General features: G+C 43.0%; 5 protein-coding genes and 1 pseudogene across 6 annotated transcripts; 3 read left to right on the top strand and 3 right to left on the bottom strand.

Moving 5' to 3' along the window:
* Positions 1-6,553: 6,553 nt before the first annotated feature.
* LOC308410145 (trace amine-associated receptor 13c-like) lies at positions 6,554-7,757 on the bottom strand (the record flags this gene model as incomplete). Its single annotated transcript, XM_080903309.1, has 2 exons — positions 6,554-7,367; positions 7,585-7,757. 2 exons carry the CDS (start codon positions 7,755-7,757, stop codon positions 6,554-6,556), a joined length of 987 nt encoding a protein of 328 aa, XP_080759435.1.
* Positions 7,758-13,392: 5,635 nt separating this feature from the next.
* On the bottom strand, positions 13,393-25,076 carry LOC308410449 (trace amine-associated receptor 7h-like; the record flags this gene model as incomplete). Its single annotated transcript, XM_080903783.1, has 3 exons — positions 13,393-14,073; positions 22,601-22,658; positions 24,877-25,076. The coding sequence occupies 3 exons, from the start codon at positions 25,074-25,076 to the stop codon at positions 13,393-13,395; spliced, it is 939 nt and encodes a 312-aa protein (XP_080759909.1).
* LOC308410146 (histone H1-like) lies at positions 17,249-19,822 on the bottom strand. Its single transcript, XM_080903310.1, has one exon. It carries the CDS (start codon positions 19,260-19,262, stop codon positions 18,816-18,818), a length of 447 nt encoding a protein of 148 aa, XP_080759436.1. The 5' UTR covers positions 19,263-19,822; the 3' UTR covers positions 17,249-18,815.
* A 3,168-nt stretch (positions 25,077-28,244) lies between the features above and the next one.
* Positions 28,245-42,123, top strand: LOC308410448 (annotated as a pseudogene). Its single transcript has 3 exons — positions 28,245-28,309; positions 41,141-41,202; positions 41,995-42,123. The product of its transcript is annotated as an uncharacterized misc_RNA (transcript).
* A 1,521-nt stretch (positions 42,124-43,644) lies between these two features.
* LOC308410446 (trace amine-associated receptor 13c-like) lies at positions 43,645-44,740 on the top strand (the record flags this gene model as incomplete). The annotated part of the gene is made up of 2 exons (XM_080903781.1): positions 43,645-43,811; positions 43,927-44,740. The coding sequence occupies 2 exons, from the start codon at positions 43,645-43,647 to the stop codon at positions 44,738-44,740; spliced, it is 981 nt and encodes a 326-aa protein (XP_080759907.1).
* A 14,424-nt stretch (positions 44,741-59,164) lies between these two features.
* On the top strand, positions 59,165-60,347 carry LOC308410445 (trace amine-associated receptor 13c-like; the record flags this gene model as incomplete). Its single annotated transcript, XM_080903780.1, has 2 exons — positions 59,165-59,340; positions 59,534-60,347. 2 exons carry the CDS (start codon positions 59,165-59,167, stop codon positions 60,345-60,347), a joined length of 990 nt encoding a protein of 329 aa, XP_080759906.1.
* Positions 60,348-72,089: the final 11,742 nt, after the last annotated feature.

Here is a 72,089-nt window from a genome sequence, read left to right as displayed (position 1 = left end):
AACATCCCCCAAAAACACGAAGAGGAGAGTCCTGGCCCCTAGCCCTGCCAGTGTAGCAGAAATGATGACGGATGATGATGGCAGCAGCAGCCGTTCTTCTCTGCGTGAGTAGGCTAACCACGTTATTACATTAATGCATGTAAGGTGAACTAGCAAACATCATCATAGCTACATGCGGCTGTCTTCTTGTTTGATGGCAGATACTCTCTTCACCCTGGCTAAAAAGGCTAAAATGACCAAAGAAAAAGTGGAAAACAGTTAAACATGAGAGGTTTAGGACAAAGTTTGTGTTTTTTCCATTGTTTAAGCACTGCTTCCAGCCAAGAGTGATACCATATATGCCCCATAGCTGCAGAAAAAGCTAACATTGTTATATTTTTACAAAAAACAGCTGAACATGAGAGGTTTTTGGACCAATTTTGTGTTCTCCATTCTTTAAGCACCGGTTTGAGCACCGTTTGAGCACCGGCACCGTTTCAAAAGTACCGATTTGGCACCGGTATCGGATAAAACCTAAACGATACCCATCTCTAGTCATATATATATAGAAACTTAGCAAGCAGTTTGCTAACTGTAGCATGGGAGATGGGTGGTCTCGTAGGGTGTCTTGCATTGAAATCTGCTGCAATGACCCGGTTACTGCGTTCACCAGATATCAACACAATTTCGATCCGCTCCTCATGTGTTAACCTCTTCGACATGTCAATGGCTGTGAACAAAGAGACACTTGTAAATAACTCATGAAAGAATAAACTTACGTTGAAACCAAGCGCACCGTTGTTTTTCTTGTGACATTACCAATAAGTTTGATGTGTCACATGGCCCTCTTCCTATTGAAAAAACAAAAGTTGTATCCAAGATGGCCGACTTCTAAATGGCCACCATGGTCACCACCCATCTTAAGGAGTTTGCCCCCTCACATATACTAATGTGCCACAAACAGGACTTTAATATCACCAACCATTCCCATGTTATTACGGTGTACCGTATAAATGGCCCACCCTGTACATACATTCAGCAACCACTTTATCAGTTACACTTTACTCCAGTGCTCGCCACAATAATCCATATTTCTAATTAGCCTTTCTCATCAGCACCAATTCAATTTAATTCGATTTTATTTATATAGCGCCAAATCACAACATAGGCGCTTCATATTGTACAGTAGATCCTACAATAATAGATACTGAGAAAAACCCAACAATCATATGGCCCCCTATGAGCAAGCACTTGGGCGACAGTGGGAAGGAAAAACTCCCTTTTAACAGGAAGAAACCTCCAGCAGAACCAGGCTCAGGGAGGAGCAGTCATCTGCTGCGACCGCTTGGGGTGAGAGAAGGAAAACAGAATAAAAGACATGCTGTGGAACAGAGCCCAAGATTAATAGCAGGTACAATTCAATACAGAGAGGTCTATTAACACATAGTGAGTGAGAAAGGTGACTGGAAAGGAAAAACTCATCATGGTAATCCCCCAGCAGCCTACAGGGAGTGCAGAATTATTAGGCAAGTTGTATTTTTGAGAAATAATTTTATTATTGAACAACAACCATGTTCTCAATGAACCCAAAAAACTCATTAATATCAAAGCTGAATGTTTTTGGAAGTAGTTTTTAGTTTGTTTTTAGTTTTAGCTATTTTAGGGGGATATCTGTGTGTGCAGGTGACTATTACTGTGCATAATTATTAGGCAACTTAACAAAAAACAAATATATACCCATTTCAATTATTTATTTTCACCAGTGAAACCAATATAACATCTCCACATTCACAAATATACATTTCTGACATTCAAAAACAAAACAAAAACAAATCAGCGACCAATATAGCCACCTTTCTTTGCAAGGACACACTGTAAAACCTAATAAGTTCACAGAACTCAAAAATTGTTGTGTAACAGATTACACAATTTTTTAGTGATGTTTTTAAAAGTTTTAAGTTTAACTAAAAATTATAGTTGCAGTTGCCTTAAATTACCTCAATGTTAACTCATAAATGTTGATATTCCTCAACTTATAATTAGGGAGTAATAAACTCAAAATGTTCAATATTTTTCAACTTAATTAAAAAAATAATTAATTAATGACGCTGGCCAAATCTTCCCCGCATCAAGGTAAATTCAAGATGGCTGACACAGCTTTCCTGAAGGAGCGACAAGACTCCACCCACCAGAACGTCACTAATATATGCTTCTTAAACTTTTTGAGCGTTCCAAAAAAATTAGCTAAAAAATATTGAGCCCTGTTGAATTAAAGCTGCATAAAAGCCAACAGAGCTCAATACTTTATAGTTTGCTCAACTACAAAACGACATTTGAGTGTTATGAGCTTATTAGTTATGAGCTAGAACAACTGTTAGGGATTACAGTGCACTCAAAAGCCTGCCATCCATGGATTCTGTCAGTGTTTTGATCTGTTCACCATCAACATTGCGTGCAGCAGCAACCACAGCCTCCCAGACACTGTTCAGAGAGGTGTACTGTTTTCCCTCCTTGTAAATCTCACATTTGATGATGGACCACAGGTTCTCAATGGGGTTCAGATCAGGTGAACAAGGTGGCCATGTCATTAGTTTTTCTTCTTTTATACCCTTTCTTGCCAGCCACGCTGTGGAGTACTTGGACGCGTGTGATGGAGCATTGTCCTGCATGAAAATCATGTTTTTCTTGAAGGATGCAGACTTCTTCCTGTACCACTGCTTGAAGAAGGTGTCTTCCAGAAACTGGCAGTAGGACTGGGAGTTGAGCTTGACTCCATCCTCAACCCGAAAAGGCCCCACAAGCTCATCTTTGATGATACCAGCCCAAACCAGTACTCCACCTCCACCTTGCTGGCGTCTGAGTCGGACTGGAGCTCTCTGCCCTTTACCAATCCAGCCACGGGCCCATCAAGACTCACTCTCATTTCATCAATCCATAAAACCTTAGAAAAATCAGTCTTGAGATATTTCTTGACCCAGTCTTGACGTTTCAGCTTGTGTGTCTTGTTCAGTGGTGGTCGTCTTTCAGCCTTTCTTACCTTGGCCATGTCTCTGAGTATTGCACACCTTGTGCTTTTGGGCACTCCAGTGATGTTGCAGCTCTGAAATATGGCCAAACTGGTGGCAAGTGGCATCTTGGCAGCTGCACGCTTGACTTTTCTCAGTTCATGGGCAGTTATTTTGCGCCTTGGTTTTTCCACACGCTTCTTGCGACCCTGTTGACTATTTTGAATGAAACGCTTGATTGTTCGATGATCACGCTTCAGAAGCTTTGCAATTTTGAGACTGCTGCATCCCTCTGCAAGATATCTCACTATTTTTTACTTTTCTGAGCCTGCCAAGTCCTTCTTTTGACCCATTTTGCCAAAGGAAAGGACGTTGCCTAATAATTATGCACACCTGATATAGGGTGTTGATGTCATTAGACCACACCCCTTCTCATTACAGAGATGCACATCACCTAATATGCTTAATTGGTAGTAGGCTTTCGAGCCTATACAGCTTGGAGTAAGACAACATGCATGAAGAGGATGATGTGGACAAAATACTCATTTGCCTAATAATTCTGCACTCCCTGTATAACTATTGCAGGGTAACTAAGGGAGGATTCAGGGTCACCTGATCCAGCCCTAACTATATGCAAAAAGGAAAGTTTTAAGCCTAATTTTAAAAGTAGAGATAGTCAAAGCATTTAGGCATGTCGATATAATCAAGGTGGTGCCTGCTGGAGGTCAAACCGAGGATCAAAAAATGAAAAAAAGATGAGTAAATGTGGCATAATTGTTGATGTCAAACCAGCGGATCTGAGTATTTCAGAGACATACTGATGTACTGAGATTTTTCTGCACAAACATCTCCAGAGTTTATGGAGTGGTCTGAAATGAGAAAATTATTCAGTGTGCTGTAGTTTTCTGGGTTGAAATCCTTTGTTGATGTCAGAGGAGAATGGCTAGACTACTTCAAGCTGATAGGAAGGCAACAGAACCCAAAATAACCACTTATTACAAACAAACAACTAAGATCATGAAACTGAAGCTATATTTTGCACAAAAAGTGTCAGACGGATTCGTGCTGTGGTTACAATGACGCAGACGCTGTACCAGTCTGAAGGGTGAAGAGACAGTTAAACATAAAAGTGAATCTCTTGATTTACCGGTCGATCTCTGTCCCCACCCTAACCTATGGTCACAAAGTTTAGGTAGTGACCAAAAGAATGAGATCATGGATACAAGCAGCGGAAATAAGCTTTCTCTGAAGGATGGCTGGTTTCTTTCTCCCTTAGAGATAGGGTGAGGAGTTCAGCCATCCAGGAGGGGCTGAGAGTAGAGCTGCTACTTCTCCACATCGAAAGGAGCCAGTTGAGGTGGTTCAAGCATCTGATAATGATGCATCCCACGCACATTCTGTGTTAGGTGTTTGTGGAAGCAGGTTTCTTTTCTGTTGTGTTAATCACATCAGGGATGTAAGTCCTTAGGTGACGGCCAAGCAGAAAACGAGGTAATAATTCTCTCTGCAAGGGAGAAGGTATAGCCCCCCCCCCCTCCCCAAGAGGGGCCAACATGTAAGAGTTTGTGGAATGTTCTTTGTCTCTGTCTCTGTGTATAAGATGTAAGGGCGGTGGCCACAATTCAGAGATGGTCCTAGTGTTTCACTGGGATGCTCTCTCCTGGACAAGCTGGAGGAGTTGGTTGGTGAGAGGGAGGTCTGGGGTTCTCTCTTTAGGCTGCTGCCCCTGCCAGCCACCGATAAGTGGAAGAAGATGGATGGATTGATGCAAAACTGTTCACGAAGTGAAAGATATCGAGCTACATTCCAAGTCATACTAAACTTTTTTTTTATCCCTTTTGAAGGCAATTTGATCCATAGTGTAGTGATTTATATGTTTAACTGTCAAGCAAACAATCCCTGGTTCAAGCTTGAGAGAAAACGTAAATCCTTTGAGGGTTATGTCATGAAGGGTGTCTAGTGTAAAAATCTGCCGAATCAACTCTATAATGAATGGTTAATGTGGGTAATGTAGTTAAGAGTAGCTTTTTTTTTTTTTTTCTTTCAAAATTTCTAGACTACACCTAATACCACTAGGTAGCAATAATGTACCAATGGGCAATAGGCCCTGCACTTTGAGTGGTCTGTCCACAGTGTTTCCAAATGGGACCCAAAGGGACAAGTTCGGAAGACAGACAGACATGTCTGTCTTCATGCATGTGCTAATATTGGTCAATTTTGTCAGCAATTCTTAGCCTTGTTCTGTTTTCTATAGCAGTGTGTTTGCAACAGATAATCCAATTCAACTAGGCAGATGTAATCCCTGCTAGAGAGAATGTGTGATTCTCATACGCTGCATTACTGGGACTATTTTTTAACCTTGGTTGTTCCATTTACTCTTATATTATAAGGGATATGGGTTACAGCCATTCCTCTAACACCATTTGCATATAATGTTGTTTTTTGCACAGTCAAAGGAGCATTCAAGAAACATTTCACTGTGTGTTGTGCTCGTATGACTATGCATGTGATAAATAAAGAATTTTCTGGGATGCTTAGGACTCATATTGCACTGCTGAAAATAGTTTATTTTGATGCATATGCTGTTTTTTTTTTGCAAATTTGCATTATAATATTTATTTTCGTTTTTGCTGCAGTATATAAAAATTGGTGTATTTCAGAAATAATAATATGAAGACACTTAAAATAAATTTCCTGTGGTGGGAAACTATTTTGTGCAACTTTTTTGTATTTACAGTTTTGAGGGATAAGCCTCTTAAATTTCTCTAACTAGAAATATATGTTAAAAAAAAACAATTTTTTATTCTTTTTGTAGTTTATTGCACTTTGTTGCAATTTATGTAAGTACTATGCACTTAATGCAGACATATTATTAAAATTTGGGCTATAATGGTTGTACTGATGTATATCAACTTGAAATGCTCCCAAAAATGGCTCCACAACATGTAAAAATATAATATGAGCTCTGGCGAACTTGGTTCTATGGTAAGCCCAGGTTAGGCCTGGAAGTATCCCCACAGTAGCAGCTAGGTGCAGTTTAGGACATAATGGCTTCCGGGTAGCTATGCTATGGGGACGTGAAAGGGATTGCTCGTTGTGGCATTTGACTGTATGGCGCACTTTGTTATATTTTCGCTTGGGTGATACTTTTATTTATTCACATCATGTAAAATGTAATAAATAAATTATAAAATACAAAAACCAACTATTTGCATTTCAACTCCTAACTATTTAAATTTCAGCTTTTTCCTTTTAAACAAATTTAAAGTGAAACAACACAAAACACTGCAAACCACAACACAATAAAATATAAATTAAAATATGCAAAGCAAAAAGATGCACATTCTCTGTCATATGGGCTTGCATGAATAAAGTTTCTGAGTCCTTTATCATCTGCAACTGAAAATAGTTGTGGATGATTACTGGCATAAGTAATTTGAATGCTAGTGTTCGTGGAATTGAAGTGGTCAAAAATGCTTTTTTTCCCCTCTGTAATTAATGCAGTAGATTACCACATGGGCCCATTTCCTGATTTAAAGCAGTTTACTGGAGCAGGGTTCATAGTCTTTTTATAGTATGTTGGCCTCACAGGAGTTATGCTTGAATATCTGCAATGTGATAATAAGTTTAACAGCATTTCTAAACCAGGGGTAAAACAGGGCATAGATCAAAGGGTTTATACAAGAGTTAAAATAAAAGATAAAGATCACAAAAGATGTAGCTGGATCATTGACAGCATTTTTATCAGTGAGAGAGTAGCAATAAAATGGACAGTAGCATGACAGAAACACAACTACAAGAACCCCCAGAGTCCTGGCTGCTTTCAGCTCAGATTTGTTTGTTTGATTCAATGAACGCTGAAGTGTGACAGCCGTAACATGAGAGCGCATGGCACGAGCCTGAGACACAGCCACCACAAATACTCTTGTATACAGAACTATGATGACAGAAACTGGAAGAATAAAAAATAAAATAAGGTCAACCATTCCAGCAAAATCACTGATGACAAGCACACACTCACCATAACAGGAATTATACCTGCCTGGTTCAATCAGCATTTCTTGCGTATAAAGACTGCAGTAGAAAGTTGAATAAAACCAACACAGACAAACACTGAGTTTGACTCTTGCCACAGTAATTCTCGTGGAGTAATGCAGAGGGTCACAAATAGCCACATAACGGTCAATTGATATAAGAACTATGTTCCCTATTGAAGCACAGGTAATGTTTACAGTCAGAAAAAAATAAACAGAACACATAAGATCACCAAGTACCCAGCACGTCATGCTTCTAAGGATTTCTGCTGGCATCAGCAAGAGACCCATGAGAAAGTCTGAGACAGCAAGAGAGAGCAGGAGGATGTTGCTGGGTGTGTGAAGCTTCCTGAAATAGAACAAAAAAGAATATATTAGTAATTTTAAAATGTAAAAAGGTCCATTATTAAGACTGTAAGACAAAGACATTAAGGTGTATAAAAATTAAATATTGTGGTTTAAATTGACCAAGAATGTGCCAAATTAATTTCAATTTAGATAATAAATCATGGTGTTAAACTTTTTAAATGAAGATACAGTTTAAGTTTTAGAAACATTATATGTGCCTGAAGTAGGAGACTGAGATGATCACGAGAAGGTTTAGAGCAGCAGTGAGCAGAGAGATGCAGGACAGGACAATGTTCAGGAGCACAGCTTTGGACCAGCGAAGCGTCGGCTTCCTGCAGGAGCTGTTGAGGAGTTGTGGAAAACAGAGCTCAGCTCCTTTCTGTATCTCCATCATCAGACAACTACAACCTCTGCAGCTCTCTGACCTGATCTCATTATTATACAACAGATTTATCTCTGCGTCTGATCTGTCTCCTCCTCTCATTCATGCTCTGTAGAATTCGCTCCTATTTCTCTCTGCACAACCTCTTGGACTGTCATACACCTAATTTATTTTGTTCAACCTCTCTTTCCTTTGCTCTGCTGTGCCTCTTTTTCTCTCTCCCAGTCCTCTCTCCTGTTATTTCTGTCTTTCTCTCATGTGGGCAATTTTGATTTCTTTGCATTTGCTTCACCTGTGGAGTTCCTGCTCCACTCCAATTTCACTTCACCTATTGTATTCTCAAATGCAACTTTCACTTGGTGAACATAATTTGTTCTTACAATAAACTATTAGTAAACTGGCTGAAGGGAGCAATCAAAGTGAAGAAGGGGACCTATCAGGGTTAGTCTGTGGACCTCATCCCTAATATCCAATCTCTAATATTCCTCTAATATCTCTAGTAGTTGGTGCATTGTCCCAATTGCCATCTCCATCTGAGAGAGCACAGACCTTCCTCTTTTCTGGTGGCTGCCACATGAGCTCTGAGCACACTAGCACAAAATAAGGACACCGAGATTCACAGTAAAACTTACAAAAATGATACAGAAAGAAGAGTTAGCACTCACTGCAGATACTAAAAATTATTTTATGCATGTATACTGCTAAAACAGTGTGTTCAAATGTAATTACTATTAACTAGTTCTGATTCTCTCTGCATTTTTGGTCGTAGAAAATCAGGGCTTAGAGAGAGTGTCATTTCTAAAATGTCCTCTTGTGAGATCGGTGAGCAAATTATTTTACCTGTTCATTATTTATTTTCACTTTTTATGAGTTCACTGTGAGTAAAATATTTCTAACATTTACTGAAGAAATAGTTTACAATGTTTTGTAGAAAGCTATACTTTATTTTGCTTAAAAGAAAACTTGAGGCAATGTCCTGCAGTGGTATTTTTTATTCAGAATGTGATTGAAATTGTAAATATTTAAATTATTGAGAGAAGACTGAAGAAGCATTTAAAAAGAGTGTTACATATTTTGGTATTTTATTTTCAATTGTAAGCATGGTTAATGTTACAAGCAGTAATTTTTTATTTGCTAACAAATTGTGAAGTGTTAATTTTTACAAACTCAGTATGTCCTATGACACTGTCGTTGACAGGTCAGGTTTTTTGTTAAATGCGTTAGATTGGATCTGATATTGATGATGAGCCAATCCTGTTGATGGACCAGTTGATTTTTTCCCGTGCTCCAAAACAGAGTGTGGTAGGCCAGCTGCAACAGAAATCTCACGCCATTTTGAACTTGCTGTCCCCTTTCAAACACACACACACACACACACATTCCCCTAGACTTTTGGACATTTTACTTGAAACCTTTAAGGACTTTTACAGACTCCACACATCTCTGCACACAGGAAGTAGACTTGGTGTAGGCAAGTTGGACCTGTTCCTCCAATTTAAGGTTTTACTCCAATCAGCTAACAAGGTCTATGCTATGTCAAATTAATGTTGCTATTTATTTTCTTTGAGAATCAACCCGTGTCTGAACTTTGGAAAAAACGGGGCATATACACAGATTTTTTCAATAAGTAAGGAGCAAGCCGAATATGGTTTTGAGCATAGGGGTCTATGGCAGTGGTTCCCAAACTTTTTTTGCTGCGCCCCCCTTTGTTTTACAAGAAAAATGTTCACGCACCCGCGTGCACACGCACACATCCTCCAACCACAAACACCCATATTTTGCTCCATTGCAGTTTATTTCACACCTCAAACATTTAGTAAACAATTAAGCAAATACAAGTAATCTGCAATAAATTACAGGTAGCAATGAAATAAACTACTAACTCTTTTACGCTACGTCCACACCTACACGGGTATTTGTGAAAACGCAGCTGTTTCGTCCACACGTAAACGGCGTTTCGAATCACCGAAAACTGAGATTTTTTTAAAACTCCTTTTTTGCGTTTAGTGTGGACGAGAAATACAGAGTTCGTCACGCAATGTCAAAGGTATGTGCCTTTTTTCACGTCACGCTGTGCGCCACGTTATTGTTTTATATGGAATAAATTGCAGAATGGCAGATAGAGACAAAATGTTAATCTGACTATCTGCAGGTTTTACACGCTTACATACACGCGCAGTTAATGTCCCTCCATTTAGAAAGGCAGAGGCGTCACGATGTGATTATTTTACGTGTAGTTGTTGTGGTATGTATTTGTCTGTTTTTGGTTTGGTACTTGTTTTGTTTAAAAGGTGTAAAACCTGTAGAGAGGGAGGGCTGAATAAAAGTGAAAAAGTAGTATCAAAGTAGTATAGAATTAGTCCATTTACTGTTAATAAATAAAACAAGTACAATAAATAAATTCATTGAGTAAGAACTTAAGGAAAAAAATTGAGGACAGGATAAAAAAAATTAATTGATTGATCAACAAAGAGTAGTGATAAAGCATAAAGAAATACTGGCAATTCAAAAAAAGATTAAGCAACGAAAGAAAGAAATTGAAAATAATTGGAAGAATAATAAAATAACAGATGATGTTGAAATAAGTAATAACAAATTAAAAACAGTAAATGAATACACGAGCAACAAAATAATTAAGGTATAATTATATAGGAAGAGTGAAATATAAAAGAAAAATTACAATGGCTACTACCACCCCTGCAACATTCAATGAAGAAGAACTAGCAGCTCCCAGCAATATGAGACACCTCAAGGACTTTGTAAATGCCAAATGTTGGAAAGAGAAACGGAGAAGAAAAAAAGGGCAAAATCGTAAAAATGCTTCGATGATGTCTGGATGGCGTGGGAAAAAGGATTTCTCACTACACATCCAGGAGCACCACTCCCAACTAATGATACAATACAAGCCCTGCATCAAAAAGCAAAAGAGAATTATGATAAGGCACGTGCAGCATGGGAAGAGGGAGTAAGAAAGGCTTTGGGTTCAAAGAAAGTGGACATGGATAAAAAAAAAAGAGATCTTCTGGTCACAATAACAACAATGTGTCAAATGATGGTTAACAGGAATAGGCATAATCATTTAACACAAAGTCATAGTGTTAAAGAAATTGAAACTGGACCAACTGTTGTACAGACCACACCCATGGTTTCACTTCTACATCCCTTCCTATTAATGAACCCTTTTTTTTTTTTGCCTGTCCCGTTTGGCTCTTCTGCCATCAGAATTAATGTCTAAAGGCAAAGAAAGATGCCCAACGGATTTACTTTACCAAATTGACCATCCCAGCCTTGCCGTAATGGTCAATTTGATTCACCTTTTATTGTTTATTTTATTTTCACTTGTTAAATACGGGACAGACTTGACTGGGGAAAAGAAAGGGGAGAAAGAAAGAGGGAAAGAAAAACAGCAGGGAAGAGGGACGGGGATAAAGGGAAAAACAACAGCGCACAGTGTGCTTTGAGGTAGGAGCCAAAAAGGGTGTAGTTTGTGTGTGTGAGCACCCGTGTGTACACCTGTGAGCATGAGCACGCTTGTATTTAAAAGGTTCCTACATGTAATGATCTGTTAGAGGGTGTGGGGAGCCACTGCCCCGTCCTCCAGGGCATGAAGCAGGTATGGAGGAGATCAAAACTCCAGACATCCAGAGGCCCTCAGAACACAAGAAACCAAGGAAGACCAACAGAGGGGCAGCCGCGCCACTGTCCCAGAAAGAGCTGAGGAGAGTCCCAGATGAGGGATCACTCAGTAGCTGCGGAGCAGAAGCCAGGAGGGGGGGCTGCCCGTGAGCTCCGCCGGCAGCCAGCTGCGCCCTCGGAGGGGGGGAAACTGCACCCAAGCCAGGTAGTGTTACCCTTTTCTCTGGGGTGGAGAGAAGCAGACTGCCCTGACTCGGCAGCAGCAGGGAGGCCCCACATTCCAGACCCTGATCGGGCGGCCATCTCCTCCTCCTAGCCCCCCCACTCCGACAGGCTGCAGAGAACGGGGGTGTGTAAAGACTCCAAAGCTTCTTCTGCCCGCTCATATGTAGTGTTGATGCATGTGTGTTCTAAGGTGCATTTAAAACCTAGGAGGACATGGAGCTACCTGCCAGAGAGCAGCAGGTAAGCGCATAGCCTGTCCTGATAGCCCTCAGTGTCTACGTGTATTTAAAATTGAGAGGTGGGCAATGACGCAGGGGTGAAAGGAAGGAAGGGAGGGGCAAGTGACCCCTCCCTGGGGCCAGCTCCCCTGCTGACCCCAGTAGGCATCTCCATACTCTGCAACCCGCCAGGGAAAGGGGGCCCAGGCCCATCCGGACCGGGGCACAGTTCGGCGGCGCTGCCTGGCCCCACAGAGCCCAGGACTTAGCCCACACGACCCCACCACAGAGAAAACTCCACCCACCCCGCCATCCACTCATCTTCCAGACTACACAAGACAATAGACGCCCAGGCTGAGATCTTCCTCCACCTCTGATCATTTATAAAGTGTTGCTCATATATAACTTGTTCATGGTAAAATGTACAAAGTCTAAATAAGTGATTCAAGTATTTAGAAGCACATTTATATATATATAATGATTAAGATATAAGTGCATTGTTTGAGTGTGTTAATGGAGGTTTTATTAATACTTATTTCATATTGTAATTCATAGTTAATTCAGGCACTTACTAGTTGTTAAGTATTTTGTTTGACCTCATGTAAATGGAGTGTCGTACCATTATAAAGCATTAATGAAAATGAAAGTAGCTTAAGACTCTAGCAAGTCTCAACTATCCTTACAACAGAAAAATTATGTACATATAGATATTTATTGCCAGATGCAAACGTAACCCACCTGAGGTTTACAGAATACTAAGTTTAAAAGTGAGGTTTGAAAGAAGACTGCAATGCTAATGCATCAAAAAACAGCATAACTGTAAGGCTAGTTAGCCACGTTAGCTCAGCTCAGCTCAGCTAAATTAGGGGAGGCAAACTTTGCAGGGCATGTTTAATGGTGTGCTATCAGTTTCTACTTTTAACTATATTTTAGTAACAGTTCCTTCATGGAAATTCTTTACTTTTTCTCAAGGAAGTTTACATATTTGTCAACTTCATTATCTTGAAAGTTCATTAAAAACAGCAGTTAAAGCTAGAAAAAACATTTTTATTAACTAGATAAAACAATCTACTTAAACAACCTACATACCTGCTTCTCTTCTATTGATGGATTTTTAGCATGATTGCCTTCTTTTTCCTCAAAACTGTTATGATATATTTAAAAGGTAACATTTACTGAGATGCTAATTAATATATTAGCCATATTCACAGGTGTGGAAATAGTTAGCTAACTTTTGATTTTTGAGAAAAAAAATTTTTGGTATTAAGCATATGATACAATTGTATCAGAGCTAGAAAAACAACACAGCTGTAAATCAATGTGTGTTTAAGAAACACAGCCAAAGTCAATGTCATTATTGGTTATAAAATAGAAAGTGGCTTAAGCTGAATGCTCTTCATGTTCAAGTTAACTTAAATGTTAACATTTAAACAAATTTTATCGTACTGAATTCATACACATCTCAATACATAGAAGACAGCATTTTTATATTTCCAGACTATGGACACATTCATTTACTGGATTTGAAATCTTTATATAGCAGATGTTAGTCAAGTCACTCCGCATTATCTCTGTAGTATGTTGATCTCACTGCTGTTAGCCTTTAATATCTGCAGAGTGATGATAAGTTTAACAGCATTTCTAAACCAGGAGTAAAACAGTGCATACATTAATGGGTTTAGGCAAGAGTTAAAATAATAAACAATGAGGATAGAAGATGCAGAAGAAGCAGCTGGATCATTGCCTGCAAGAAAAAAGTAGCAGTAAAATGGACAGTAGCACGCCAGAAACACAACTACAAGAATCCCAAGGTTCCTGGCTGCTTTCAGCTCAGATTTGTTTGCTTGATTCAGTGGCCGCTGAAGTGTGACAGCTGTAACATGAGAGCGCATGGCACGAGCCTGAGACACAACCACCACAAACACTCTCGTATACAGAACTACGATGATCGTAACTGGAACTATAAGAGATACAACAAAGTCAACAATTCCAATAATATCATCAACAACAAAAACACACTCTCCATAGCAGGAACCATACTGATAGGTTTGTAGCTTGAACCCATCTGCTGGAACGTTGAAGACAATATAATTACACTGCAAGCAAGACGCAAGTAGGCAAACTTCTTCATGGTACTCATGCACGGGAGAGAACCAGACAAACGCCGTTCCTTCGCTTGACCCCAGTAGCTCTCGTCCGTCCTCCCGTAACACTGTCCTTTTATTGAGGTTACATGAATATGCATAGGTTCATTAACATACGACGTCTACATACAAACAAAGAGTACCTTGCCTGTGTGTGTGTGTGTGTGTGTGTGTGTGTGTGTGTGTGTGTGTGTGTGTTTCTGATCAAAGGGTTAAACATCCTTGGTCAGGAAGAGGGTAGCCTCCCCCTCACCCTAGATGGTTCATCCTAGATAACACGGTGAGGAAGTCCTGCAGTTCATCTAAACAAAGAGCACTTAGACTAGAACAGATGTAGCTACGTTAATCCTACCATAAAACAATAAGACACGGTATGACCTCTCATGCTCCCAAAGTGCTGTCTAATACACACAAAGTTTGCAGACTATCAAGGATCAAAACCTCTACCAATCTACAACTAATTACAAAACTCTAAGCATATATAAGTAAATATTTCTAAGCATAAATGACAATCAACAATACAAATCTAACATTTCCCCCCTTTTTGACCTTTATGCTTGAAAAGTTCCCAGGTATGAATACCTCATGTCTGACAGTTTCAATGCAAACCTTTTTATACTCAGCATATGTCAAATCACCCTAAATTACTGAAAAGGTACACAGTTTAATAAATGTATTAGCAGTTACCCCATTCATTGAGCTCATCTCATGGCAAACTGCATCTTACGAGCAACCAAAGAAATTGTTAATTTAATAGTGAAACTAAAAAAGTAACATTTTCAAAAACATCTCAGCTTGGTGGTGCTTCCTCCGGGTGTGCACATCACATGTCTCTCTGCAGAGTGGTTTAAGCTCTGCAGGGCGTCATGAATGTCTCTTCCAGTTGTTTCCATCACTGTCCATAGGACCAGAGTCCAAATGTATGTAGAATAGAATTCAAACATACCAGTTGGTTTTGTTGTTCGTCAACATGGGTCTCAGCTATTTCCAAGCTGCAGACCTCTCAGCACTCTAGTTTTATGGCCTCTTACCAGCCCCCATCACCTGACTTCAGACCTTCGTCTTGTGAGGGGGATATTTATGACTCCTTAATTGTCCATGCTCTGCAGAAAAAGCTCTCTGTGGAAAGGGTGCTGGGTTCCGTCATCTTACTGCTGTTATGATCCCAGCAGCCTTCAGAGTGTCATCGTATGCACAGTATAGTGGCACAGCATTAGGTGATGTTCATAGGAAACTGCTGTCATCACCACCATAGCTTCTGGTTCCTGTGCTTTCACAGAATCATGATGTCATCCTCGAACTCCTTCTGCGCTGTCGATGGAGCTTGGCACGCTCCCCTCATCCCACGAGTTTTCATGTTCCAACGCTGCTGAAGGTTTAAGGCAGAGCACGTCGTACACCTTAGTTGTCTTCCTCAGCGTCAATATTGAATCTTTCATTTTATTTAAAATCTCCTGGAAGCTCAGTAGCACAGCTCTCTGTGTGATGTCTGCTGTGCTGAAGATGATCTCTGATCCTCCTGAAGCCTCTCTCCTGGCCTCAGCTCCCATCTTGTGGACGATCCTCTCCTCTATTTTGCAGGCAGTTTCATGGTCCTTGCTGTGGCTCCAAGGTCTGATCTCATGATGGGCCCCAACCAGCTTGACCTTTGACCTCAACCACTGCCTGGCTGTCAGCTATGCCTGGAATGGTTCACGCTTCTCACTGGGCCTCTGAAGATTTCTCAGGAGATTACTGCTGCACCTGTATTTCCTTGCTAAGAAGAAAAACTTCTATTTGGAGAGCATGTCAACAATCATCAAACCACATTCTTTAGTTCAGTGAACTTCACTTATAGGCCATCAAAGCCTCATCTGAACATGGATGCACCACTTGCATAGGTTTAATATTTGTAAATAAAACGGCTAATCACACAAATCACTGCAACAATAATAGTAAACATTGTTTAATGTTAATCCTTGCACTCCACCTCTTGACGCATGGACATTCCCATGCGTCAACTCACCAAACCTGGATCCCTGTCTTAAAGAAAAAGATTAGCTAGATCATGTCCCAGGCAACATCAGGGCATCTCCTCTGGAGTAGCTCCGTAACCCTGCAATAAAAGATGTTAGCGTGTGTTGCATATTAAGTTTGCTTAACACCTGGCTCTCCCAGGAGCCTGCATACACACCATCACGGCCTGGAAAGCAAAATCTGGAAGTGAAATCAAACTTCATACCTGTAAACAATTGTATCATAAGAGTAATAAGCATTCAACATCAGCAAGACAAGTGTCATGTGCAGGTTTTCTCAAAGCAGTAACTACAACTATTACCCTAATTCACCTCAGACATGGATTATCCCATGTACTCTGTTAACATTAATGTAATCAGTGACTTCTCTTAAGCAAAGTCACTCCACTCATATATTATTATTATGGGTTCAAAAGTGGCCAGCAAATGAGCCCATAATAAACTATTCCATAAATACCGTAATCTCTTATTTGTTTTACTCATGTCACTTGTCCGCTTCAGCTGAATCTACTACAGCATTCTCAAAGAAACAAACATTAGCAATGCACATAGACTGTGGTCAGACGGAGGTCAGACACAGGTCAACAGATTCTAGAGGTGCCATAAAACACCATAAAGTTAACACTCGCTGTGGAAACAGTAACACTGGTCTCATCACAGTATGTCTCAAACTATATTAATTTCTCCATCAACATATGCCTGTAACTACAGTTTTCTTCACACATAAACCCAGAAATCTTGTAGTAGAGAAACATTAGCCAGTATTCCTATAAATCACATGATCAAACACACGAAGAACCGTAATGCTGTAAAAACGAAAATGCAAATGTTAGCGCTTGCGCAGGCGTATGCATACTTTGTCACAGATATCTCTGTGAGCACACAAGCTAGTGAATGACACACACATAGTAAATTCACAGACACAGAAAATGGCATTTAAAATGTTAAATCATCACGCAACCTCGAGTGTTGCTGTCATCTTTCTGCTTCTGTAAAGGGAAGCACACACAGACTCATCTGCACCCCTGCCAGGCGGGGGTCAACTTCACACAGTCGTGTTACATCAGTAAAGTCTTGTCAGCTTTTGTCAGCTTTTACCAGTCAGTCAGTTTGTTTTCCTTTCACTCACTCATTCATGCATTCATTCTTTCTTTCTTTGCTGATAGTGGAACCTATCGTCGCATTTAGTTTCCACTCTCAGCAAAATGACGTCATTTCAAAAAGAAAAAGAAGAACTTTAGTTTGGATTACATCGCTGAATCCTTTTGGACTGGGACTGTCATTTAATAATTGTCCCAAATAAGTGGCTTTCTCCAGAGTCCATTTAAATGTGGAGAACTCACTTGGCACAATTTTCTCGACGACGTGTAGCATTTTTAATTCCCGACGTGCAGATCTGCTTAAAGAAAAGAAAATAGACAAACAAAATCAGTGCCTGTTCAAAAGATAAAAATGAAAAATAACAGAGATTATCAAACAAAACTTTCAGTGCACTGTGAAAGTATCAAAATAAAAAGGCCTTGTTAAGTCATGACACAAACTCCTCATCTCAGGTAAATCATACCATTAGCATGGTTCATCATACCATCATACTAATCGGCAGGCTCGACTTCACAACAAAAGAAAAATCATCAGCTAGATTCACTCCAAATCAACCATCAGCTGCACAACACACAACATAATCCTAATGTCTTATTAGCTATGAGTTTAATTACCAGGTCTGTGCTCTTCACTCATTTAGGCCACAGATCTATTTTATTCAATTTTCCTTTTCCCTTCATCATAAAACATGTGACATGCTGTCATGCACTTCACAAAACAGTCTGTTCTGACGTATTCAGAGTTGTGTATCTAAATACAGGATTCACTCGCACATCAAAGCAGGAAACTCAGTGTTTTAGAGTCTCCACTCAACACACAACAACTCCAACACATCTCATTCACTCGTACTAGAATTCAGTCACCTTTCATTAATCTAAAACCAATCAACTAATTTGCATATCAACTATTAACCCACTAAGTTGACAGGACGACAGAAAAGCATGTTCAAAATAGTATCACAAAAGACAATTTCCCTCATACAGTAAATTACATGTGCTGCCTCAATCAAGCAGGAAGCTTCTCCCAATTTACCATTTTAACAACTAAATTTATTGTCTGATCACTGGTTGGTCAAACCAGGATCTTTTTTCTCACAAAAATTAAACTGTTGTCCTGCAACCTGGAGAGTCAATTTTTTGCATTGGATAAATTCAGTATTTAATAACAAGTGTCTGCTAAATTGACACTATTTTAACACTGATGAAAGATAACAAGCTAATTTTCATTACATGTGTTTGTGTTATTAGGCAGGTCTAATGCATGTCTGTGGAGCTGCATCTCCAGCAGAGCATGTTCTTAAAGCTGCCTTTCCTACACCCTTCTCTGCTATTATTTAATCATTTCTTAACTAATGTGCTATGAGTCTTCATGAGTCATTTTGTGTTTGGAATTGTTAGTAGGGTTAATGCATGTTCTGCTTGTGTGTGTGTGATTTTGTATATGTTTCTATTTTCGCAATGTTTCAGACTCCGTCTCAATTTTCCAACTTAAGCAGTCAGTTTTCTTTTCCCCAGGTTTGCTAACCCAAATTTTGATTTCCCACATTAAATAATTCCTATGTGTTCTCACCTAGTCTTCTCACTCTGTTGTCCTCTCCCACTTCAACAGTCCAACAGCCGGCAGTTCTCCTTCAGCTTTGTCCTGTGTCCCACTGTCTCTTCTTGCCATTTTACTCCACAGGTGGCAAATGTCAAACTCCAACTGTTCAGTTCTCCTCAAACGTTTTCTTCACATGCACAGTGAAGTCACAGCCACTCTCACTATTGTCCTCTGATGCGGTTGACTTCGTGCTAGTGGCTGAAGTGCTGCTGCTGCTGCCTTCCTGGGCGACTTCTTAGCAGCTGCTGCCGGTTTCTTAGCTTTGGTCTCAGTAACCCTGTTCATCTTGAAGGATCCGGAGGCCCCGGTGCCCTTGGTCTGCACCAGAGTGCCCTTCGCCACCAGACTCTTGATGGCGGTCTTGACACGGGCCTTGTTCTTGTCCACATCGTAGCCTCCGGCAGCCAGAGCCTTCTTGAGAGCGGCCACGGCTTTCACAATCAGCTCGCCCACGCTGAGGCCGACCTTCTTGGGCTTGGAAGTCATCGTCTTCTTCTTCTTGGCCTGAACCTCGGCGCAGGGCGCGTTTATGATGGAGCCTTTCCCACCACAGCGCTGGCACGTTGAACGCATCATGAAGGGTCCATTTCTTTCATGTCGCTAGCCGCATGTGGCTTGCCCGAGTCACTCAGTCCTTTTTGAGCATTTCAACATGCTGCCGCCGCAGACCCTGGCCTCAGATCCAGCAAGTTTAGCGCGCTGATCTCCAAAAAAGTCCCGAAAGCCAGAAAGACGTCAAATAAGTGTCTCGTGCTAAGCGCTCGAACAAAAACTCCTCTTCACGCCGCCATCTTGCTCGCCCTTCCGTGGAATTCATTCAATCAGACAGGAAGATGGGTTTGCTTTCTTCTTCTGCTGCTTTTGCTTCTGCAGCCTCTGCTCCGATACTGCCGCTGCTGATCAGGTTTTTTCAGGGAAGAGTGAGAGTTTTGAGACAGATCGTGCTATAAATAAGTCAGCCAGAAACTTGGCTTGAACGTTTCCAATTGTTAAACTATAACTTTTCTTCCGACCGCTGCATGTGGAAAATTGATTCAGGTCTGCTTTTCACCTGAAAGTGACAACTAAGACATTTTCATTATTATCATCACTGCTTAATCAACACATATCTCTCTCTCTCTCTCTCTGTTTTTGTGAACAATCCTTTCTTAAAAGCAGAAAATGAAATTATAGTTGTTTTTTTGGTTGATCAACACAAAACCTTTTTCCTATGATTATTTTTTTCTACAATATAAATTCTCCCTCTTATTCACTCTTTTTTTTTTTTTTTATTTACAATAGCTGGTGACCTGCAAAATCACCGCTGTCACTCACAATCAAAGGCAATTACTCTTGCACAGTGCACAAAAACACTGTGATGTCAGACACATTCACACTCACTTTGTCATCTGCATAAATAAATCATATGGCTGGAGATATGTGCCATGGTCATCCATAGGCATGATCACACGTTTATTTAATTATTTCCAACCCAACAAAACAAATAAACAAAAACATAATGCTGATGCTATGAACACTCCACACACAAGAGTCAAGATTCAGGAAAACTGCTCATGGAAACGCTGCACACTCCAGTTATCACAGTTAACATAGTGCTGTTTCCCTCTCTTAGAGTAGTTCTCAGACAGCTCTCGATCTGATAATGTGTAGCCTGCTCATCAGCTCAGAAGAAAAAAAAAAACTGCAACGCAACATCATACAGTAGTTGCTCTGCCCACAGTGGCAAAGTCTTACACTTTCATATTCAACTCAGCTTCTCCATCATGTACTTTTAGATGTTTCATACAGGGTTCAGCATATTAGTTGTTTTCACAGGTGTGCTCTACATCTCAACAATGGTTCATAATAAGACGACAGTCTTCCACACAGGTCAAGTGCCTCTATGCACTTCATTAGTTTAAATATTTATCTATATCACTTCACCTCACATGTCATCGTACTGAATTTAAGCAACCACAAGCGTAATGTAGATGACTTTTAACAACTATCCACCTCAATTACGTCTATGGTCTGGCACACAGGCTGAAGAGTTAACGTTTTGTGTCAGCAAGGGGTGGGGGGACAGCCACCCACCAGAGCATAGCTGCTGATGTGGGCTGGCCTTCTCCACACGCTCTTCAAGGCTGGTGTGTTTTCTGAAAACTTCTAACATTTTAATCTCTTCCATTTTTAAGCCTGCGATTAACCGCACGGCTCAGGTCCGCGTGAAACCCGCGTGACCGCGCTCGCGTGAACCCGCGCAGCTGTGGAGCCGTCGCTCCCTCTCTTTTTTACATAAATACTTTGTGCTGCCAGGAGCAAAGTCCAGCACAAACGTCTGTCTCCCTCCGACTCACTCTTGGTTGCTTAGAAACCCATGATAACAACAACAGTCGGTGTCACAGACCACATGTTCTGCTCCGCACACACCCACACAACAACAACAACGACGACGACGACAACAAAAACAACACAAAATAGGCCTATCGTCCAGCACAGTCTGGACCCCGCGGAACTTCTCAACGCCCCACAAAGTGGCGGAGAACTCACCTCTAGCCACACAAAGTAGCGAGGAACCTCTTGCTCCACAAAGTAGCAAGGAACCCGGGTATCGCTCCACAAAGTAGCGAACTTCTCAACGCCTCACACAGTGGCGGAGACTGCACAACCACACGGTTATAGAGTCGGGCTCTTCTCAACGCCTCACACAGTGGCGGAGACTGCACAACCACACGGTTATAGAGTCGGGCTCTTCTCAACGCCTCACACAGTGGCGGAGACTGCACAACCACACGGTTATAGAGTCGGCCTCTTTAAACTTACTTGGCATTGCTTAGAGTGTAATATCAGCCCGAATCCCGCCGACCGTCATTCATCGAGGAGAAAAGACAGACCGCGAATCCACAGGAACTTCCTGGCTGACGTCAGTCTTTCAGCGTGCCTCTCCTCCCCTCGGTGAATGCGATTCCAGGGCTCCGGCATCGAAGGACCAATTAATGATAGGTTTGTAGCTTGAACCCATCTGCTGGAACGTTGAAGACAATATAATTACACTGCAAGCAAGACGCAAGTAGGCAAACTTCTTCATGGTACTCGTGCACGGGAGAGAACCAGACAAACGCCGTTCCTTCACTTGACCCCAGTAGCTCTCGTCCGTCCTCCCGTAACACTGTCCTTTTATTGAGGTTACATGAATATGCATAGGTTCATTAACATACGACGTCTACATACAAACAAAGAGTACCTTGCCTGTGTGTGTGTGTGTGTGTGTGTGTGTGTGTGTGTGTGTGTGTGTGTGTGTGTGTGTGTTTCTGATCAAAGGGTTAAACATCCTTGGTCAGGAAGAGGGTAGCCTCCCCCTCACCCTAGATGGTTCATCCTAGATAACACGGTGAGGAAGTCCTGCAGTTCATCTAAACAAAGAGCACTTAGACTAGAACAGATGTAGCTACGTTAATCCTACCATAAAACAATAAGACACGGTATGACCTCTCATGCTCCCAAAGTGCTGTCTAATACACACAAAGTTTGCAGACTATCAAGGATCAAAACCTCTACCAATCTACAACTAATTACAAAACTCTAAGCATATATAAGTAAATATTTCTAAGCATAAATGACAATCAACAATACAAATCTAACACATACCTGCCTGGGTTTATCAGGGCATGCTTTGTATAGATGATGTTGTACAAAATAGCATAAAGCCAGCACAGAAAAACACTGAGTTTGACTCTCGGCACAGTGATTCTGGTGGGGTAATGCAGAGGGTCACAAATAGCCACATAGCGGTCAACTGATACGAGAATAATCATTTCAAATGAAGCATTGATAAGAATGCAGCCCAGATAAGTATAAAGTGAACACATGAGATCACCAAATACCCAGCAGGCCGTGTTTTTGAAGATTTCTACCGGCATCAACAAAAAACAGACAAAAAAGTCAGAGACAGCCAGAGAGAGGATGATGATGTTACTGGGAGTGTGGAGCTGCCTGCAGGGAGACAGAAAATTATAAATTACACATTAATCATGTCAAAATATCTTCAATGAAGATGTTCTATTAGAGGCATGGTGCAATTAAGGAAATAAAACCTATACAGTCATGATGAAGTACACACAGGACATTCATCTTGACATAATTCATTAATTACTTAACTAATTTACTAACTAATTACTAAACTTGATTTTCTAAAAGTTGAACTTTAGTTTCATCTGAGAGGTTAATCTCTGCCTGAAGTGGGAGACTGAGATGATGATGAACAGATTAAGAGCAGCAGTGATCAGAGAGATGGACGAAAGCCCAACGTTCAGGAGCACCGTTTTGGACCAGTGAAGTGTCGGCTTCCTGCAGGAACTGTTCAGTAGCTCTGGAAAACAGAGCTCTGCCTCTGGATGCATCTGGATCTCCATCATCAGGTTCCTGCAGCAGTCTAATCAGAATTTTCTGTCATACAACAAATTTATCTCCTTCTACCATACCTCCCATCTACTGTTGTGCTCCCTGGAGAATGATATCCTCCCTCTTTTTGTGCACACAACCTCTTGTACTTTTCACTTTTGATTTCTCCGTCTCCCATCCAAACATATCTATCACAATTAAAACCAGAAGATTTACATTTTAATGGCCAAAACTACAAACTTGGGCCTAAAAACAGTCATCTACAAATCAGCCATCCAATTGTCTCTGTTCTCCTTTTACAATCAGTATGTAAGAGTTAAGATGAATATTTTATGCAGCACCTAATCCAGATAAGCTGAATACACACAGGCAATCAATACAATCCTTGATTTATGGCACAATTAATTTGTTCTTACTGTGTAATTGATGCTTATGTTAGTTTCATTTATAATCAAGATACCTAAGTTAGTGTTGTTCCAACAAAACTGACATCATACAGTTTCATATGATGATGTTATAACATATATACAAAACCTCCTAGCACTGAGATTTCAGTCATTCTGTAACTGCAGTGACAATACAGACTTTTATACAGTTTTTAGTTTTTCTGTCAACGTAGTTATAATCAGCAGTCACAGAATCAACTGTTGTCTGTGATTACGCTTGTGGGACAAGACATGAACAATAAATGTTAAATTACAGGCACTTCTATTTGATTGAATCTTGAAAATGTGCACCCTTTAAAAATATGAAGGAAAAAAATGTGGCTCTCTGTAAAATGTAAAAAAAGAAAAAAAAAACACAGAATGCAGGGTGCTGGCATTGTTGATTGATTGAGCAGGCAGCCCGTACGACAAAAATCTACTGCCAAGGCCTGGATTTGACTCCACACCAGGCTATTTGCGTGGCTAAATGCCAAAAACATTAAAAAGAAAACACAAATTGCAATAATTTGTAAACCTCATAAATACAATTTGTATTCCCAAAATAACAAGTAACAGAAAATACACCAAATATTTAAAAAGAGGACATGGAACTTTTTTTGCTTGCCCTGTCTCGCAGTGCAGCAATCAGAATTGTTGAAAACACACTGAACATCTGCTTCAACGCCTGTTAAAAAGAAACAACATAGCAGGCAAACCATAGCAACAACCAACATATGCATAAGTACCACTAAATAATAAATATTAAATGTTACTGAGCAGGACAGAGTATTAATGATACATGACATGTTTAGAGACAGCAGTCGACTAAGATATTGTGAGTCTGTATCTGTGTGCAAATCTGTGCGTGGGAGCATGCTTGTGTTCATGAGGTTTCTCCATTTAAGTATCTAATAGTGTGTGGGGGGAACATTGATCAGTTTCAATATGATGGCAGCAACACGTCTCTGGGAAAGGGCAATGTTTACTATGTGTTGCATCCCCTCTTTGTTTCGCAACAGTCCATATACAACAGAGAAGTGAGGAGACCTCTGGCTGTTATTTACTCTGGGAAAAACTGCACAGAGGTTTATGAAAACAAGCAGTATGTCTGGAAAATAGTGCAGGAGACTCTGCAAGAGTTCAAAGAGAGGAGAGAAACACAACTACAGGAATCCCAAGAGTCCTGGCTGCTTTCAGCTCCGATTTGTTTGCTTGATTCAGTGACATGAGACCGCATGGCTCGAGCCTGAGACACAGCCACCACAAACACTCAAATATAAACAACTGTGATGATAATAACTGGAGCAAAAAAAGAGAAAACTAGGTCAAAAATCCCTGCAATATCATTAATGACAAACACACACTCTCCATAGCAGGAATTATACCTGCCTGGTTCAACTAGGATGTCCTTCATGTAGAGACTGCAGTAGAAAACAGCATAAAACCAACACAGACAAACACTAAATTTGACTCTCGCCACAGTCATTCTGGTGGGGTAATGCAGAGGGTCACAAATCGCCACATAACGGTCAACTGAGATGAGAACTATGTTCCCTATTGAAGCACAGACAATGTTGCTGGTCATATAAATATAAAGTAAACACATAAGATCTCACTATGTTATCCCTCTAACAGCCTTCACATGTTCTCACTGTAATTTCCCCTCATGAATGAATTTATGCTGCACTAATGTGAATGTTTGCAGGGAAATCAAAAGCATTTCACTCGCAGTACTCGAGCTGACTTACCTTTGTTTGAATGACGACTTGTACGCGCTGACTCCACAGACAAGGTCAGGCTACGTCAATAGCGGTTGGTCTTCAGGGTTTCTACTCCACGGCCGTATTTCATACGGGTCCACATTTCCAATGCACGCTATTTTCTGCAAGTACCGCTGCTTCGCCTCTGGACGCAATCGGTCTCTAAACAGTTCATTCTCTTTTGAGCTGCTTTTAAGCATCTTTCTTGTAGTCGTCGTTCCAACACAGTGTGTTTGTGTTGATTCGTAGACCCCGAAAATGGCGCTGCGCTCCCATAATGCATTGCGGCGTGACGTCAACTCCAAAGCCCTATAGTGCATACTATAACAGCAGATTTATGATCGAGGCCACATTCCTGTGAGGAAGTTGTGAGGAAGTGTTGTTTCTGTTAGTATCCGTGTGAGTTCAAAACTATTCTACAATGCACTGTGTGCAGTAAAAGACAAAACACAAATATATGATGCTAATTATGAGATATTAGTCTTAACATTAAAATACACTAATACACTGTTGGGGATTAATTCAAAACTGAAGGCACATTAAACCAATGTGGGTACCACAGCATCTTTTGGTGACCTCAAACACACCTCCAGGCTGTGTATGGCGTAGGGGTATTTTACCAAGAAGGAGAGTGATAGAGTGCTGTGGCACTGCCACATAGAATACTGAACTTGCCACCATTGAGAACAGGCAGCATAGTCCTCAAGACATTGAACGACTTCAGCCTAGATAAAGGCTAAAACTAAAACAATGTTATTAACGGTACAGGGGGACTACGGGGGGATTATTTAGAGGTCAAAAGGTCTATTCAGGGTCAACTTTTCGCATATCCCAATTTTGCCAGGTGGCTATTGTCCTTAGTCTACCATTTGTATAATATAGAGGTGGACAAAGAACTGCTTCACACAGTGTTCATAAAGTTATGACAAAGAGCCTGGCTACCAGTGCCAGCAGGAATGGAAAGGGAAATAAATGAAAATAAAATAACAACAATACAAACAAAAACAGAACAGCTTTACAAAGAATCACAACCTACATTTTAGAACCAAGATAAAAAGACTTAGATTAGCTAAAACTTAGATTAGCTTCTTAGATAAGCTTGACATAATGAGAGCTTGAGGACAACGTCAAATGACAAAAAAGTTTTTTAGTGCAACAAGACACTACAGGCTTGGCAGCCACAGCTGGTACTGGCCACTTCAAGCCACTTCGACAATCTCATTGGACCCCCCCCCCCAAAAAAAAAAAACAGCTATGGAAAAGTACAGTAAGGAGTCACTGGAAGCCAGGTTAAATCTACCTTGGTCCATACCTCTCGCCACCAGTTTCTTTCTTTTGAGCAAAAAGGATGATAAACTCAGGCCTTGTATAGATTTTGGAGGACTGAATGAATTAACTGTGAAGAACCCTCTGAATCATCGAAACCAGTGCATATCTTACTTGCATCCTGTGTAGTGGGCGCTGTTACCTGGGAAATCAAGACATTGGTGCGCTGTGCACAGCCAGAAGAGCCTGATCCAGCTGTGGCCCACCTCACAGGCTATTTGCTCCACCTACCGCACACTCCCATGTGCTGCACTGGCTCCACACAGCGCACTTTGATCGCAAGGACAATTTCCTTGTTAAAATGCTTTTAGTGACTCTCTTTAGAAGGTGATGCATGCAAATATGTTTTGGCATTTTTTACGCCCCTTAATGGTTTTAAGTCAGCCCTGGTCTCACATTGCCTTAGATTTTGTCACCGGCTTGCCGTACTGCTCTAGCAACTTTGTCATATTTTCCATAATTGACAGGTTCTCCAAAGTGGTCCATTTTGTGCTTCTGTCTCGATTCTCTATTTCTAGTCATCGCTATTCAGTGATATGAATTATATCAGAACGCGGCAAATAGACTCCAATTTGTTCATGTAAATGGGGAGTCTTCTTCACTCGGTAGGATTAATTACAGAGTACCACAAAGTCCTGTGCCAGGATGAACGCTGTTTACTTTATGCATTCTGCTTATGTATGCTTGCCTTAGGCAGTATCTTTGAAAGTCATAGCGTACATTTTCAGTTCTATGTAGATGACCCCTAGCATCATCTAGCCATGAATCAGATAGCACACCAGGTTAAAGTACAGGAATGTCTTGAAGACATAAAGACGTGGTTACCTCTAATTTTCTGTTTCTATATTCAGATAAATCTGAACTTATTGTACTCGGTCTTGAAAATCTGAGGAAAATAGTGGCAAACCAGATACTTACTCTGGGATTACCTTGGCCTTCAATAATTCTGTAAGGAGTCTTGGAGTCATTTTTAAACAGGATATGTCCTTCAATGTGGATATTAAACAAATATATAGGAGAGACAGACACACTCTATTACATTTAAAAGCGACCTTTTTAATAAAGCTGAAAGCTTAGGGCTGAATCAGGTGACCTTGAACCCTCACTGCAATAGGACTAGGCTGCTGGAGGATTCCCATGATGCACTGAGGGTTTCTTCTTCACTTGCCTTTTGTTACTTTTTTGTTTAAATACCACTTTAAGGGAGTTTTTCCTTCCCGTTGTCGTCAAATAATTGCTCATAGAGGGTGTTTTAATTTGTCGGACAATGCTTATGATTTTCTGTGAGTCTGTTCACCCCATTGCCATCCTCTATGCTGTTGCATGCTGGAGCAGCAGGTTAAGATGCCAACACATTTTATGTGTCACACAGAATGAAAAGGCTTCACCACATCTACGAAATTAAAAGAAAAAGGTTAGTCATATTATTCCTCAGAACACCTCAGCGATTCCCCTCTCGAGTATATTTGCTCCGGGCCTGCAAACCTGTGTTAAAAAATGAAATCAGTTTAATTATCATGTCAAATCTTTTGAACTCCTGGCTCCACCCAGAGCCTACATCCACAGAACTACCTAGAAACAAAACCTGTGTGTTAACATGAACTTCACATTTGAGAACCCCGTTTTTATTTTTCTCTCTTACTTTGCTCTTGTTTTCCTGCTGTACCATGTCCGATCGTGTCAGGCGTTGTGTGGAGGCGAGGAAGAAGGAACCCAAACGCAGGACTGGCAGGTAGGTGAAGGTTTATTATAGGGAGTGGGTGAACAGAGGGTGAACGGACACTGACTGGCTAGACAACTGAACGGCTGACTGAACTGAGGGAACACACGGGAAGGACAACGTAACATCAATGACACGACAGTGAACGAATAGAAACAGAGGGCTTAAATACACAGACTGGTGAGGATGATAATGAAAGACCGGTGAGTACACAGCTGAACATAATCTGACTAATGATACGTGGGAATAACTGGAACACAATACGCAGGCGGTATGCTGCCACAGAAAACAGATGTGAAAATAAACTGAAGATGACAAAACGGAAAACACTGGGTCAACAACCCAGGTGTCATGGTTGGCTGTGTGGCAGGCGGGCAAGCAGGAGTGGTGGATCCAAAATGCAGGACTCAGACACAGAAGTTCAACTTAAAGCGCAGCTTTAATGCTGGAAAACCTCTTACTACTAAACTCACCAAAAGACAAACAAAAACGCTGGTGGACTAAAACACTGAAGCACAAAACACTGAACTGGAACTGGAAACAAAACACTGGCAACACGGAGGCAAAACACACACAGCTTGTTGAGGGTACGACGCAACACTGACTCAGAGAAACACAGGGACTAAATACACTGGGAAGTAACGAGGAGAATGAGACACAGAAGGAGGGCACAGCTGGGGGAAATTAGAACTGACGAGACAAGCAAAGCAGGACACATTCACATAAGACACGGACCTACAAAGTAAAACAGGAAGGATCACACAGAGACGCGAACTTGACACAGTGGAGACAGCAACTAAGAAAAACAGAGACATAAACCATAAGGCAGAGGACTCTAAGAACCGAGAGACACAGAGGGGAACTCAAACATGCAGACACAGACTTACACAGAACAGAGGGGACATAGAGAAACATGAAGGGCAAGGGATCGAAACTAGAAACCATAGAAACTCACACCAAGTACAATAATACAAAAATCACAATGAACTAAAACGCTGGGTCAGGAGACCCAGGACCCTGACAGTACCCTCCCCCCAAGGGCTGGCTCCCGACCGCCCAACACAAGAAAACGAAAAAAAAAAAACCCAAAAACCGCCCAAAACAGAAAACAACCCGACCAGGGCGGGCGGCGGGGGCCCAGGAAGGAGGGCACGAAACAAAAACACCAAAGCACAAGAAAGCCCCAAAACAAAACACGAGCCCAGAAAAAAGAACAATGCAGGGGGCTGGCCAGGGGGCCGACAGCACAGGAGTCCAAAACAGAAGAGCTCAGGGGGCCGGCCAGGGGGCCGACAGCACAAGAGTCCAAACAGTTCAGGGGGCCGGCCGCGCGGAAGGCAGCGGCGGCGACGAAGGAGCAGTTCAGGGGGCCGGCCGCGCGGAAGGCAGCGGCGGCGACGAAGGAGCAGTTCAGGGGGCCGGCCGCGCGGAAGGCAGCGGCGGCGACGAAGGAGACGACGGAGCAGTTCAGGGGGCCGGCCGCGCGGAAGGCAGCGGCGGCGCTCCAGTGTCAAGCGTACTGGCTGAGGCCCGGTGGGCACAGGACCAGACGAGGCAGGACCAGGCGATGACAGGGCCGGACCAGGCGATGACAAGGCAGGAACAGACGGACCAGGCGAAGCACAGGCGGAGGCTGGGCCAGGCGAGGCTGAAGACACGGAGGCTGGGCCTGGCGAGGCTGAAGGCTCTGATGAGGCTGGGCCTGGCGAGGCTGAAGACACGGAGGCTGGACCAGACGAGGCCGAAGGCTCTGATGAGGCTGGACCAGGCGAAGACGAAGACTCGGATGAAGCTGGACCAGACGAGGATGATGACTCGGATGAAGCCGAACCAGACGAGGACGAAGACGAAGACTCGGATGAAGCTGGACCAGACAACGACGAAGACTCGGATGAAGCTGGACCAGACGACGACGAAGCGGCCGCAGGTGGCGGCTGGACAGGCTCCTCGGACCCTCCAGCGGAGACGGGAGGCTGAATGGGCCCCTCGGACCCTCCAGCGGAGACGGGAGGCTGAACGGGCCCCTCGGACCCTCCAGCCGACGAGGCATGAGGCCGGTGTGGTTCTCCGGAACCACCAGCTGACGAGGAAGGCTGCTGGACGGGCTCCTCGGGCCCCCCAGCTGAAACAGGAGACAAAGGCCGGAGCGGTCCCTCGGACCCTCCAGCGGAAACAGGAAACGAAGGCCGGAGCAGTCCCTCGGACCCTCCAGCAGAAACAGGACACGAAGGCCGGAGCGGTCCCTCGGGTGGCTGCTTAAACTCCAGGGGTCCAGAATCAGCTGAGGACTGGGACCTAGCCTCTGGGGAAGCCCTGGAGCGGCAAACTGTGCCAAAGGCGGCTGAACTACAAAAAGCACCTTGAGGTAAAATTATACTTTCTCCCTGCATGGAGTGAGTGTGTGAGACCACTATTACTGGAGCCAGAGTTACGGGTAGCGGGGCCACTGGAGCTACTGGGGCCTGCGCTACAGGCGGCACTGGAGCTACTGGGGCCTGTGCTACAGGCGGCACTGGAGCTACTGGGGCCTGCGCTACAGGCGGCACTGGAGCTACTGGGGGAGGCTGCGGGGCAGCTAACCGAGCTGAGGGAGGCTGCGGGGCAGGTGACACTGGGAGCTGAGCTGCTGGAGACACAGGTGACGCTGGTGTACTGGGGTGAAGGCAACGAGGATGCAGTCCCTCTCTTAAGGGAGGATGGAATGATTTAGTGATAAGGCTTGATGGGAACAGATGCTGATGCTGAGAATACCAGGCAGCGAGGGCTTCCAGGAGGGTAGCTGACTCTACCGTGCCTGGACCGCCCATGCCAAACAGTTCGAAGCATATCCTGGCTCTCAGAGCTGTTATTAGTTGTTTTAATCTGTTAATGTCCAAAAAACCAGCTGTGCAGAGGGTGGAAGACAAAAAGTTGTCAAAAAAGACCACCTGAAGGAGTCTCTTGGGGGTGTCCTCAGCGTGGATTACTTCCCGGCAGTAATTCCACAACTGCGCGAGATACTGAGACCGTGAGTCCGCAGGATCCATTTGATGGTTGCGTCGTTCTGTCATGGTTGGCTGTGTGGCAGGCGGGCAAGCAGGAGTGGTGGATCCAAAATGCAGGACTCAGACACAGAAGTTCAACTTAAAGCGCAGCTTTAATGCTGGAAAACCTCTTACTACAGCAAGACATCTCCCCCCCTCCCCTCCTCCCAAACATCTCCCAGTGTCACAGTGGATCAGGTCAGGAGGCAACTGAGGAAGCTTCGCCCCAGAAAGGCAGCAGGCCCAGACAAGGTGTGTCCTAGGATGCTAAAGGCGTGTGCTGCTGAACTTGGGGAGCTGCTACAACGAGTCTTCAACCTCAGTCTGCGACTGGGGAGAGTGCCCGCCCTATGGAAGACATCCTGCATCGTCCCGGTCCCCAAAAAGAACCGGCCCAATGAGCTGAATGACTTCCGACCGGTGGCACTGACGTCACATCTTATGAAGACTCTAGAGCGGCTCTTCCTCAACTTCCTCCGACCACAGGTACAACATGCCCAGGACCCACTACAGTTTGCATACAAGGCGGGTGTCGGAGTGGAGGATGCCATCCTGTACCTCCTACACAGAGCCCACTCACACCTGGATGGGGGAAAAGGCACGGTCAGGATACTGTTTCTTGACTTTTCCAGTGCCTTTAATACCATCCGGCCCTGTATGCTTCAGGAAAAACTGAACAGGATGGAGGTGGACCCCTGCCTGGTGGCTTGGATCTCCGACTACCTCACCGACAGACCACAGTACGTCAGGCTGAAGGACATCACGTCTGACACTGTGGTCAGCAGCACAGGAGCACCACAGGGAACTGTGCTGTCCCCTCTTCTCTTCACCCTGTACACCTCTGACTTCTGCTACAACTCTGAATTATGCCATATTCAGAAGTTTGCAGATGACACGGCCATCATGGGGTGTATCTGGGATGATCAGGAAGAGGAGTACAGAAGTCTGGTGAGGAACTTTGTCGCATGGAGTCACACAAACCACCTGCAACTCAACACCTCAAAGACTAAGGAACTGGTTGTGGACTTCGGGAGGTCCAGAGAAGGTCCACTGCCGGTTCAGATAGAGGGGGAGGTGGTGGAGGTGGTCAACAAGTACAAGTACCTCGGGCTGTGGGTGGACAATAAACTGGACTGGTCATGCAACACAGAGCACCTGTATAAAAAAGCCCAAAGCCGACTGTACTTCCTCAGGAGGCTGAGGTCTTTTAACATCTGCAGGAAGCTCCTGAGGATGTTTTACCAGTCGGTGGTTGCTGGAGTACTTTTCTATGCTGTGGTGTGCTGGGGGAGCAGCACAGCAAAGAAGGACTCATGCAGGCTAGAGAAACTGATCAGGAAGGCTGGCTCTGTGGTCGGCATGAAGCTGGACACTCTGGTGACAGTGGCAGAGAAAAGGACATTAAAGAAACTGATGGACATTATGAACAATGCTGGGCATCCTCTGCACACGGCCATAAACAATCAGAAGAGTCTGTTCAGTGACAGGTTGCTTCTCCCCAAGACAAGAACTAACAGACTTAAAAACTCCTTTGTCCCACACGCCATCAAACTGTTTAACTCCTCTCTGGAGGGGAGAGGGAGGGGAAACAGGAGGACAAAGGAGGGGGGAACAACTAAGCTGTAGTGCCTCTTCACCTCACTGTACAATACCTTGTGCAATACTTTTTGTAAATAGTCAACAGTGCAATAGACTCAATACTTGAAATGTGCAATTCACTTGTATTTTTTATTCCTATTTATTCTATTTATCCCCTTTGTATATTTTATTTATATTTGTCATATATATATATATATATATATATATATATATATATATATATATATATATATATATATATATGGGCTTGGAGTTGGCCTCTAGTGTTGTACGCCACATCCCCATTGAGTTCCTGATGAAGGCTCTTAGGGTCCCATTGATCTTGTACAATTCTAGGCATTCCAGTATCCAGCTGTGGGGCATTGAGTCATAGGCCTTCTTGTAATCAATCCAGGCAGTGCACAGGTTGGTCAGTCTGGTCTTGCAGTCTCGGCTGATAGCCCATAGCACAAGTTACCATCAAGTGCGGGATCTACCAAGGAGATGCTCTGTCCCCACTGCTGTTCTGCATAGGCCTGAACCCCCTCAGTGAGATCATTAACAAGACTGGCTACGGATACCGACTATGGAACGGAGCAGTTGTCAGCCACCTCCTGTACATGGATGACATCAAGCTGTATGCCAAGAGTGAACGAGACATCGATTCACTGATCCACACTACCAGGCTATACAGCAATGACATTGGAATGTCGTTTGGACTGGAGAAGTGTAGTCGGATGGTAACAAAGAGAGGGAAGGTAGTCAGAACTGAGGGGATTGAACTACCAGAAGGCAACATTGCAGACATAGAGGACAGTTACAAGTACCTGGGGATCCCGCAGGCAAATGGGAACCATGAAGAGGCCGCTAGAAAGGCTGCAACCACCAAGTACCTGCAGAGGGTCAGGCAAGTCCTGAGGAGTCAGCTGAATGGTAAGAACAAGATCCGGGCCATCAACACATACGCCCTGCCCGTGATCAGGTACCCTGCTGGGGTAATAGGCTGGCCAAAGGAGGAGATAGAAGCCACTGACATAAAGACAAGAAAGCTCCTGACCATGCATGGAGGGTTTCACCCCAAGTCCAGCACCCTGAGGCTGTACGCTAAGCGGAAGGAAGGGGGCCGGGGACTGGTGAGTGTCAGCACCACAGTCCAGGATGAGACAAGGAACATCCAAGAATACATTGGGAAGATGGCCCCAACTGACCGAGTGCTCAGTGAATACCTCAGGCAGCAGAAACCCAAGAAAGAGGAGGGAGACGAGGAACCATCATGGAAGGACAGGCCCCTGCACGGTATGTACCACCGGCAGATAGAGGAGGTGGCTGATATCCAGAAATCCTACCAGTGGCTGGACAAAGCTGGACTGAAAGACAGCACAGAGGCACTAATCATGGCAGCACAAGAACAAGCTCTGAGTACAAGATCCATAGAGGCTGGGGTCTATCACACCAGGCAAGACCCCAGGTGCAGGCTGTGTAAAGATGCCCCAGAGACAATCCAGCACATAACAGCAGGGTGCAAGATGCTAGCAGGTAAGGCATACATGGAACGCCATAACCAAGTGGCCGGCATAGTGTACAGGAACATCTGTGCCGAGTATAACCTAGAAGTCCCGAGGTCAAAATGGGAGATGCCCCCAAGGGTGGTGGAGAATGACCGAGCTAAGATCCTGTGGGACTTCCAGATACAGACGGACAAAATGGTGGTGGCTAACCAACCGGACATAGTGGTGGTAGACAAACAGAAGAAGACGGCCGTAGTGATCGATGTAGCGGTTCCGAATGACAGCAATATCAGGAAGAAGGAACACGAGAAGCTGGAGAAATACCAAGGGCTCAGAGAAGAGCTCGAGAGGATGTGGAGGGTGAAGGTAACGGTGGTCCCCGTGGTAATCGGAGCACTAGGTGACTCCCAAGCTAGGCGAGTGGCTCCAGCAGATCCCGGGAATAACATCGGAGATCTCTGTCCAGAAGAGCGCAGTCCTGGGAACAGCTAAGATACTGCGCAGGACCCTCAAGCTCCCAGGCCTCTGGTAGAGGACCCGAGCTTGAAAGGATAAACCGCCCGCAGGGGCGTGCTGGGTGTTTTTTTTTTTTTTTATATAACAATTCTGTAACTGTAACTTCGGTCGTTGCTGTGCTTTTTGGAAGTCGAATTTCCCAGAGGAACCCACCCGAGGGATTAATAAAGTTCTATCTTATCTTATCTTACTACTAAACTCACCAAAAGACAAACAAAAACGCTGGTGGACTAAAACACTGAAGCACAAAACACTGAACTGGAACTGGAAACAAAACACTGGCAACACGGAGGCAAAACACACACAGCTTGTTGAGGGTACGACGCAACACTGACTCAGAGAAACACAGGGACTAAATACACTGGGAAGTAACGAGGAGAATGAGACACAGAAGGAGGGCACAGCTGGGGGAAATTAGAACTGACGAGACAAGCAAAGCAGGACACATTCACATAAGACACGGACCTACAAAGTAAAACAGGAAGGATCACACAGAGACGCGAACTTGACACAGTGGAGACAGCAACTAAGAAAAACAGAGACATAAACCATAAGGCAGAGGACTCTAAGAACCGAGAGACACAGAGGGGAACTCAAACATGCAGACACAGACTTACACAGAACAGAGGGGACATAGAGAAACATGAAGGGCAAGGGATCGAAACTAGAAACCATAGAAACTCACACCAAGTACAATAATACAAAAATCACAATGAACTAAAACGCTGGGTCAGGAGACCCAGGACCCTGACACCAGGAACCCTGACAGATCGCATGCCCCTACCGGTTGTGCTCTCTTTTTTAATAATTTACTATTTTAAAGGGAAAAACCTGGGTCACTTGGACCAGTGTTTGTTATTCCATAACTGTACTTTGAATGTGACAAATCTATCCTTCCCCTATGTAATTCATGAATATTGTTTTGGTTCTGACTATTTTCCTCTATAACATTTAACTGACTTCTACAGTGGCCTGCTATGGTTAATGGTTACATGAGTGATATCAAAAATTTTCTTAAAGCAAACATCAGCCCCCCAAAATTAATCTGAAGCTCCACACTCTCATGTGAATCTACAGTCTCCCCCTCTCTCTCTTATCCTCCTGCTCCTGCCAAAAGCAAAAACAAAACAAAGCAAAGCATCTGATAGGTTTGTAGCTTGAACCTATTCGCTGGAACGTTGAAGACAATATAATTACACAGCAAGCAAGACACGAAGTAGGCAAAGTTCTTCATGTTTCTCGTGCACGGGAGAGAACCGGACAAAAGTCCGTTCCTTCGCTTGACCCCAGTTGCTCTCGTCCGCTCCCCCGTAACACTGCTCTTTTATTGAGGTTACATGAATATGCATAGGTTCATTAACATACGACGTCTACATACCAACAAAGAGTACCGTGCGTGCGTGTGTGTGTGTGTGTGTGTGTGTGTGTGTGTGTGTGTGTGTGTGTGTGTGGGGTCAGAGTGTGACCCCATAAACAACTTCCCTTAACCTGCTGGTCTGGAAAATCCAACAGTTCATCTATATGTAAAAGGCACTTAGACTCAACTACGTTAATCCTACCATAAAACAATAAAACAAGGTACGACCTCTTCCCATGCTCCCAGGATGTAGGTGTGCATTCTGGAATGCACACCAAGCCTTTGTAGCCTGCTAAAGATCACACATCCTATCACTACACAATTGATTATACACCTCTAAGCATATATGGTTAAATATTTCTAAGCATAAATGACAATCAACAATACAAAACCTAACAGCATCCACCCTTTTCTGTGAATATTTGTCAACATTTACTCATCCTAACGTTGGTCCAGTCTTTGTCTCAGTGTCAAGTCAGTCAACACTTTAGTCCCCATCGTCAGTCCATCACAGCCCAGTCACACACATTCATGCACACACACTCACCCGCATTCACACGAGATATTACTGATAATAGAGTCCTGCGCGCAACCTTTTCCAGTGTCCATCACCAGGAAGATGACGTCATCATTTTAAAAAGAATAACAAGTGTTTATGATTTTGGACTGATCGGGTCCCCATAGGTAGCTGTCTCCTCAGCCCATTGTAATCTGGAAAAGCTCACCTTATATTTGCTCTCACAAAAATGTTAATTCAATCTTGCAGGCCTGCTTAGAACAAAAAATAATAATCAGCTCTTTTTTTTCTAAGTCATCAAAACAGAAAACATCATCACCATAAGGGTGACACCTGACAGGTTTTCGCTAAGTGCACTGTTACAAAAATAATGGGCCCAGTTCTGGACATGTCCATGTATAGAAAAACTCTTACTAAAACAAAACCCCGAAAATCTGCCAGATTAATCACAGAAAAGTTTTGCTTACTAGTGTAACAATATGTTATGGGACATCACTAAATTATAATTTATTTATTTACCTTTCTGTGGCGATGCTCTGGACATTTCTAAACCTCCACAAGTTCAGCATCAATTTTCATATGCTCTCACTTTAACAAGACCAGCCTTCACCTCTCACCCGTCCTCGTCCCCTATTCTCACAGTTGCCTGTGTGTCCTCCCAAATCTCCAGCAAACACAGGCCCAAATCAGCTGTTTCTTTCTCTCTGTTATTCTCTCTTCCTCTTTTCAGTCTCTTTTGCCGCTTAACTCCCAGCATGGCAAACATAAACCTCAGACAGTCCCATCAAGTGCTTTCACACAATAATGTCACTGGTACACTTCCCAGCTGGTGATTAGAGCACATGTTTCCATCAATGATGGTATTCGTACATGCTGCTGGACCCTTCAGAGTTTTAGCTCAGTTGTGCTGTCTTTTGCTTTTGCCTGCTGTTAATTCTTCAAGTCCACAGTGTTGCTCTGTATGTCTTCATGAAGAGATTGACTGTCCTTTAAGCTTCTCCTCAGGATAAGGACAGGATGAGAGGTGAACCTATGAAATTTTGAGCCAAAACCTGGCCTGTTTGTCGTCCCAATTAAGTTAATCTATCATTTTGCCGCTGTACTCATCCACGAGGTTGAGCTAAGTCCATGGGCACCTGTATCAACACACTAAGACATTTCTTTAATATAATTTTCCTAGTTATCAACACATTCATTGTCTAATTCTTCTATCTAGATTTTAAGACATCTTTCTCTCTCTCACGTTGCACACACATCAGGCAATTTCCTCCAAACTGCCTGCAAACATTTCACTTCCTGTCACAGACACACACACACACAGCGGTTTTCACACACACTCCTCACCTCACTCCATTTCATCAATTTCTGCAACCTAATCGAACTCTTGTTTTATGTTCACTCTCTATATACTGTACCCTCTGTAACTCTACTCATTTTTAATGTACTCATTTTAAGAATGCACCCTCAGCCACACACACACAAATTGAGCAGCTTCACACAAATATATACTCAGGTCTTTACATTTGCAAGCATTAACCAAACGAAATCCTTCACATCAAAGTCTTCAACGTGTTTATCAGAATTCCTTCAGCACAATTTTTTTTTTCTTTTTTTGTGTCCCGTTTGGATCTTTAGCCATCAGAATTGTTGTCTTAAGGCCAAGAAAGATGCCAAGCGGATATCTTCAGCACAATTAACAGTTTTTCCACACACATAACAATTCTTTTAGCTCAGCTCTGCGGCACAATTCACTCAGCTCCTTTAGCAGATCTTCTCTTACACAAGCCACACCCTTTTTCTATCACACTTTCAAAACAATATGCACTTTTGATCATGCATCCAAAGAACAATTTTACACTTTCCTATATATTCACACATTTATACGTATAACAAAATAACACCAAATGCCAAGATACATTATTTCCATTTCCTTACCACACTTTACATCATCCTGTACTGGTACCAGTTTTCCCTACACAATTTTGACAACTTTAAAAGCCTATGAGCCCAGGTCCAAATTAATTAATCAATTAAACCGTTTCTGTCCCGGACAGAGGCCTGATTTCTAAGTCTTATTTTAATTTAAAAGTGTTTCCCCCACCCGCAGCTTTACCGGAAGCTTTACTTTACCAGCATCTCTCGCCTAAAACTTTACCAGCCACTCTATGTTGAGGTGGTCATGCTCGAGGCCCGGCCTCTTCACTCAAACAATGCACCAAAAGTGGTCCCTGACCACTGGCCGTTAACCAAGGTCCCAAGTCTTGGCAGTGGCCAACTGAGATAATCCTGACGCCGCAGGGTCTTGCCACACGTCCGAAGCAAGGAGGGGGTTCTCACCCCTGAACTTGTGTGCACTCCTAGGGATCGCCCTCCCCGTCCTAAATCAATTTAAATAAATTTTCAAACACCACTGGGGACTCTAACCACCAGTTTACTGATGTCCAGGCCCAGCCTTCTGCCCAAAATGGGAACTCAAATCCCTTAAACAAGTGCCTAATTACCAACTCTAATCTCTTTTCTCTTGGCTGACACAACACAGTTAACATTGCACACAACACATGAACATTAAAATTCAACCCAACATTAACAGTAATACATTTTCATCAGATATTTCCCCAGACTTTACTGTTATTATCACAAATTTCCCAAAATCACCACGGATATTTCACCAGAAATCCACTGAACAAATTTTGTAATTTAGCTTAATTTTACTACAACTGAGCCAATTTAACTGTGAAGATCATCAACTCGGCGAACAGATAATTTAGAATTCATCCAATAAGCACACTTTGCTTTTTTAACAGGTGGTGCTTAACTTTAAATTTGGACCTGTCCTCTGTTTGCCTCATGGCCAAATTGGTCCTCTCAGCCGTCAAAGAATCCGGGTTCACGGCACCAATGATCAAATCCAGTTCCTTTATATTCTTTTACTGACCAAGAAAAAACCCGACTCAGTGTGGTCAAAGCTCAAAAATCCTCTTTAGTCTACATTTCTGGAAAAGTAGATGTGCACAGGCTAAATCCTGAGCAGATCTGAAGCATTACAAGCCAAATGAGCATAACATAATCAGTCATACGTCACACATGGTTTTGATCAAAACAACTGCTGCGCTGCACTCTAGTTTCACTTCCTGTACTCTGCAGGCCTGCACAAAGCGTCTTCTGCAGTTTCCTGTCTTACACAGTACTCTGTGACCTTTAGCACACATTCTAACTCAAAGTGGCGTTTTTTCTACACTGGCCTCTATAAAACAATATAAATAGAAAATAAGCACTAAGAATATATATTTATTCCGTAACACAGTTCTGTGATTTCCTGGATACTGAGTGATCCCCTTTGGTTATCCTGGTTCAGATTTCAATAGGAAGATGAGGCTTGTCTGCTCAAGTTGCCTGTAGTATCATCTGCAGACATAAGTTGAAAATAAAATAGTCATCCCATTTTAGTACTGTTAAAAAAAAGATGAAGATGGTTAACAATTATGACCCAAGTGTCTGCTTGTATAGAAATGTTCAACATTGAGTCCAGAAAAATAAAGGTTTATAAGTTGACTGTGGGAGAGAGCGAGTTTGAAAAAAAGAAAGCTCCAAAGGTTGTGTCATTAGAAAGAGGAGGGATGGGACTGGTGGGTGAAGGACAAAATAGATAAATGAGCTCTGTGAGGAAAAGCTTTGATGAGATGCAGCAGCCTGATGATGGAGATACACGAAGGACTAGAGCTCTGTTTTCCACAACTCCTCAACGATTCCTGCAGAAAGCCAACACTTCACTATTCCACAACTATGCTGCTGTATATTGTGATGTCATGCATCTCTCTGATCACTGCTGCTCTATCACTGCTGCTCTAAACCTTCTGGCCATCATCTCAGTCTCCCACTTCAGGCAGAGACCAACTTTTAAATTAACTTAGATTAAGGTTTAGATATATGAAAAGTGAGATTTGCATCATTGGAATTAGCAAAGAATACATTAAGTGAAACTAATAAATGTCTTTGGCTCAACCATGACTGTTAAGTTGTGTAAGGTTCACCGTGTCTTAATAAGGAAACAATTTCACTAAATACATTTTGACATAATTAACATATGACATAATCTCAACTATCTTATCACTATCATTTCGCTGCCCCACCTTGGGCATAGATAAACCTCAGCTGAAAGGTGAGGTTTATCTTTAGACTGTAATTTAATTTAGTGATGAGTTAAGTTAGTTTGGCACATTCTGTGTATTTTAAACAAGAATTGAATCATGCCTTACTAATAAATCATTTCTACTAATGGAATTTTCACTAAAAACAATGTAACATTTTTAATGTGTATTATTTATTTTTTCTGTTACCCTGCAGGCAGCTTCGCACACCCAGCAACATACTCCTCCTCTCACTGGCTGTTTCAGACTTTCTCGTGGGTCTCCTGTTGATGCCGTTACGAATTTTAAAAAGCACCACCTGCTGGATACTTGGTGATTTTAATTGTTTTCTTTATTGGTATCTGACTGGCAACATTACGTGTGCTTCAATAGGGAACATAGTTCTAATATCAGTCGCTATGTGGCTATTTGTGACCCTTTACATTACTCCACCAGAATTACTGTGGCAAAAGTTAAACTCAGTGTTTGTCTGTGTTGGTTTTATGCTATTTCCAGCATTAGTCTTTATGCAAAAGACTACCTGATTGAACCAGGCAGGTATAATTCCTGTTATGGAGAGTGTGTCATTAATGATATTGCAAGGACTATTGACCTTGTTTTATCCTTTATATTTCCAATTACTGTCATCATAGTTCTGTATATGAGAGTATTTGTGGTGGCTGTGTCTCAGGCTCATGCCATGCGCTCTCAGGTTACAGCTGTCACAATTCAGTGTTCTCTGAATCAAGCAAACAAATCAGAGTTGAAAGCAGCCAGGACACTTGGAGTTCTTGTAGTTGTGTTTCTACTGTGTTTCTGCCCATATTACTGTGTCTCTCTTATAAGGGAGGACTTTAGCTCAGTAGCTCCTGTAATGTTTGCATGCCTCAAACATTAATGATGACACCTTCAGTATTTCTCAGTTCCATTCTTTAATTCGCAGGCTTGCAGCGGCAACACAGTCTGCAGCGCTAACTTGTTCATCTACCGTTTTTCATTGTCCCTCTTTTCTATCCTCTCCTTCCGCCTAACATTCGACCTTTCAAAATAAAATCTCTGTAAACATCACAGCGCTCATTGTGATCAGTCTGTTCTTTTCAAACTCCTGTTTAAACCCAGTGATCTATGCCTTGTTCTATCCTTTTTTTCATAAAAGCTTTGAAACTAATTGTCACTTTACAGATACTGCATTTGTTGTAGAATATGTAGACAGTAATTCATTGTGACAGGAATCACACCCACTACGCTTTTCACAAACTTTATTTCTTATTGTTACTGTTTACACACTGGTTGCAGCTTTGCAGCTCACAGCCACAGACGCTAATAACAACAACAGTGAGGACCTAGTTCATTCTTTTAGTACAGGTGTGGCATGTTTACTCATGCCACTCAGGTGTGTCTGCCTCCCCACGCCACAGACCGCCACATTCATCTACATATTCTGTGGTCATAGTACAGGGTGGGCCATTTATATGGATACACCGTAATAAAATGGGAATGATTGGTGATATTAAAGTCATGTTTGTGGCACATTAGTATATGTGAGGGGGCAAACTCCTCAAGATGAGTGGTGACAACCGCCCCACAACCACATAACGATGTCAGCCTGGAAGAGGAGTATAAGCTCTTTGAGAAATAATTCTTTATTTCCATGAGATTCTTACTGACATGTATCTGGACCACAGTGAGGCTGTGAATGGGTGGATTAGATCAGTAGCCTTCAAGAATCCCAGGCGAATGAACCTGATTTCACACTTCATCCTCCCCCAACAACTGCTCTGGACTCCACACCATAGCATCCTGCCTCGTCTCTTGCCTCCAGCTGTTCATCTTTGCCACTACAGTATTACAACTCCTCACTAAACAGGTCCTTGCTGCTAAAGCCCTGAACCTCAATCACACTGTCATAGTGGTCCTGCTCGACAGCTGCCCTTGCTTTGTCAAAGGCTTCAGTAAAGCTTCTTTAAAGCCCGTTGCTGGTCAGGTTTATGTTGATGGTCAGCATATGCACATGGATAAGAGAGAGTTGGTTGCAGCCCACACTGCAAAATCTCCAGTGTTAAATTGACACTAGAAAGTGTCTATGTGTCCACTCTCCTGAGTGTTAAATTAATGCTTTTGACAGTGTTAGATTTCTAACAGTAACCTAGTCAGTGTTAAAGATTAACAATGACTAACACTGAGTAGTGCTGATTTTCTATCACTGGAAAATAACTAAAAATGCTGGTAACATTTCAGTGTTAGAAAAAACACACTGCTAATGTTAGTCATTGTTAATCTTTAATACTGACTAGGTTACTATTAGAAATCTAATACTGTCAAAAGTGTTAATTTAACACTCAAAAGAGTGGACAACTATAGACACTTTCTAGTGTCAATTTAACACTGGAGATTTTGCAGTGTTTCTTTTATCATCTGCATTGCTTCCTGTGCCCAAAAATAACCCACAGAGTGCTTGATCATCTTGCAGTCTCGGGTGGGATGCTGTAAAGTGTGCGTTCAGGCTGAGGCCACTGTCATTCAGTTCTTGACGACTGAAAGTGATCAGTACGTTGCTGGAGGACACAATAAAACAGAACCACAATCTGTTGATTGTGTATGAGGTTCTGTTGGTAGGGAAGAGAAGAAGGAGAGGTGAAGGGGGTGTGGAGGTGTGGCGAGATAAATCCCCTATGTGACAAGAAGCTCTGATCAGAGAGCTGCAGCTGTATGATTTTGGAGATGCAGAAAGAAGCCGAGCTTTGTTTTCCACAACTCCTCAACAGCTCCTGCAGGAAGCCAACATTTCACTGGTCCAAAGCTGTGCTGCTGAACACTGTGCTGTGCTGCATCTCTCTGCTCACTGCTGCTCTAAACCTTCTCGTCATCATCTCAGTCTCTTACTTCAGGCAGAAATTAACTTCTCAGCTGAAATTGTAGTTTAAGTCTTAAAAACCAATGGAATTAGTGAAGACATTTTTACATTATTAATGTGTAATATATTCTTTTTTTCTCTCTCCTTAGGCAGCTTCACACACCCACTAACATCCTCCTCCTTTCTCTGGCTGTCTCAGACTTTCTCACTGGTCTCCTTATGCTGCCACTAGAAATAATTAGAAACACGGCCTGCTGGGTACTTGGTGATCTTATGTGTTCTGTTTATACTTATCTGACAGCCGGTCTTTTCTGTGCTTCAACTTGGAACATAGTTCTCATTTCAGTTGACCGCTATGTAGCTATTTGTCACCCTCTTCATTACCCCACCAGAATTACCGTGGCAAGAGTCAAACTCTGTGTTTGTTTGTGTTGGTTTTGTTCAACCTTCTACGGCAGTCTTTTAACAAAGGATGTTCTAATTAAGCCGGCCAGGTATAATTCCTGTTATGGAGAGTGTGTGTTTGTCATTAATGATATTGCAAGGTTTATTGATCTTGTGTTATCTTTTATTTTTCCAGTATCTGTTATCATAGTTCTTTATATGAGAGTGTTTGTGGTGGCTGTGTCTCAAGCTCGTTCCATGCGCTCTCATGTTACAGCTGTCACACTTCAGCGTTCAAGCAATCAAGCAAACAAATCTGAACTGAAAGCAGCCAGGAACCTTGGAGTTCTTGTAGTTGTGTTTCTCGCATGTTACCTTCCGTTTTACTGTTACTCTCTTATTGAAGTAAATGTGATCAATGACTCATCTACATTTTTTCTGATCATTGTGTTTTACATTAACTCGTGTCTAAACCCACTGATGTATGCCCTTTTTTACTCTTGGTTTAGAAATGCTGTTAAACTTATTATCACTCTGCAGATTTTTAAGCATGACACTAGTGAAGCAAACATGTTTTAAAAAGATAAGGAAATCCACTCTACTAACAATTGAAATCAATAAATCAATAAATTCAGAAATCTGAAAATGAAAATTTTGACCTTGTCACAAATGAGGAAATATAGAAAATGTCATTAAAGTATGATAGTGTTGCGGCAATGTATTTTATTATTTCTTATTTTTATTTGATTATTTATATTATATGCCACTTCCGAGAAGGAAATTGCCAGTAAAATTTCATGAAGTACTTTTTTAAAGGTACTAATACTTTTTACATAGACTTTATCCAGCTTTTGGCTCAGTGTGATTAAGAATGTGTGGGGATTATATCATTTTAATATCATGTTTATTCATTCATATCCTTTTTATTCGTTTATATCCTTTTTATTAAGCTTTGAGTAGCGGCATTTGATTAAAACATTTATTCAATATATTACACATATAGTTTCAGTTACAGAGGAGTTGGCTTTCTGTCTAGTAAGAGGTTATAAGCTTTAGTTGGCGAGGTGAGACATGAGACAGAGTGCACTGAGATGTCTCGACCTCAGTGCGAGACACACACAGTTTACCTGCACACACACACATAGTATATAGACTCATATTTTGCTTGTAACTGCATTTTGTGCCTGCATAAGTGACAGTTTTTTGTAGGATGTGGTTCTGATGTTCCAGAGATAAGCGAGAGTAAGAAGATCAACAGGAAGCACCTGGCGTCAAGACGGAGAAAATGCTCTTTTTGAATGTGTCAAAGGTTGTGGTTATTGTAGTTTATGCATGTTATGTATCTGCTTTGACGCATGAAGGGGCATAATAATACATAAAACATTCTGAGTAAGCTTTCTTTGGGGGATTCATGCTGAGGATTGTGATGGTGTATTTCCTCCACATAAAATCATTGTTTTGACGCACTTGGACTTGTGGTCGTTTGTCTCTCACCTCAATCACGAATCGGGACAAATGTTAACTTTAGTATTGTCTCTCTGTCTGTTGCTATTATCATTTACCACTGTTATACTGGTTTCATAAGTACCATATTACCATGTATTTTATTTTTAAAGGGGCCTACAGAAATAGGTCATACCATAAAAATAACTTTCTATCCAAATTTAAAGGTTTTCCAAAATTATGTTAACATTAACTGGAAATGACAAGTAATGAAAATAAGACAGATGTATAAGCAGGCTTAAGCTTTTATTACTCATTTTATATAATTATCTATATACAACAATAATAAAATGTAATGTAAGAAATGTAACAATAGCTGTGTTTTAAAAATACATTTTTGCCATTGAAAAGACTGTTTAGGGCTTAGTGGTCATAGTTTTGTTAGGTGTTTGTTGTCCCGACACCAATATTTGTATAATTATACTCCTATAACGACAACTCCTCACACAGTGTGTATGATGTCATCATAGACAGACTGGCTGCCTATTCCAGCAAAATAAGGTATAAATAAATGCAAATTAAACAAGATGTTTTATAGCTAAAACTTTGAGAAGCGTTACACAACAATTTTATTACATTGTGTAATAATGTATTAATGCATGCTCAATCATCCAGGTAAGAAAATCCCAAAATGCTGATTCTGTTCGTCTGGACGTAGTATTTTCAGTGAGAGAAACATTTCGTCACTCATCCAAATGACTTCTTCAGTCTCAGCTGACTGCACGTTTCCCCATTCTTATAAAAAGTACATTTTGCATAATAACTCAATCTAGCGCCACTGGCAAAAAATGAGCTTTGAGGTCAGTTTCTTCATCATTAATATGGTAATTGTTATGACCATTAATAATAATAATAATAATAATAATAATAATAATGGATTGGATTTATATAGCGCTTTTCAAGGCACCCAAAGTGCTTTACAATGCCACTATTCATTCACTCTCGCATTCACGCACTGGTGGAGGCAAGCTACGGTTGTAGCCACAGCTGCCCTGGGGCAGACTGACAGAAGCGAGGCTGCCATATCGCGCCATCGGCCCCTCTGGCCAACACCAGTAGGTGGTAGGTGAAGTGTCTTGCCCAAGGACACAATGACCAGGACAGAGAGCCCAGGGATCGAACCGGCAACCTTCCGGTTACAGATACGCTTCCCAACCCCCTGAGCCACGGTCGCCCCAACAACCACAGCTCAAAGACAATGATATTGATCATTCATCACTGATCAGTGACAATGGCCATGAGTACTATTCTCAGAGAGTTGGGGAATGGTTGCAATCACAGCATTACAAGATCTGTCCACCTCAATTCAAAGAAGGTCTTTTCCTTTTTCATGTATATGGCCTCCTTGACTCCTCACTTTCTTCCTGTTCAGGATGTGTACATCCTCATCATTGAAAGAGTGTCCACTGTCTATCTCTCCTGTTGTACAATCCACTTAGGCAGCGGTTGTTTGGTTTTCACAATGTATAAATCATGGCGATCCTCTTGGCTCTTGACAGCGTACACTGTATTACTCTGTTCGTGTCAGGGGATTCGAACCTTGGGGTGCACCACTTTTTGGCACAGCTTGTGTTGAGGTTTAAAAGCCACAGAGACGCGGTGTTTAGAGATAATGTTTCTCAACTGTTTCGATAATCCTGACACATAAAGGATCACTAAGGGTTTTCGCTTAGACAGCAGTTGTCTTTCTCTCCTGGATCGCCTGGAGCTTTCTTTAGGTGCCTTCCCAGCTTTGACAAATGTCTCACTGGGATAACCACATTTACTCAGGGCCTCCATGATATGACGTTCTTCTGCTGGCCACTGTATGTCTGGTGATGGTGTTTGCTCTGAGAGTCAAACCTTAAAAACTGATCCGTATGTATTGGTTTAGGGTACACATTGACTTTTAACTGTCCCCCATTACTGATGAAAGTCTCACAGTCTAAGAAGCCTAACCTGTAATTTTTCTTATCCTCTCTGGTGAACTTGATGTGTTGGTTCATCCCTTGATATGTCCAGATTTGATTTTCACCCAGGTGTCATCCACATACTTGAACCAAGTAGGGTTTCAGCAAAAAGCACAATCATAGCAGTTCCTTTATACCCTTTGTGTGGATACAATCTTTGTCTGTTCAGCAGTTGGGAGTTAAATTCTCAACATCATGTGAGCACCAGCCTGATCATGAACTGTGCTGTGGCCATCAACACAACTTAGAGTCAGTTGTTTTCCCATCTTTGCAAATACATTTTTGTACAAGACAGTTCAAATTACATACCAATAATTGACAGAGGTTAGATGACTGGAAAGACAAATTTTCCATCACACCAACCACATTCATATACATTTTGATGGTCCTCAAGACATTGAAAGACTTCAGCTTAGATAAAGGCTAAAACTAAAACAATGGCATTAACAGTAAAAAATGACTACAGGGGGATTATTTTGGAATATCAGAGATCAAGCGGTGCTTTTGGCATGAGAAAAAAAAGTTCTATTTAGGGTCTAATTAAAATAGAATTTCGCCAGGTGGTTATTGTCCTTAATGTACCATTTGTGTATTATAGAGCGGGAGAAACAACTGCTTCACACAGGGTTCATAGTCATGATCTGGCTGACACTGTCAGCAGAAATGGAAAGGGAAATACATAAAAACTAAAATAACAACAATATACAAAGAATAAAAAACCAGAACAGCTTTACAAAGAACCACAAACTACATTTTAGAACCAAGATAAAAAGACGATAGCTAAAACTAGATAAGCTTCTCAGATAAGCTTGACATAATGAGAGCTTGAGAACAATGTCAAATAGCAAAAAAAGTTTTTTAGGGTAAAATAACACTATAGGCTTGACAGCCACAGCTGGATTTATTGCCCCCACCTCACAGTCAGTGATGTCAGAGTTGGTTTGGAGTCAAAATGTGAGGCAGAGTGAAAAGCCTAATGCCAGAGCTCCAGAAACCCTGATGCTTATAAGATTCAAGATTAAAGATTCAAGAGCTTTACTATCAGTACAGTGGTCTACACAGTATACCAGGGGTCTCAAACTCAAATGAGCCGCGGGCCACTTCTGGCACCGTCATCTCATTGGAGGGCCACTTTAGTGTCCAAGTAGTACAAAAAAACAAAAACGAAAACACCCACTAATATTTCTTAAAACGTAGTGGGTTTTTTTTTTTTAAAATGTAATTCCAAATATTGTGTAACAAGACAAAATTGCAAACATGAATGCAATTTTTTTCCTCACTCTTAACTATCTGAAGCCTTTCAGTTTCAGTTTCATTTGTCATACGCAAGTTAGCGCAGGGTCAACATTGCAATGAAATGTATTTGACCAGAAGACAGTCACTCAGCAGTATAGTACAGTATAGTACAGTAGTTTCATTGAACTACCAAATAAACAGCTCTTTCTGGCCAGACACGTGGCAGCACTTTTGCTACAATTTTGTTTGTATTTAACAAAATAAAAATGCAGGCATAAGTGTGCACATTAGTTTTCGACTGCAAGTGAAAATTGTTTTCTTTCCAAATAAATCTCTCACTGAACTAACACAGGCCTCAACATGTTTGCACTCTCTTCTTACCTCGGCCAGGTCCGCGGCTCCGAACCGTGGTAAGGAGACCTCTGGCTATTACTTTGGGTTCCGTGTCGGGCTCGTAGCCGGGAACTAGCTTTACTGTCTACGTTGCAAGCGAGAGACAGAAAGAGGCTTTGAAAGGCTGCTGCAGCAGAACTTTTTTGTTTCGCAGGAAAACACGAACACAGTGTAAAGTCGAGTCTTAATAGCTTACTGGGCTCGTCAGGCACTCTTTTTGGCTGCAGTGGTTATTTTTATATTTACATGCTTCCATCTCCCGTTTCTGCTCGGTAGCACCTGTACTTTTCACTTTCCTTTTTCTCCCTCCCTCACGCTGTCACGAAATTAATATATTGTTAGTGCTTATTTAGTGCATATTGTTACTTGTTTTTAATGTAGTCTAAAAGGGCCAGCTCTGACTAGAGTCTGAGCCAAAACGTACTGACAGGAAACTGCATGCTTTTGCAGAGCATATGAGGTGCAGAAAGAAAGTGAAACTAAGTGTTGGATCGAAACTTAAAGTGTGCGTGACGTCTAGAGGAAGTATATATGTACATCAGGCAGGCTGCTGCTGCTTCAGAGCTGTGTGTGCTCAGTCTCCTTTTTTGGAAATGTAAAATTAAAGATCATTTTTTGAGTTAGACCACTTTGAGCCATGTTTTTCTTTGCCACCAAAAGAATGCAAAGAACTGAATTTAATAATTGGTGCAGTGACCCGGATTCTTTTGCGGCTGAGAGGACTAATTCGGAGCTTAAGGTACAATCTGATATGAGGCGGACAACAGACCAGTCTAAAAAGATTTAAAGGTAGGCACAAGCCTGTTCAAAGTAAAAGCAAAATTGTGCATATTGGATGAAATCTAAATTATCTGTTCACCGAGTTGATGATCGTCACCGTCAAATTGGCTCAGTAGTGGCGAAATTAAAGTCAATTATAAAATCTGTTAAGTAGATTTCGGGTGACATGTCCATGGTAATTTTGAGTGAAGTAAAGTAAAGTCTAGGAATATTTGATAAAAGCTTATTGTTGTTAATGATAAAGTGAAGTTTAAAGTTGATGTGTTGAGTGTAATCTTTTCAGCCAAGTGAAAAGAGATTAGAGAGTAGGTAATTGGACATTGGTTTCAGGGTAGGAGTCCCTTTTGGTCAGAAGGCTGGGCCTGGACATCAGTAAACTGGGTGTTAGAGTCCCCAGTAATGTTTTTAAAGTTATTTAAATTAATCTAGGACGGCGGTGTGACCCCCAGGAGTGCACACAAGTTCAGAGGTGAGAACCTCCCCCTTCGCTCCGGTATCTCAGTTGACCACACTGCCAAGACTTGGGACCTTGGTTAATTGTCAGTGGTGACTAGTACTAAAGGAAGATGATGTGAAGTTGTGATTTGGAAAGGAAAATTATTTATCTTGGCAGTCGGTGTCTTTATAAATGTGTGAATGTATAAATGAAGTGTAAAATTGTTATTTGGATGAATGATTAAAGGTGCACATTGTTTTGAGAGAAAAGGGTGTGGTATGTGTGTGTGTGTGTGAGACGATTATCTTTTAAGGAAGCTCAGGGAAGTGTGCAAAATGCTGATGAAAGTATTGTGTGAATGATGCTACAAAACTGAGCTGAAAGAATGGTGATATGTGTGGAAAAACTGTTAATTGTCCTCAGGATTTGTACCAAAAGAGCTCTGATAAGCACATTGAAGATTTTGATGTGAATGCTTGCAAATGCAAAGAGCTGAGTATATTTAAGTGTGTGCATGTGTACACGGAATCCAAAGTACCATCAGGGTGCACACCCCACCCCTGGCGTCGTTGCCCACCTCTCAATGTTAAATACACGTAGACATTGAGGGCCAGCAGGAGGGACCATGCGCTTACCTGCTGCTCTCTGGCAGGTAGCTCCATGCCCTCCTGGGTTTTAAATGCACCTTAGAACACACATGCATCAACACTACAATGAGCGGGTGGAGGGAGGTTTGGAGTCTTCTCTCACCCCCATTCTCTGCGACCTGCTGGAGCGGGGGGGCTAGGAGGAGGAGTTGGCCGTCCGACTGCGGTCTGGAGTGTGGGGCCTCCCTGCTGCTGCGGAGTCGGGGCGGTCTGCCTCCCCCCACCGCAGGGAAAAGGGTAACACCACCTGGGTCTGGGTGCAGTTCCCCCCCCTCCAGGGGCAAGGGTACCTAGACCCGGTTTGTAGAGTACGCTTGGGGAGTGTGATCGTGTGTACAGCGTCTCTTTATGTCTGTCTCCACGTTGGTTGAGTGTGGAGTAAGTGTATATGAGAGCATGAGGGTGGGAATGGATGTTTGTATATGTGTGTGCCTGTATTTCTGTGTCTATATGTCAGGTTGGGTGTCAGGCGCCACCTCTCTGGGGACATCTTAGGCCCTCCAAGGTATGGAGGCCTATCTCCCCCTACCACCACTTCCCCTGCCAGTGGCGGACTCCCTCAGACGTCGGTGCGTTGGTGGTTCTTTGTGTCCGGGGATGGGCGTCCAGGTACACACCGGCTCACTCCTTGGCGGCCGCTTATCGGGGCCTGGAGCCTGGGGCTCGCTCGGGCCACTTCGGAGGTGGGGTGCCCCCGGCCTCTCGGCCTGGGGCTCGGTCACTCAGGCACGGCTGGCTGCCGACGGAGCTCACGGGCGCGTCACTGCAACTCCCCCTGGCTTCTGCTCCGCGGCTGCTGAGTGAGCCCTCATCTGGGACTCTCCTCAGCTCTTTCTGGGACAGTGGCGCGGCTGCCCCTCTGTTGGTCTTCCTTGGTCTCTTGTGTTCTGGGGGCCTCTGGATGTCTGGAGTTTTGATCTCCTCCACACCTGCTTCATGCCCTGGAGGACGGGGCTGTGGCCCCCCCACACCCTCTAGCAGATCATTACATGAAGGAACCTTTTAAAAAACAAAAAACAAGTGCGTCCATGCTCACAGGTGTACACACGGGTGATCACACCCACAAACTACACCCTTTTTGGCTCCTACCTCAAAGCACACTGTGTTCTGTTGATCTTATGTGCTGCACAATAATGTTTAACATTTAGTATTTACTGTCATATTCCCATATATCATTGTGATGTTGTTTATTCTATTACTCTTGTTCTGTTCTGCTTGTTTTCTTTTTTCTTTCTCAGCAGGTGATCCAGGTGATCGATATATGCATTTTTTTTCTGTTTTTCTTCTTTTTTTTCTTTTTCTGCTCATTCTGTTGGTTTTTGGTTTTTGCCCTTCTCCCCCGTCCCTCTTCTCAGCTGTTTCTCTTTCCCTCTTTCTTTCTCCCCTTCTTTCCCCCAGTCAAGTCTGTCCCATGTTCAGTAAGTGAAAATAAAATAAACAATAAAAGGTGAATCAAATGGACCATTATGGCAAGGCTGGGATGGTCAATTTGGTAAAGTAAATCCGTTGGGCATCTTTCTTTGCCTTTAGACAACAATTCTGATGGCAAAAGAGCCAAACGGGACAGGCAAAAAAAAAAAGAAAAAAAAAAAGTGTGTGCATGTGTGTGTGTACTGAGGGTCCATTCTTTTTATATTAACACGTAGCAGAGTTACATAGGGTCTATAGACTGTAAATATAAAATAAGAGTTCGGTTAGGTTGTAGATGAAAATTTACTGAAGAGAAGAGTGTGTGTGTGTGTGTGTGTGTGTGTGTGTGTGTGTGTGTGTGTGTGTGTGTGTGTGTGTGTGTGTGTGTGTGTGTGTGTGTGTGTGTGTGTCTGGCAGGAAGTGAACAAGCTTGCATGCCCATAAAAGGAAACTGGCTGATATGTGGAGTGTGCAATCAGAGAGAGAGAGACGTGTTAAAAATCTAGGTAGTGTTAAGAAATGGTAATGAAAATGATATTAAATAAATGTTTTAGTGTGTCAATACAGGTGGACTCTTCTCAACTTGAAAACGTGAGTACAGCGGCAAAATGATAGATTAACAGAATTGGGACGAAAACAGGCCAGGCTTTGGCTTAAAGATTTGACAGCTTCACCTCTCATTCTGTCCTCATCCTGAGAAGAAGCTTAAAGGACAGTCAGTCTCCTGATGAAGACAGAAGACAGACAGAACACCGTGTACTCGAAGAATTAACAGCAGGCAAAAAGACAGTGCAACTGACCTATAACACTGAAGACTCCAGCAGCAGCATGTAAGGAAACACTTGATGGAACATGCACTCTGAATTACAAGCTGGGAAGTTGAACAGTGGGATGACTGTGCAAAAGCACTGGACAGTACTGGATACTGAGTTTCATATTTGCCATGCTGGGAGATATCCTCCAAGAAAAGACTGAAAAGATCAAGAGAGAAGGAATGGAGAGAGGAAACAGCTGATTTGGGCCTGTGTTGATCTGCGAGGCCACACAGAAAACTGTGAGAACAGGGACGAGGATCAGTGAGAGGTGAACCGAGACATGATGCAGTGAAAGCATGTGGGAAATTGGATTGAAGATTGAGACTGAACTCATGGAGGTTTAGAAATGTCCAGAACATCACAACAGAGAGGTAAAAAATAAAAAAATAAAAAAAAGAGAGAGAGAGAGATAAAGAAATAAATAAACTAACAATTATTGAATTGAACAATTGAATAGAAAAGACACATATACAAATTGTTACATGTGAAATTATTTTTAAGAAAGAATCAGAAGTGAGACAGTTTGAATCCACAGCTCAGTGCAAAGATGCATGAATTAAACCTGATTATAAAAACACATCAAGGCAATGAAGACCAGCTTACACTCAATATTAATCTGAATACAAATACATACACGCAATGAAGACATGCTTACATTCATGAATGCGAATACATGACATAAATGCTAAATGGTGGAGATTTAACACACTTAAGTTTGAAGTTGAGGAATAACTCAGGGAGTTCCATGAAAATAGAGGGATTTTTGTGAAAAGGAAAAAGGATAAACCAGTGATTGGAAGTGTAAAGTAGTTTTAGAATAGTGAATTAGAAGTGCTTTTGTGCCAATTGAGCAAAACAAGTTATTACTCTAGAAAGAAAATAAAATAATAATTTAATTATGTGGTAATGTTTTAAATATGCATTTCTCTTGTCAAGGCAACTTCTTATGAGAGGAGAGAGTATGAAAATTAGCTGAATGTGTGGCGACAAAAAAAAAAAAGAACTGAAGCTTCCTTTCTGGCTGTGAAAGAAACATGTGTCATGACCCTGTGCCTTCTCGGCTGACTCTGTATGGCTACAAGTGTTTTTGTTGTGCTGCATCTCTCTCTCTCCCCTCCCGCGCACTGCGCTCTACCGGGGCGGAGTCGTGACGGCTCCAGCCCCTGGCTCGGACACCTGCAAGCAACCATCTCACCCACTTCTTAAGGCGGCTGCTGAGAGTGCTTCCTCGCTGGATTATTGTGTAACACTCGTCAGTGTCATCACCTATCTGAGCCGTTTTTCGAGTTTCTGTTGTGCCACTACTTACCTGCCTTTCCTCTCTGTGTTAGAATTCTCGCCAGCCTGAGGACCGCCGTTGGTGAGCTAAAGCCGGAGTCCGAGCTACCTGAGCTTCAGTGGATTTTGTACCTAGCCCTCTTCTTCCCGTGCCTGTGTTCCCCGGAGACCCTCTTCCTGTGCCCCCTCACCCGTATATATTCGCACCTGGTGTCTGTGTGTGTAAATAAATCACGAACTTAAGTGACGGTCTGCCTCCGAGTCCCTCCTGAGCCTGACAACATGTCTGTGAATGAGAAGAATTGCTTGGTAAAATATATAATGGTAAAATACAGGATAATTAAATAAAGTGGTCAGGTCTGTGACTAAGTGCAGTATTCCAGATTTGGAAAAGAAATTTAGAATTTAGTGATGATCGATTGTTATAATGTTTTTAGAAAGGGCTTAATGGGAATTAATGTTAATGTTGTGCAAAACTGTGTGGCTTTTAACAAGATTTTCTGTGTATTTAGCAGGTGAAATTATGTCAGTTGACCTCAGAGTGTCAGGATGCTGAAGAACCTGAGGCCAACATATTGTTAGATTAGTAAGCAAAAGTTTTCTCTGATTAAGATTTTTGGGGTTGTTGTTTTATTGATGGGTTGATTCTGTCAGTTAGGTTTGGCTTGTTTTCTTATTTCAATAGAGGGAGTTTTATTAAACATGGACATGTCTATAATGGGCCTTTATAATTGTAACAGTGCACTTAGGGAAATCGTGGCAGGTGATTATGTTTTGTGTTTTGATGAGCTAATAATCAGCTCTCTTTTTCTCATTTTTGTTCTAAGCAGGCCTGCAAGATTGAATTAACAGCGCTGTAAAAGTTTTGGGAGAACAAATTTAAGATGACCTTTTCCAGATTACAACTGGCTGAGGAGAAGGCCATCTGTGTCGATCTGATCAGGTTGTAAGATAATAAAGAACTCTTTTCCAAAAACAAAAAACAAAACAAAATAAAACAAATGAATGAGCTCATGTTGCTGAGGGTGGAGAATTTGATTATTAGTCTCCACTGTCAGCAAATATCTTGAGTGAATGACTGAATGTGTGACTGAAATGTGACCTGACACTGAGACAAAGACGGGACCAAGGTTAGGATGCGAAGGGGGAATGCTTTGCTTTGTTTTGCTTTGCCATGAGCAGGAGGAGAAGAGAGAACGGAGGGGAGACTGAAAGGTTCACATGAGAGTTTGGAGCTGCAGACTTTTTTGGGTCGCTGATGTCTGCTTTAAGAAAATTCTGTTTTATTGACTGGGTTTAGATTATGGTAGTACATTATATAGTTGGGAAGATGCCAAATGCTAAAGGGGAGAAAATGTTGGACGTTACTCATGTTACTATTAACAAAAGCAGGCCACCGTAGAAGTCAATTAAATTTTATAGAGAAAGATAGTTACAACCAAAGTAATATATAGAAAAATAAAATAGAATAGGAAGTTGTTGACCTGTCCTTTATGGGCTGAACTGTCATTGCTTGCTGTACCGGAGGAGTTGGTGAAGATGATGGCTGAATAGGTGGCTGAGCTGATGATAAGGCTGATGAGTCGTCTACCAACTGAGCTATTGACTGGGCTATGGATTGTGAGGCTGAATGTGATGGAGGTGACGGCTGGGCAGCTGACTCAAAAAACACAGCCCCGGTATAAACAGTCACAAGGTCTGGCGAAACAGACAGAGTGTCTTTTCCACTCACCACAGCAACTCAGAAGCCTCGGGACCCGGCTGTGGCGATGGGCGTCGGCGGCGTGAACGTCGCTTCCTTCTCGGGGATAGCTCCGACCGGCCGGGTAATTCCACATCCGGCGGGCCGGGCCGCAGATTGCCCGGCGGGCAGTGCAAAACATTCACCACCGGGCTGGGTCGGGAAGCAGTAGCGGCTGGAGGTGAAGGTGCAGTTCTTTCAGAAGGAAGTCCTGTGCAAGCGGGTGAAGAGAGTCCAGTAGCCAGGGGTGAGCAGAAATTAGCTGCTGTAGCCTGGCTTCTACAGCGCGGTGAAATTCCTCTCCCTCACGTTCAAGCCACAGGTTAACCAACCTCGAAACAGAGTCAATCACTTCCTCCCGAAACTCCTGGGAAGGTGCGGATAATGCTGGGTCCATGTTTGGTCGGCTCGTACTGTCACGGCTGGGGCAGCAGTCGTGTTGTGGAATGAAAGGAGGACCCAAAATGCAGGCAGCCGACTGATGATATGAGTGAGGTTTTATTTACAGGTGACAGTGGCAGGAACAGGCAACGAATCATGAGACATACTAACGGAAACCTAAACTGGGAAAACTAAAGAGCAACTAGAAATCCTCAGGGCACGGGGTGAAAAGCAGAGAGATGCAGACTGACGGAGGATACCAAAAACGCAGAGATACACAGATGAACGCAGACGAGCCGACAATGAACACAGACCGACACCCACTAAATATACACACACAAGGTAATCGGGTAATCACACACAGGAGGGAAGAACAGCTGAACCCAATACACATGAGGTCCGGAGGAGACAATCTGAACACAATGACAACAGACACAGACTTTCAGAACAAAACAGGAAATCTAGAACCTAAACCGGACACAAGGGGGGAGGGCACCGAAGAACTAGAACAGAAGGACATAATCATAAAACACAAAACGCTGGGCCAACGACCCAGCACCATGACAGAGGGGAGAAGAGACGGTGAGAAAGGGGGGAAGAAAGAAAGAAAAACAAACAAAACACCTGGATCACCTGTATGGAGAAAAAAAAACAGAAGAGAAAGCAAACAAAAAAAGAGCAGCATAATAAACACAGCACCATCACAATAAACTAGCTAGCAGTAGATAACAGTAGATACTGAAAATAAACGATATTGTGCAGCACGCAAGATCGACAGTGCACAATGTGCTTTGAGGCAGCAGCCAAGAAAGGTGTAGTCGCGTCTGTGAACACCCGTGTGTACACCTGTGTGTACACCTGCGTGGATCAGCATGCTTGTATTCCAAAGGTTTCTCCATGTAGCGATCTGCTAGGGAGTGTGGGGAGCCATAGCCCCGTCCCCCAGGGCATTAAGCAGGTATGGAGGAGATCTAGGCCCCAGATATCCAGAAGCCCCAGAGTACAAGGACCCGAGGAGGACCACCAAAGGGGGGGGAACCGCAGGGAGTGTGGTGAGGGGAGATAGGCCTCCGTACTTTGGAGGGCCTGCGATGTACCCAGAGAGGTTGAGTCTAAGACCCAACCTGACATATAGACACAGACAAACAGGCGCACGCGGACACAAACGTGCGTTCCCACCCCCATATACACAACCAAATACTCGGCACTCACCCAACGTGTAGACAGACACAAATAGACACTGCACAGAAAGTCGCACTCCCCAATCATACTCTATATCCCGGGTCCAGGTACCCTCGCCCCCAGAGGGGCAAGCCGCACCTAGACCCAGGAGATGTAACCCTTCTCTCTGGGGTGGAGGCAAGCGGACCACCTCCTTATCTGCAGTAGCAGGGAGGCCCCGCATCCCAGACCCCAATCTGACGGCTAACAGAACCGGGGTGAGTGAAGACCCCAAACCTCCCTACGCCCGCTCATATGTAGTGTTGCTGTGTGCTGTTCTAAAGTGCATTTAAAACACAGGAGAGCATGGTTCCTGCTTCCTCTCAGAGAGCAGCCCGGCTCCTCCCGAAAACCCTTAGTGTCTATGTGCATTTAAAAAGGCTACAGTCTTAAAGGGCTGTGCTTGTAACACTCTGCCTTCATATTAAATATATTTTTCATATTTTTTTACAACTATTTCTTCACATCAATATGCGGGCCGCAAGTAGAGGTGACGTGGGCCGCAAATGGCCCGCGGGCCGCGAGTTTGAGACCCCTGCAGTATACAGTGTACCAAAATGCTGTTTCACTCTAAGCCGCATGGTGCATTTATAAATATATAAAGGATATATCTCCAAGAGATATAAAATTAGGAATTATAAATGAATAACATGCTAAGTTTCAGTAAGACCTTAGTAGTGGTTTCCAGTATGATCCGCTGTTTTTGTTTATAGTTCCTGTTCAAACAGTGTTCTGCCACACAAAGGATGTCCTACAGTTGCCTCCATCCTGTAGACTGCTGCCATCTGTGGCCACAGTTGGCTGTCATGTCTGGAAGCTAACTTCACTACAAGCCACTGGAATCAACAATTTGTGCGATGGGCATGTCTGTGTCCTCTTACGAAGAATTGAACCTCTGCAAACTGTGGGGGAAACAGCTTGTTAAAGTTGTTTGCTCATTGCAGAGTGTGGATGAAACCTGATGTTAATTGAGGTCACCATAACAAGACAATAATCTAACTATAATGAGCAATATTAATACCAGGTTAATGACAAAACTATTTACCAATTGTGTGTGAGACAGTGAGTATAAAAAAAAGTTGTGTTGCGTTAACAGGTTTGGTTGAGAGAAAGAGGAGGCTCCTCATCTTGAAAACTGAAAGAGCTTGGTGAGAAGGTGGAGATTAATCAGCTTTATAAGAAAAAGTTCTGATCAGAGAGCTGCGGCTGTCTGATGATGGAGATGCAGAAAGAAAACAAGTTGTGTTTTCCACAACTCCTCAACAGCTCCTGCAGGAAGCCAACACTTCACTGGTCCAAAGATGTGCTCCTGAACACTGTGCTGTCCTGCATCTCTCTGCTCACCGCTGCTCTAAACCTTCTCGTCATCATCTCAGTCTCTTACTTCAGGCAGAGATTAATTTTAAATATATGACAACTTTAATGTACATTATATCACTTAAGTGAATTTTGCTTGATGTATTTTAACCATGATTGTAATGTCCTGTTTGCCTAGACTGAATCAAGCCTTACTAATGCAGCATTTTCAATGAAGACAGTTTGACATTAATAATGTGCATTAAATTCTTTTGTGTCTCTGCAGGAAGCTTCATACACCCAGTAATATCCTCCTCCTTTCTCTGGCTGTCTCAGACTTTCTTGTCGGTCTCCTGTTGATGCCATTAGGAATCCTTAGAAACACAGGCTGCTGGGTACTTGGTGATATAATTTGTTCTCTTTATTGGTATTTAACCAGCAACATTGTCTGTGCTTCAATAGGGAACATTGTCCTAATATCAGTTGACCGCTATGTGGCTATTTGTGACCCTCTGCATTATCCCAGCAGAATTACTTTGGCGAAAGTCAAACTCAGTGTTTGTCTGTGTTGGTTTTATGCTTTTTTCTACGTCAGTCTTTATACAAAGGATATCCTAATTGAACCAGGCAGGGATAATTCCTGCTACGGAGAGTGTGCATTTGTCATCAATGATATTGCTGTTGTTGTTGACCTTGTTTTTTCCTTTATTGTTCCGGTTTCTGTCATTGTAGTTCTGTATATCAGAGTATTTGTGGCAGCTGTGTCTCAGGCTCGTGCCATGCGCTCTCATGTGACATCTGTCACACTGCAGCGCTCACTGAATCAAACAAACAAATCTGAGCTGAAAGCAGCCAGGACTCTTGGAATTCTTGTAGTTGTGTTTCTGGCATGCTTCTGTCCACTCTACTACTTTTCTCTTGTTGATGAAAATGCAATCAATGATCCAGCTGCATCTTTTGTGGTCATTATATTTTACTTTAACTCGTGTCTAAATCCTTTGATCTATGCCTTCTTTTACCCCTGGTTTAGAAATGCTGTTAAGCTTATCATCACTCTGCAGATTTTCAAGTATAACATGAGTGAGGCCAACATACTATAAAAAGAGTATGAAACTTGCTCTACTAAGATATAAAATCAGTTGTGCAATGTTTTGCGCTGTCACTCCACAGCAAGAAAACCCCGGGGTCTTTCTGTGTTTAGTTTCTGGTTTCTGCAGCTACTCCATGCATGAAATTAAAAATGGAAGTTAGCTGGTGAATGGTTGCCTGTCTCTATGTGTTGGCCATAAATAGACTGGCCACCTATCTGGACCCTGATTTGGATAAGCATAAGGAAAAGAATGCATTTTTACTGTATTACTGAAACTGACTTTGAATTATGGGTATATTTAGTGATAGATGATGTCAGTAATGATTAGTACAGATGTAAAAATGAAAAAAGATATGAACTGTGACTGCAGTATGTCCTTACCAGTAAATTATAAGTAAAATTAACTTTTGCACTTATGATGACTTCTTAAGTAAAAATTATGAATTTGGATGTGTTAAATGTTTCCTACTAAATCTCACTCCCACTCTTTTTCAGTATATTCAGATTTTGGCTCAAAGTAATAAAATATTCTTAACTTCAGTGGTTCATGTTTTCTCTTGTTATTATATAGTGTCATCATCTTGGTGTTTTATAAGCACCATATTATCCAGTTGGGGCTGCTGCAGGGGCCCAATTCACCCATTCGCTGTAATCTACCCCTCATTTTTTTTTAACACTTTATTTGTAGTGTTAAAAAAAATCATTCTCCCACTGTTCTCGAATGTGTGTAATAGACAGGTTACACCTATTCATGATATTTGAGTAAATAAATGATATTCTGCCTTTTTTCATCTCATTGACCCTTAGTATGGAATCCAAACAGGGAGGAGCGGGTAATGTAGCAAAGTTAGAACCCTTTTTACATATAAAATCTCTAATTTGCAAGTATAGCAAAAAATTATTATTATTCAGATCAAATTTTCCAGATAGTTGTTCAAAGCTAGCAAACGTATCTGTTACTGTTTGCCATGAGGACTCACATGCAGGACTCTGAATTAGGAAGCTTCACAAGCAATTTATTTACACAGTTCACCGAGCGTATACACAAATCTGCAGAAATAGTGCTATGTACAAAAGTGGGGTGATGGGGCTCCAGGGAAATCCAGGGAAACAGACTTTCGCTCTTCTTGCAACAATCCACACACATGATCAGGCTCTCTTTCTCCGACACTCACCACACGGGAAACGGGAAAACAGTCCTGGGAGTCTGTACACAGGGAAATGTTCGGTAGTTCAATGCTCAGAAACACGAAGGGAAAACTTAGCTGGCAACTTGATGACACTAACGCGAGTCAAACACAATGATCAAGTGAAGAACAGCAGTCATCGTCTGGCTTAAATGCTGGTTGCGTTAATAAGCCTCAGGTGCTTCCTCCTCCAAGGGGCGTGGGCCGAGGGCGTGAACCCCGGCGAGATACAGGAAGAGAGAGAAAGAGAGGAGGCGAGAGAGAGAGAGAGAGCGAGAGAGAGAGAAACAGCTGATGAGCGCCCTGCTGATCCCCCAGGCTGTGACAGTATCAATAATATACAAATCTTCAATGCTGTGAATGCCCCTGTCGTACCAAGTTTTGATAGTTTATCATTCCAGTCCTTTAGCCATAAAGGGATGGCATTAAGATTTGCCGCCCAATAATACGTGTGCAAGTTTGGCAGTGAAAGCCCACCTATGTGTTGGTCTTTCCATAAATTCTTTTCCTGTGTGAGGTGATTTATTATTCCATAAACAAGAAGAAAACATTCGATTTAATTACTTGAATAAAGTCTTGATGCATTCTCAATCATCCAGAAAAGTAAATCTCCAAAAGTTGATTCTGTTCATCTGGACGTAGCGTTTTGTGAGAGAAACGTTTCGTCACTCACCCAAGTGACTTCTTCAGCTGACTGCAGGTTTCCCCAATCTTATTAAGAGTACATTTGCATAATGACTGAAACCAGCCCACTGAAGGGACAATGGGCTGGGAGGTCAGTTCCTTCATCATAATTATGCAAATTCTCATGACCACTGATCAACAACCACTGACCAAAACCCACTGACCAAAGACCAAAAAAATCTAAATCTTGAGCCCATAAAAGAGGTCAAAGTAACAGAACTCTACTCAAGGTTGACAAAAAAACAATACTGATAACTCAAACAAGCTGACTGTTAGGTTTAATGTATGTATTGTAGGTTGCCATTTAGAAAGCTAGAATGCTTCTGTTTGCTATCTCGGTAACCTAAGCATATGACTACGTACATGACTTTGATAAGGGGAACAAGCAGCCTTGAGAAGAACAGATTCTACCAACAACAATCTGGGAGAGCTGCACTCCCATCATATAACCACACACAATGTATAATCACGCTTGCACAGCACAATCACACTTTGTATCTAGTTATAGTAATTTCTCATAGGTAATACAGCAACAAGCTTTATGAATATTCATGTGTATAACCAATAAAAACAACCTGCAGGGGGAAAGCAAGTTGAAGTGGGTTGGAGACAGCTGCTTCCCCCTCGCGAGTGAAAACTTGAGCTCTGTGTGACCTTGTTCCTGAGTGAGTTTCTGTTTTATCCAGCAGTATCAGGGGTAAAACTCTGACACTGACCTAACTAAACAAGATGAAGGGGAAACTTAAATAGTGGCTGATTAGCCCACAAAAACACAAAAAGGGGTAAAAACACACAAAGCCTAACTGAAACTAACATAACAAACTAATTCTAAACCAAAACCAGTTATTCACTGTCCTTTAAATTAATTCCTATATTTAAAGACAGACAAATGTGAATCCAGTGTTATGTATAAGCCTCTACACTGATATTGCCACTGTGTGGCTGAAACTGCAGCCATCACACTGACAAAGAATATCCATGCCTCATCCCCATTAGAAAATTGAATGGACCACTTAAGAATATTGAGGAGGAGAGTAAAAACAACCATGGTCCAGAAGAGCTTGGTCGTTTTTACTCTCCTCCTCAATATTGAACCCTTAACAGACTCCATTAATTTTCAGTACACTCATAATGTCATGGTACAGAACCTGAATCATTGCTTTAAAACCTGGGCTGAAAGCAAAAAGCACTCAAAGTTTACCACAAATATTGGTGTTTAACCCGGTCAAAAGTTTTTTGTTGGTCTATAAAAATGAGACCAATATCTATGTCCAAAGAGCTAGAGATTTTCAAAATATCTTGAATTAAAGTGATATTATCACTTATTAGTCTGCTTGTTTGGTCTCCATGAATGACAGAAGCCATCATATCCCAAAGTTTAGTCCCCAAGGCTTTGGGAAGAATCTCACAGTCTGAACACAGAAAAGAGACTGGTCGCCAGTTTTTCAAATTGCATAGAGCTCCCTTCTTTGGTAGCAGAGTAATGACCACTCTTCTACAGCTCAGAGGCAGAAAGCCTCTATGCAGACTATTCGTGATAACCTCCAGCAAATCCTCATCCATCACCGACCAAAAAGATCTGTAAAATTCGACAGGAAGACCATCTATGCCAGTGTGATGCCTGTTGTACTCCTTAGCATCTAACATCCTCTTCAACTTTTCTACCTTAGTGAACATAATGATGTCGGGCCAGGTAGGATCCAGAAGAGAAGGAAGTATTAGCACTGTGGTGCAAAGCTGAGCTGAGCTGTTCTGTAACCACTCTGAAGGGGGATAGATCTATAGTCAAGAAGAGCCAGATAGGAATCCCTGGCTTTTTTAACAGTTTGAACAGCCAGTACCAATACTCTTTGGAAACCTTGGACTGCTGGTGAGATGCTTCAATCTATATGATCCATGACCCATATGTAACTGCAAAAATGCCAAAGAGATGTCATGAAAACTGAGGGCCATTATCTTCCAAATGACTTCCAAAATACCATGGTTTGCAAAAATAGACCTTAGATGTACAATGGCATTTAAACACAATATATAATCATATATAATGTAATGTGTAAAGACTTATATCAAATGATAAAAATAGATTTTACAGCGTCACACCAACAGTCACAGGACATGCTTTGACCTTTTTCCATTAAATGTAAATACCTGAATCAGTCACAAAATTATTGTCAACTGCCATAAATTATTCATAATTATCTGCCCATACTGACCATGGAACACCAGTATGATGAAACTTAAGACTATAGTTTATGAAAAGTTGAATGAGTTGTTATAAAAATTACAAATGGATAAATTCATGGAAGATGATATGCTTTATCTAAAACATGAGTAAAGATGATTTGGTAATGTGACTTTAAGTTTGTACAACAAATTAATTTATGTTCTGACTAAGCTATTGCAACCTTTGAAATAAGATCTCAAAGGATTATTTACACTCATGAAAACTTCTTTTTCCATATGACTATCCAGTTGCTGAGTTTGCAGGCAGTTTTTTTTTTTTCTCGTATGTGCATCGAGACTTGGTGAGGGATGGTGAAGGAGCTCAGACCCTGGTTCAGCCCGGAGAATTGTGGAGTTAAAATGTATTCATGGTGAAATTTACGAATATCCTACGAATGGGTCTATATGGTTCTGTGCGGCCTACACACAGTTTAATGCTTATCCTATGCCCTGAATTGACGAGCTCCGGGACTGATTGGGCACTGCTCTTTTTTCACAACACTAGATTTGACCAAGGGATACTGGCAAATTAACTAGTCTCCAGAGTCTAAGGAAAAAATGACCTTCTACATCTTGTATGGCTTTTGCCAATTCATTTTCAGCTCTGCTTGTTCAGAGCCAGGCCACTTTCCACTTTCTCATGTACAGGGTGCTGCAACCGCACATGCATGTGCTGCTGCCTACTTGTATGACATTATCAAAGACAATGACACCTGGTCGGCGCATGTACAGATGATGGCCATGATGCAGGAGTCTCTGAGGCAAGCGGGGCTCTTGGCTGCCCCCAAAAAGTGTGCTTTGGACATACGGAGGTACAGTATTTGGTGTACCACTTGGGGATGGGCAGGTGCACCCTCAAACAGGAAAGACAGCGGCAATCGAATCCTGCCAGACCCCCAAAACCAAAAACAGAGGTGAGGCGGTTTTGGGGGGCTGGTCAGCTGCTATCACTTTATTTACTGACCAGCCCCCTTACCTACCTGTTTTGTCAGCAAAAGGATCAACTGTCAGGGTCCTGGGTCTGAGCGACCCAGGATCCCTGATCAGTTATGGACTAATATTATAATATATATTTTGTATTGCTGTCCCTCGTTATCCCTGCTTGTATGTGTGTGTGTGTATGTGTTTCTGCGGGCGCCTTCAGGCCTGGTGGGTGTGGCCTTGCTGGCGGACTGGCCACACCCGAGCTGGTCTGTTTGTGAGTGTGAGCTTACCAAGTGAACTGAGGGTACTAACTACTGCCTCTATTTTCCCAGGAAGGATTGCTGGATGAGAGGGCAGCAGACACAGAGTGCACTGGCACTAGGGAGCAGGCACATGGGCACAAACACTGGGAGAAGACACGGAGTGGAAGTCGGGAGCACACGGGGATGTATTATTGTTGTGTATCAGTTCCATCACTGTAAATAAACGCACTGCTTGTACATAGAGCACCGCGCCTGGGTCCTCCTTCTCCACACCCCCCACGGTTTGCCATGCCGAACCGTGACATCAACTGTGTACAGCAAGAAGTTGTCTGAGCGAAAGAGTGCTTGGCGATCCAGGGGGTGACCAACATTCAAGTTCAAGATAGAGAGAGAGTTACCTCCTATTAGTATTGTTACCTCCTATTAGTTAGAAGGGACAGTGTGTTTGAGTGTGTATGCATATGGGTGTTTGTGTCCATAGGCTGGTGGATACTGATGTCTCTGTACCAGATGGCCTTTCAAACCTCTGCTCAGACCATTCCAGTGCATTAATAATGTCACTGCCTTAATTGCATTGGTATCCAGCTCTGCAATTGTTCAAGTTCAAGGTGATCAGTGGGTGTGTGTGTGTGTGTGTGACACGGTGTGATTTATGGCTGAGCTGCAGGGGAGGTGTGGAGGGTTCAGCGGAAGTGCCAGGTCATGCTGCCTATTATCAATTAAACACATCTCCCTTAATTTGTCTCAATATTACTCTAGGAAAGTCTACCTGACTAGGTAGAGTTAAACTGAGTGTATGGAGTCCTGTGGGGGGTTCTGCCATAACCATCTTGTTACACTAGTATGTAAGTAATCAAAAGACCTCATCATCATCAACCCACTGTCATGGTCCTGGGTCGTTGACCCAGCGTTTTGTGTTTTGTGATCATTTTCCTCTGTTCTAGTTCTTCGGTGCCCTCCCCCCTTGTGTCCGGTTCAGGTTCTAGATTTCCTGTTTTGTTCTGAAAGTCTGTGTCTGTTGTCATTGTGTTCAGCTTGTCTCCTCCGGTCCTCATGTGTATTGGGTTCAGCTGTTCTTCCCTCCTGTGTGTGATTACCCGATTACCTTGTGTGTGTATATTTAGTGGGTGTCGGTCTGTGTTCATTGTCGGCTCGTCTGCGTTCTATGGTGTTCCGTTCCTGTCTCTGCCCCACACCCCTTTTGTATGCTCTCAGGTTTGTCATTTAGTTCTGCCAGTTTAGGTTTCTTCAGTTGTTTTCTCATGCTTCGTTGTCTGTTCTGCCACTGTCACCTGTAAATAAACCCTCACTCATATCATCAGTCGGCTGCCTGCATTTTGGGTCCTCCTTTCCTCCAACACCACACGGCTCACCCCGCCAGCCGTGACAGTACAAGCCGACCAAACATGGACCCAGCAGCATCCGCACCTTCCCAGGAGTTTCGGGAGGAAGTAATCGACTCCGTTTCAAGGTTGGTCAACCTGTGGCTCGAACGTGGAGAGGGAGAGGAGTTTCACCGTGCTGTAGAAGCCAGGCTACAGTAGCTAATTTCTTCTCACTCCTGGCTACTGGACTCTCTTCACCCGCTCGCACAAGACTTCATTCTTAACGAGCTTCACCTCCAGCCGCTACCGCTTCCCAACCCAGCCCGGCGGTGAAGGTTTTGCCCGGCCCGCCGGAGGTTTTGCCCGGCCCGCCGGAGCAGTCAGCAGGGAGGAAGTGACGATCACGCCGTCAGCGCGTCACCCCACAGCCGGATATTAGGACTTCAGAACTGCCGGCTGTGGTGAGTGAGAAGGACCCTTTTTTGGACTGTGGGACAGTTTATTCAGGGGCCTTGTTTTGTGCAGCAGATGACAAGGAGAACTGTTTGTTGCCTGTTCATTCTCCTGCTCAGCTGTCTTTACCCCAGTTAGCTTCCCAGCCAGAAGCTCAGTTAACTGCCCAGCCGTCACCTCCATCTCATTCAGCCTCACTACCCATAGCCCAGTTACAGTCACAGTCAGACTTATTAGACACCATGTTACAGTCCATAGCCCAGTCAATAGCTCAGTTGGTAGGAGACTCATCAGCCTTATTATCAGCTCAGCCATCGTCTTCACCAACTCCTCCTGTACAACAAGTTGAGTCAATCCAACCCGAAAAGAACTACACTGAACAAAAATATAAACGCAACACTTTTGTTTTTGCTCCCATTCCCCATGGGATGGACGTAGAGACCTAAAATCCATTCCAGATACACAATATAACCATCCCTCCCAAACAGTGGTCACAAATCAGTCCAAATGTGTAGTAGTAGGCACATCTGCTATATTGAGATAATCCATCCCACCTCACAGGTGTGCCACATCAGGATGCTGATCTGACATCATGAGTAGTGCACAGGTGTACCTCAGACTGCCCACAACAAAAGGCCACCCTGGAATGTGCAGTTTTTTGCGCTATTGGGGGTCTGGGGACCCAGAAGCGGTCAGTATCTGGTGTGACCACCATTTGCCTCATGCAGTGCAACACATCGTCGCATGGAGTCTATCAGATTGTCAATTGTGGCCTGTGGAATGTTGGTCCACTCCACTTCAATGGCTGTGCGAGGTTGTTGGATATTCGTGGGAACTGGTACACGCTGTCGTATATGCCGGTCAAGCACATCCCGAACATGCTCAATGGGTGACATGTCCGGTGAGTATGCTGGCCATGCAAGAACTGGGACATTCTCAGCTGCCATCTGCCCTGAACAATGTGAACCATGATTCATCCGTGAAGCGCACACCTCTCCAACGTGCCAGACGCCATCGAATGTGAGCATTTGCCCACACAAGTCTGTTACGGCGACGAGCTGGAGTCAGGTCAAGACCCCGATGAGGACGACGGGCATGCAGTTGAGCGTCCCTGAGACGGTTTCTGACAGTTTGTGCAGAAATTGTTTGGTTGTGCAAACCAATTGTTCCAGCAGCTGTCTGGGTGGCTGGTCTCAGACGATCTTGGAGGTGAACCTGCTGGATGTGGAGGTCCTGGGCTGGTGTGGTTACACGAGGTCTGCGGTTGTGAGGCCGGTTGGATGTGCTGCCATATTCTCTGAAACGCCTGTGGAGACAGCTTATGGTTGAGAAATGAACATTCAATGCGCGGGCGACAGATCTGGTTGACATTCCTGCTGTCAGCATGCCAATTGCACGCTCCCTCATTGCTTGTGGCATCTGTGGCATTTTGCTGTGAGACAAAACTGCACATTCCAGGGTGGCCTTTTGTTGTGGGCAGTCTGAGGTACACCTGTGCACTACTCATGATGTCAGATCAGCATCCTGATGTGGCACACCTGTGAGGTGGGATGGATTATCTCAATATAGCAGATGTGCCCACTACCACACATTTGGACTGATTTGTGACCACTGTTTGGGAGGGATGGTTATACTGTGTATCTGGAATGAATTTTAGGTCTCTACGTCCATCCCATGGGGAATGGGAGCAAAAACAAAAGTGTTGCGTTTATATTTTTGTTCAGTGTATTTTTCAACTGTTCATTCCAAGCAGAGAGACAAACCACCCAATATTGTAATCAGTCCTCAAAAGCTGGCCAGTTCAGAGACTGTGAGTGTGACTCTGGACCCCTGGAGGTTAAGAAGCCAGCTGAGGACTGCACCCGGCTGTCGCTGCCTGAGCTGAGTCAATGCTCTGTGCAGCTGCAGGCTGCTTTGTGTTTGCCAGAGGCCCGTGCGCCTGCTGGCTCTGATCCGTTCCTGCCAGAGGCCTGTGTGCCTGCTGGTTCAGCCCTGCGTGTGCCAGGGGCCCCTGTGCCCGCTGGTTCAGTGACTATTTCCGCTGGGGGTTCTGGAGAGCCCGGCCAGCACTTTCCTGTCTCCGCTGGAGGGTCCGAGGGGCCCGTTCAGCCGCCTGTCTCCGCTGGAGGGTCCGAGGTGCCCGTTCAGCCGCCTGTCTCGTCAGCTGGAGGGCCCGAGGAGCCCGTCCAGCCTCCTGCCTCGTCAGCTGGAGGGCCCGAGGAGCCCGTCCAGCTGCCAGCTGCAGCCTCATCATCCTCGCCGGCTTCAGCTTCATCTTCGCCTGGTCCGGCATCTGCATCCTCAGCGTCGCCTGGTCCGGCCTCTGCTTCTGCCTCGCCTGGTCCGGCCTCTGCTTCTGCCTCGCCTGGTCCGGCATCTGCATCCTCAGCGTCGCCCGGTCCGGCTTCAGCATCCTCAGCGTCGCCTGGTCCGGCCTCTGCTTCTGCCTCGCCTTGTCCGGCCTCTGCTTCTGCCTCGCCTGGTCCGGCCTCTGCTTCTGCAGGGGCCACGCAGCCTTTGGGTCCCGAACCGCCGCCTCGACATCGGCGGTCATCTGCCAGGCCGCTAGTTGGGCGTCATCGTCGATATGGACGACCTCCCAGACGCCAACGCGGCCGGCCTCAGACGATGAATCGTCCTGGACTTCTGAGTTGTCAGCCTCCGGGCCGGCCTCCTGAACTGTGTTTTGTTATTGAACTCCAGCATGTGTGTTTGTGTTTTGGACAATTCACTTGGTTCGCTGGAGCTTGTTTTTGTTCGGTGTTGGTCCCTCCGTCCTGGGCCCCCGCCGCCCGCCCTGGGTTGGTCGTTTGTTTTTGTTTTGGGCTGTCTGGAGCCAGCCCTTGGAGGGGGGGTACTGTCATGGTCCTGGGTCGTTGACCCAGCGTTTTGTGTTTTGTGATCATTTTCCTCTGTTCTAGTTCTTCTGTGCCCTCCCCCCTTGTGTCCGGTTCGGGTTCTAGATTTCCTGTTTTGTTCTGAAAGTCTGTGTCTGTTGTCATTGTGTTCAGCTTGTCTCCTCCGGTCCTCATGTGTATTGGGTTCAGCTGTTCTTCCCTCCTGTGTGTGATTATCCGATTACCTTGTATGTGTATATTTAGTGGGTGTCGGTCTGTGTTCATTGTCGGCTCGTCTGCGTTCTATGGTGTTCCGTTCCTGTCTCTGCCCCACACCCCTTTTGTATGCTCTCAGGTTTGTCATTTAGTTCTGCCAATTTAGGTTTCTTCAGTTGTTTTCTCATGCTTCGTTGTCTGTTCTGCCACTGTCACCTGTAAATAAACCCTCACTCATATCATCAGTCGGCTGCCTGCATTTTGGGTCCTCCTTTCCTCCAACACCACACGGCTCACCCCGCCAGCCGTGACACCCACAGCTTATTGTGATGGCATGGAAAAGCTCTGGGGAGTGTGAATTGCTCACTTATGCTGAGTCCCTCCTATATTAACCACCCTCGATGAGTAATATGGCTCTATTTAACTAATAGAGCCATATTACATATTACTTAATGTTCAGTCTCGAACAGTTCTTGACCAGCTCACATCCAAATCACATGACCGATTGAGGAAAAAGGACCATCATCGTGTCTCTGTTTCAGCTTGCGCTAAAAGTGTGGACTTGAAACAGTGTGTCAGTCAAAAACAAAGGAAGTTGCAATCTCATCAAAAATCAGCGATACAGGTCACACAGAAAAAGACCACAAATACAGACACCTGCAGAAACACTGGCAATGACACTGCCAACCACAGGTGCCATAATACCCAATTAACTGGTATTTGTAATATAGACTAACACTACATTAGATCAGCTTAATATAATGAACTAACTAGAACTAACTAACAAACTTTATAAATTACAAATTTGTTCCATTTATTCCGCCCTAGTCCGTGGGTGAGAGAGTTGCTCCCAATGTATGGTTTTCATGCTGGTGTTGCTTCAGCCCCTGGCTCTTTCGAGCACTACACATCTGATGCAAACGTCAAAAGATTTAAGATTTAAGGAAAAAGAAATAATTGACATTGTACACATGTGTAAATATAAAACATCTACTGATTGTAATGATATTGACATGAAAATCGTCAAGAAGGTCATTGAAGGAATTGTAGGACCTCTAACATATATTTGCAACTTATCATTTCAGACGGGAAAAGTGCCAAACAAAATGAAAATAGCTAAAGTTGTGCCGCTGTATAAAACCGGGGATAGACGCCACTTCACAAATTACAGGCCTGTTTCTTTACTACCACAATTCTCCAAAATCCTAGAAAACCTGTTTAATAAACGATTAGACAAATTCTTAGATAAATATAAATTACTCTCTGACAGTCAATATGGATTCAGATCAAAAAGATCAACATCTCTGGCATTAATCGAATCAATTGAGGAGATTACGAATGCTATAGATCAGAAACAGTATGCAGCTGGAGTATTTCTGGATCTCAAGAAAGCATTCGACACAATCAATCATGACATATTAATTAATAAACTGGAACAGTATGGGATTAGGGGGGTTGTACTGCAATGGGTGAAAAATTATTTAAGTGACCGGAAACAATTTGTGAAGCTGGGTGTCCATTCCTCATCATGCTTGGACATTGCTTGTGGTGTTCCACAAGGCTCTGTACTGGGTCCAAAATTATTTATTATTTATATAAATGATATTTGTAAGGCATCTGATATATTAAAATTAGTATTA

Source organism: Rhamphochromis sp. 'chilingali' (genome assembly GCF_963969265.1).
Source record: "Rhamphochromis sp. 'chilingali' genome assembly, chromosome: 14".
Lineage (NCBI taxonomy): Eukaryota > Metazoa > Chordata > Actinopteri > Cichliformes > Cichlidae > Rhamphochromis > Rhamphochromis sp. 'chilingali'.
Note: the sequence above shows the minus strand (reverse complement) of the source record. Positions and strands in the feature narration are given on the sequence as shown.

Excerpts from the sequence above, each read along its gene's own strand:
- LOC308410146 (XM_080903310.1), bottom strand. The coding sequence starts at position 19,262 with ATGATGCGTTCAACGTGCCAGCGCTGTGGTGGGAAAGGCTCCATCATA.